The sequence below is a fragment of the Nicotiana tabacum genome, chromosome 1 (assembly GCF_000715075.1).
Source record: "Nicotiana tabacum cultivar K326 chromosome 1, ASM71507v2, whole genome shotgun sequence".
NCBI lineage: Eukaryota > Viridiplantae > Streptophyta > Magnoliopsida > Solanales > Solanaceae > Nicotiana > Nicotiana tabacum.
This window is the reverse complement of record NC_134080.1, coordinates 29,426,114-29,498,202: the sequence shown is the minus strand read 5'-3', so window position 1 is coordinate 29,498,202 and position 72,089 is coordinate 29,426,114. Positions and strand designations below refer to the sequence as shown.

Genomic DNA, 72,089 nt, shown 5'->3' with positions numbered 1-72,089 from the left:
CCAACACTTGAGTGTCATGATGATTTTGATTCCGCAATTGTTGCATATCTTCGTCCATTTGGGCCATCAAAGCATAACAATATTCCCTATCGGCTTTAAAATTCCTGGCATGTTTGTCCGCCTCATTTTTAAGGGTGATTAGCTTTCTCTTTAAATTGGCGATTGTCCCCTCATATTTTCTTTTCATTTGTCGCACAAACTCTGCCCGCCCTTCTGCATTCTCTGCCAATTGTGCTCGGACATTTGCTAGACTAGCCTCACATTTTTTTAGGTCATCTTGACACTCAAGTACTTTCTTTTTCAGACCGCTTATAAGCCTTTCATTTGCGGCATCTTGGATACTGTGGCCAAATTTGAGGTCCCTGATTTGTCCCTCTAATTTACTTATCTTAGCCCAATAGCTTTCTTCTTTTGCCAACCAGCCTCACTGCTCTTGCGAGTCGTTAGTGAATTGTTGGACATGAGGTCTCTTAGCAGGTCTCTCGGGCTCTCGAGGAATTTGAAATCTTTTGCCAAACCAAACCATATCATTGGGGTCCACCTCACCTCTAGCTAGATCCCGCACCATAGTCTTGGGTTCGAGAAATCTGCACTCATTCCAAACTTGGCGAACTCTTCCTTCTGAAAATACAGCCTTTGGGCCCAATTCGACGACATGTACACTCAAATCTTCGTCATGGGGGAAGGTTTGAAATCTTCCTAGTTGGCGCAAAACCCTGTGAGGAGTATATGGCTGGATGCTCCGGATGCCCATTAGGAGAAAGTAGCACACTTTAGCTGACATGTATATGACTTCGGTGGCAGGGAGCCATCCGAACGTCCACTCAATTTTATCCGAAGTTAAAGAACTCAAGTGGGCAAACCAAGCTTCGGTACCCTATGGAAATTCAACCCCCGCCACTCGGCTTTCAAATTCTTCGATGCAATCCAAACCGGTCATGCCGTAGTTCATATACCCAACACGGTGGCAGAAATGTTCCAGTATCCACAATTGTAGTAGTAAGTTGCAGCCTTGGAAGAATTTTCCCCCTTCTCGACAGATGGTCAAAGCTCGGGAAATCTCAGATAAGATCAGGGGAACTAATGTGCCATTAGCTTTATTGATTGCAACATCAACCATTCCCACGAGGCCCAATTCTATGTTGTCGTCTTTTCGCGGACATATTATAACACCCAAGAATGCTACTATAAAAACCAAACCCCGCTTTGCCTCCCATTTATCTTTATTTCCGGCATGGGTCAGACCAGTATTCGGTGCTTCGAAACCTTGGGGATTGCCATAGCGTTGGTACAGGAACTAGAAAGTGCAAAACCCTCCAGATAAATTCTCATCCTGAATATCCCGACTAATACTCAACATATCCTGAAACTTGTGAGGAGATACTGGTCTCGATGACACCGGGTACCGACTTCTAAGGTTTCCGCTAAGGCTGGCGTAACCCGCAATTTCCTCTAGCGTGGGTGTGAGCTCAAAATCAGAAAAGCGAAACACATTGCGAGTCAGATCCCAAAAAGGTATAAAGGCTTCAATCACGTCCAATCTTGGCTTGATGTTAAAAAGTCCGACAAGACCACCCAAAACTTTTATCACAGTTCCTCGACTACCTTTTCCTAGGTCATTCCACCACATGTGGAGCTGTAAGGGGATCTCTTCAAGAGCTGCGAAGGGTTCGTTTTCATCTGTGCTCATCCTGCACATTTATTAGGGTGATTTAATTTAAAAGGTTATGACTCATTTTGACTCAAGAAAAGGTTATCACTATTTTTTAAAAAAAATTTCATAAAAAATTCGGCTTTGCAAATACGGCCTTTCAACACTTCGGGGAAGAAGATTTTAAGGTTGTGTTTGCTAAAAGGCCAAAACCTTAAAAAACTACTAAAGGTGGATGTTCTTGCAAAAACGGCCTTCCGGCGCCCTTTTGGGGACATTTAACTATTTTAGACAAGAATGACATCACCTTCTTATTTACAATCAAAACAAATTTTTTTGTTATTTTTGGGCTACTTTTACAAAAATGAAGTTGGACCCGATGGGGTTTGCCTACGTATCCCATATCCGGTGAGAATCAAACTAGCGTAGTTCGGGAAGACCAAAAATAAAGTAAATAAACTAACTCTTTTTTTGGAATATATTAATTTCCGCAAGAAAGACTTACAAAGAAGAAAGAAAATATTTTTGATTTCAATTTTTTTTTTTGGGAATTTTGAAAGAAGAAAGATTTTTTTTTTAATTTAGACTTTTACTGGGGTTTTTTTGGAATTTCGATAGAAAAAAAAACTTCTAAAGAAGAAAGAAAAATATTTTTGGAATTTTATTTTGAATTTATGAAAGAAATGCTTCTAAAAAAATGAAATATTTTTGAATTTTGAATTTTCTTTTCAATTTTGAAAGAAGAATGAAAATATTTTTGGATTTTTAGAAGAAATTAAAAGAAAATATTTTTGTATATATATAAATTTTTTTAAAAAAAAACAATTAGGGTCTAAAGAAGTAGTAAAAGAAAATATTTTTGTATATATATTTTTTTAAAAAATAATTAGTTTCTAAAGAAGCAAGTAATGGAAATATTTTTTTTTTGGATTTTTTAAAAATTGGAGTCTAAAAAAAAGACTTTTCTAGAGAGGAAGTAAAGGAAAATATTTTTGGATTTTTTTTTGAAAATTATGGGCCGGAACCGATGAGGTTTGCCTACGTATCTCACATCCGGTGAGAATCAAACCCGCGTAGTTCGCCAGTATTGACAGAACATGGCAGTTGAAAACTTTGGCTCATTTGGAGATGACTTCTTTTTTTTTTTCGGAATTTCGGCAGAGTTTCAGAATTTTCTAAATACCTACCTCTCACTCCTATATTATTATTATTTATTTATTTTTGACTTTTTGATTTTTTTTTTGATTTTCTTCCTCTGTTCTAGAAGCCGGTCAACATGCAAGCTGAAACAAACAGATGCGCAAGTAGCACGTAAGATGCATCAGGATGGTCTTTTTCATTTGGGTACACCTGTCTTAGACAGACCCAACCCCTGTGTTGAGTCTCCAAGGTCAAATGCACATGATGTAAACAAACGTTCCTACTAGGGATCCAGCATGAGGCTTGTTATACTAGGTTTAAAAACCTGGGTTTATTGTTCTAGACCTGGCTTACCCGAGCGGACAGCTCGAGCCGAGGGGGGGCAGCGTACCGGGAATACAGAAGCTTCACCGGCTTTGCAACTTGTCCGAACCTCGTTCTAAAATTGGGATAAGACTCTAACAGAAAAGAAGTCACACGAAGTGCACACTTCCCAGATGATTTAGAAGACTCAGAGAGAGGAGGGTTTCGTAGCAATTTATATACAGTCCAAACAATATCAAAGTGGTAAAAGCGGCATTTAGCACATTAGGCTCAACATGTAAAAATCAGATAAAACAAGCCAACTATAACAGTTATTCTAAGCTCGAATTCTTGAACCCTGAACCGAAGTTCTGGGTTTGGATCCCCAGCAGAGTCGCCGGAGCTGTCACACCTCCTTTTTACACACCCGAAGGTATATAAGAGAGTTTTTCCAATTTAAGTGACATTATTCGAAATGGGATTAATTATTCAATTCAGAGTCGCTACTTGGGATAATTTATTTGGTGTCCCAAGTCACCGATTTATTTTAAATCCCAAATCGAGGAAATTTCGACTTTCCTTTTGAAGTCTGCGAACCAGAAATTCTGAGTAGGGAATTCTGTTAACCCGGGAGAAGGTGTTAGGCATTCCCGGATTCCGTGGTTCTAGCACGGTCGCTTAAACTATTACAATTGGCCTATTATCTGATTTTTAAAATATGTTTCAACCTATGGTATATTTTTAACTTATTAGCCGCTTTTAATTAAATTTTTTTTTGGAAAAATTCAACGTCATATAAAACACGTATTGAACCACGTCACATGAAATGCACCCGCGGTCCACGACATATTTTATCTAACGTTGTTGAGATTTGGATTTGGGTCACATAAAATGCACACCCAAGTTTAGGAAATTAATTTTTTTTTAAAAAAAAATAGCGCGCCTAAAGCAACTACGCACTTTCAAGTTTGCGAGGGCCATGAAAAATTCAACTAAATGGCACGTCTCGATTTCTAAGGATTAAAATTAATTAAATGAGGGCCATGAGTTTTGAGATTTTATTTGGCATGGCGCGCCTCGATTATTCTAAAAGGATTGTATTCAATTTAAAGCAAACTACAAATATCCATGATTATGTTTCTTCCTAAAACTACTTTGAGATTATTGCAAGGTCATGATTTATGAATATGAAATTATTATTGAAGAAATAATATGATTTGAGTTATTATGGACCTAATCACCCATGTCGGTATCAAATTTGCTATTGACTTAACATCCTTTAATTTGGATCCAAGTTATTACATCGTTCTCTCTCCATTTTGAATACATTTTCCTATCTTTCCCTATGAACTACAATCTCATTGAAGAAACTCATTCTGTCTTTCACGAATTCTATTTTTTTATGCTCTTCATTCATTTTTTTGTTCATATCTTTCAAGTTGGTAGATAACCAAAATATAATATACAAATCAAAAGGAAATACGGTGAAAGAAAAATAATGGAAACATTGGTTAAGAAAAGAATGAACCTTTTATAGATGAAGATCTTATTCAATACATATGGAGCAAACAACCATCAAATTTAATGTGCAAATGAACCACAATCAGAGGCAACGAGCGGAAACCTTTCGAACCGAACTCGACTTCGACCTCTTCGGGCTAGTATTTTGGGCTATCTTTTAAATTGAGTTTGAAACTTTTGGATTTGATTTTTGGTGTGATTTAGCTCCTGTTTTTGAGGTATTTTTTTTTAAACAAGGTAATGAATGGCTATATGTTTTTTTTGTTGTTGAAAGAAATAGGTAGAAGGAATAAAATTAGTAGAAATTATCTTTAGCATAGAAGAAAAAAATTTGTTTTCTCTCAATATTCTTCCCTCTTCTCTTCTCTTCTTTTCTTCAAATATTTCTCTTCTATTTATAGGAGAATTTTCAAAAAATTCAGATTTTTTTTTTAAATTTTTTTATTTTTTTATTTTAAAAAAATTCCACTTACATTTTGCTTTTCTTTTTTTATTAAAAGAATTACCGCCTTTCTTTACTTTTATTTTTTAAATTCCAACTTTAATTACTTTTATCTTAATTAAAATCCCACTTTTTTACTTTTTTAAAAGAGAATTTCACTTATTTTACTTTTGTTAAAAAAACAATTCACTTTCTTTTACTTTTCTTTAAAAAATTCTACTTTATTTTAATTTAAATTTTTTTAAATTTTCAGATACCTTTATATTATTTTTTAATTCCACTTTTTTTTTACTTTTTATTTTTAAAAATTTTCACAAAACTTTACTTTTATTTTTTAAATTTTTCACTTTCTTTTACTTTTTTAAAAGAGAATTCCACCTACTTTTACTTCTTTTTCTTAATTCCATACTTCCCTTTTTCTTATTTTTTTTAAATCTCTCCCGAAAATTTGAAAAAAAATTAATATTTTTCAGATTTTTTATTATTATTTAAAAATAAGAATAAAAATAAAATAATATTAATAGTAATAATTCACCTTCTAAAATTTTGTATTTTTAACCTATAATAAAAAGTATAACAAAGCTAAAAATTTGTATGTTAAAACCTCCTAAAATATTTACATAGAAGAAGTGACAAAAAAATTAAATATTGTCAAAAATTAGGTGCTCACAGTTGTTACAGTACAAACTTACTGGCTTTTTTATCTCTATTCCCAACTCTTTGAACAGCCTTGTCACCCGTACAAGTTCTGTGATTGTTAAAGCCACGCTTTTATACTTTGCTTCTGCAGAACTTTTAGAAATTGTGTTCTGTTTCTTTGACTTCCAAGAAATAAGTGAATCTTCATGCTTGATGATGAAGCCTGTTACTGACCTTATAGTGTTTGGGCATGATGCCCAATCAGTATCACAGTATGCTATTAGGCTATTTTCCTTCTTGCTACTCATGAGTATTCCCAATCCAGGTTCTCTTTTTGATATACCTGACAATCCTTAGAGCTGCTTCCCACTGTGATCTCTTGGGATTTTTCATAAATTGACTAAGCGTTTGCACTGCAAAGGCAATATCCAGCCTAGTGAGGGTCAAATATAGAAGTTTCCCTATCACCTTTTGGTATTTTCCCTTATCTTCCATCAATTCATCATTTACCTCTCCCTACAAGTCTCCTAACTCTTTATTTGTCAGCTTCTGATTGAATTCAAGTGGTGTCCAAGCAGGTTTAGATGCACTTAGTCCTAGCTCTGTAATGAGTTCAAGTGCGTATTTCCTCTAGTTCATAACAATCCCTCTGTGAGATCTAGCAAATTCTATGCCCAAAAAATATTTTAATTCACCTAGGTCCTTCATTTTGAAGACCTGTTGCAGCCCCCTCTTAGTGGATTCAATGAACTCTAAACTGTTGCCTATCACCAACATGTTATCCACATACACTAGAATCACAACTATGTTAACATCTTGCCTCTTGGTGAATAACGAATGATCAAGACTGCTCTGAGTAAAACCATGTGTGATCAAGGCATCTATGAGTTTCATAGGGGTTGCTCTGATGGTAAGCAACCTCCACTTCCAACCAAGAGATTGTGAGTTCGAGTCTCCCCAAGAGCAAGGTGGGAAGTTCTTGGAGGGAAGGATGCCGGGTTTCTATTTGGAAACAGTCTCTCTACCCCAGGACAGGGGTAAGGTCTGCGTACACACTACCCTCTCTAGACCCCACTAAGTGGGATTATACTGGGTTGTTGTTGTTGTTGTTGTTGCTCGCTTGTTTCAGTCTATATAGGGATTTTTGCAAGCCTGCATACCATGCCTTTAGGCTCCCTCTGGCTTGCAAAACCTTCAGGCAGTGACATGTACACTTCATCATGCAAATCTCCTTGCAAGAAGGCATTGAAGACATCCATTTGATGAATGTGTCAACCCTCAGAAGCTGCTATTGAGATGACTGTGTTGATATTGACAATTTTAACCATGAGTGAGAAGGTCTCATGGTAGTCTAAACCCTCTTGTTGGTTGTAACCTTTAGCTACCAACCTTGATTTGTATCTTTCCACATCTCCATTGGCCTTGTACTTGATCTTGAATACCCACTTGTAACCAATAGGGACCTTGCCTGTTGGTAGTGGTACCAGCTCCCAGGTCTTATTGTCTTCAAGTGATTATATTTCTGCTCTCATTGTTTCCACCCATCTTGGGTTATCAACTGCCTCTTTAAAGGAACTTGACTCATGAGCAGATGTAAAGAGTGCCAGGGATTGGCGATATTGGGGCTGCAAAGTACTATAATCAATGTAGCTACTCATGGCATGTGGAATCTGTGACCTACGCTTCATAGGATTGACAATGTAGTCTGTCATCCAAGCAGGATTTCTTTTGGGTCTATCTAACCTCATCAATTGTTCATCATGAGATTGTTGAACCGCAACTGGTACATGCTCTTCTTGTGGCAAATTTGGATCAACTAAGGAGTTATTGTCAATGGAAACAGTGTCATGAAACACTGGGATCTCAACTGCTGCCTCATGCTCTCCAAAGTTATCTTCTATTGTAGGCATCCTGCAGTCTCAGTAGCTTGATCTAGAGTGGCAGGAAAATCATCTTCCAGGTGTACAGTTGCTGGCGTGGTTAAGGGGAAAACAAGATCCTTTTCTGCCGCAAAAAGGTGTAATTGTTTTGAACTTTTGTGTTTGAAAGGAAAAACGGTTTCCTTAAACACTACATCTATGTTAACAAAGGAAGAGTGATTAGTTATATCATATAATATGTAGTTTTTTCTACATTCTGAGTATCCCATCATCATAGCTACTATTGTTCTTGGCTCAAATTTATCATGGGAATTCATTTTCGTTGCATAGCATAAACAACCCATTGTTCTCAGATGATCTAGCTTTGGCTTCTGGAGATGAAACACTTCATAGGGACTCTTCTTACCCAGTACTTAAGAGGGCATTCTATTGATCAAGTATACTGCTGTCAATACGCAATGTCCCTAAAATCTTAAAGGAATTCCCTTTTGAAATCTAATAGCTCTAGCTGTCTCTAATATATGCTTGTACTTTCTTTCTACAACCCCTCTGTTGGGGTGTATACACACAAGTTCTTTAATGAACTATTCCAAAACTTTCGAACATTTCCTTGCATTCAGAACTTAGGAATTCACCTCAATTATCTGATCTAATGATTTTGATTGCTTTGTTAAACTGATTCTGCACCAATTTCAGAAAATTCCTTAGCATTATTATTACATCACTCTTCAACTTTAATGAAAACAACTATGTCATTCTAGAATGGTCATCAACCACAGTCAAGAACATTTTATTTCCATCAAATATTTGTACACTGTAGGCCCTCCTACATCAATGTACAACAAGTCAAAAATCCCTATAGCTCTACTTGTGCTATTATTGAAAGGCAATCTAGCATGTCTATCTAAGGGACATACAATACAGTTTTCTAATGCTGCTTTATAGTCACTTTGTCCTAAATTTAGAACATGTTGTAATGGTCCAACTGATGCATGTCCAAGCCTTATGTGCCACATCTCAATATCCTTCCCCTTTATTGTTGCTATCAAACTTGTTTTTGTAACCTTATTGTCTTTATTGAGGGATTGAGTGGAGTAAGTAGAGGCCATCTCTCTCTCTCTCTATTAATCTCCATCACCCTTCCATTATAAAGGTCCTGGAAGACACAAAATTCTGAAAAAACATAGCATAATATTTCGATTCTTTGGTGAATTTTGATACAGACAATAAGTTGTACTTGAAATTAGGTATGTATGTCACATTATCGACTAACTCATCTCCTGTAGTCTTACAAGAACCAATGTGTGACACATGTGTTACCCCTCCATTGGGTAGTGCACTTGTTTTGTATCAGCATTACTAACCTTTGTATAATCACTCATTAGCCTTAGATCAGAAACCATATAGTTGCTCCGGTGTCTACAATCTAATCTCTGTTACATTCTACAAGAAAAGCTCTAATAATACCTAACATATTTGCAGAGATGTCTGCATTGTTTTCCTTGCTCAGCAGCTTTAAGATTTGGTTGTATTGTTCCCCAGTAAAAAAAGGTCTTGCTATTCCTCCTGCTGTGTTGTTTTTGTCTGCTCCTGCCTGAAAGCTTGCTTCTCCACACTCCTAAGAATTCCTTTCCTACAGGGTTGCATTATGTGCCATATTGTTGCCAATTTTCTTCTTAAACTTGAATTCAGAGATATATCCTATTATTTTATAACATCTATCCCTAGTGTGTCCTCTTGACTTGAAAAAATCACACATGATTTTGTAGTTTTTTTTTGCCTCCCTTCTGATATCCAGTTTGTTGGTACCCTGCCTGATATGTAGGTTGTTGATTCCCTACTTGATATCCAATTTTTGTGGTCATTAAGGCAGTTGCTTTTGTTCCTTATGTAGAAACAAAAATATTGGTCATACTTCGTTGACTTTCCCTTTCCATCAGTATATAATAGGCTTTATGAACTGGTGGAGTTTGTGTCATCATCAAAATTTGACTACGAGCATGTTCATATGATTCATTTAGTCCCATGAGAAACTGTAGGAGTTTCAGTCGTCTCATGAATGTGACAGATTCACTCGACCTTGCACAATCACATCCCATTGGGGCTAGACTTTTAAATTCTGCCCAAAGAACCTTCAGCCTCGACAAATAGGTTGAAATTGAACTGGTGCCTTGACTGATTGTGACAATTTCTTTATGGATTTGATAAATTTAGGAACAATCAACTTTATCGAATCGTTCCTTCAAGTCACTCCAAACCTTACTAACATTTGAGGAGTAGACAATTCCACCAAGCAATTCTGGTGAAACATAGTTCATAATCCACGATAAGACGATAGGATTGCAGCGTTCCCACAAATCTACGAGATTTGGACCATAATTCTCCCTTTTGCATGTGCCTTCTATAAACCCTAGCTTGTTTCGCCCTAAGATTGCGATTCTCATCGCTCGGCTCCACATGGAGTAATTTTCTGGCCCTCGCAGTTGTAAAGAAATCAAAAATGCTCCGAAATTATCATTTGAGTTCAGGAATAGTGGATGGTTGTGACTCAGCTTTTCCGGCTCTGTATCATCGACCGCCATTGCCGACCTTCACCACCATACTTTGAGAAGATTCAGATGAGAATAAGTGAGACCACACTAATGGCCGCGTGGCTCTGATACACTACTAAAAATTCGGCAAAAACCGAACACCGTCCACCAATCAATTTTGGTTGGTCAAAAAACCAGCCAAAAAACCGACCAAAGTTGGTCGATTTTTCAAAATATTTATTTTTTAATTTTTTTTTTACGTAACCGACCAAATTTGGTGTAAAAATGCAGGAAATTATTTTTGTGTCCCGCGAAATTTATTTTTCAAGAAACCGGCCAACTTTGGTCGGTTTTTCATTTAAAAAAAATTAAAATTAATATTAAAAAAACTTACCAAAATTGGTCGGTTAATTCGGCCGGTCATTTTTAAAAACCGACCAAAGTTGGTCGGTAATTTTATTTTTTAATAAAACCGACCAACTTTAGTCGATTATTTTCATGCGAAAATACAATTAAAGAGTATAAATGAAATAAAAGACAGTCTTAAAACAGAATGCACCAATGGTCTAGTGGTAGAATAGTATCCCGCCACAGTACAGACCACAGTTCGATTCTGAGATGGTGCATTTTTTAATTACATAATTAAAATACCGACCAACTTTGGTCGGTGTTTTCGGCAATATTTTTTTTTTTTGGAATTTAATTGACCGACCAAAGTTGGTCGGCAATTTTCGACCAACTTTGATCGATATGCCCTTCCGGCCTTCAAATACCGTCCACGCGTAAATGCACGTTTTGGACGGTTGTTGGCTATTACCGACCAGCTTTGGTCGGCTTTTTTTTGAACAATTTTGTCCAAATTTCTAGCAGTGATACCATGTCAAAGCGTGAGCTTGAAGCTCCGCCGATCTGAGCCCTAATCTGGGCAGAGGAGAAGAATGAGAGAACTTTCTATAGAGAGAATTATTGAGCAAAGTATTTTTATTGAAAATGAATATTTCTACTTTGACAGCTGTCCACACCTATAACTACCTTCTAACATTACAAACTAACTAAACTCTTATTACATAATTAATCCTTTCACTAATTATGCCTAACTAACTAATCCTCAAATAACTCATATGAGAGCTGAATGAGAAAATTTACTTATAAATCTGGTGATGAGTTACAAATTCCAACCCACAAGAGCTGCTCTTTAATTACTTTTAGACACCGTTAGAATCCTCTGATGTTGTTTGTCTAGCTGGAAGCTACTAAAAATAGTGCTGGCTTACAATTTTGGACTTAATAAAGCAATTAAACCTTGTGAACTGTGATCATGAATCTTGACTGTGAAGATGTGAAAGCAATTAAAAAGCTTACTATCATTATTTCAACTATTTCTTAATATCAATTATCATGTAGATATACACCACAACAACGCAGAATAAACATATCTACACGCTTAATGACTAAATTCCTATTTAGTATTATTTTGCAAGAACATAAGCTAAGTACATAGTAATGGATATTTTTACTTGGGAAACAACTATAGACCATAACTATTTTACTGTGGTAGCTAATGTTTTTTTTCTTCTAATTAGAGACAGAATCAATCCTTTTCAAAGTGTACATGTATCAAAAATAGAATTGATTGATTCTCTTATAATTTTCCAGATAATATTTTCTTTTCTCCATATCTTTGAAAATTGAAAAATCATCATCCCCAAGAGTGTCACGAAACCAGGCGCTTTCATTAGTTGGAGGCACAACAAGTTTTATTACTTAATACATTTCTTTAATCCTTATCCAACCATTCCCATCCATTATTTTCTTGACCTAAACACACTCTTCCCAACTCCTCTCATAAGGGATGGATACAATTATCAGGTATTAGTTTTATTCAAATCTAGTATTTTCGATATGTGTGTGTGTAAAAAATCCATTAAAAATTCAAGAAATGCTAAATCACAAGCCATAATTTTAGATAAACAATAAGTTCAATACTAAAAACTTCAAGAGTTGAATATTTCTAAGTTTAAATTTTAGGTTCGCGTCTGCCTTTCATATTCTATTTCTTTCTTTTTCCCAATTTTTTTTTTTTTTTTGGTTTTATTTTCTTGATATTGCACCCTCTTTTCCTATTCCATCATTCCCCACAGTCAACCCACTACCTGTGCTTTTCCTCAAAACCAAAAGCACATCTCATGTCAATATTCCTCCACCTTAATTTACAAAAATTGGGTCAACTTAATCTTGCTGTTTTTTCATAAATTTATCTTCAATGTCTACTCCGTTTCTTTTTTTCTTTTTGTGCTATAACTTAATTTGACATAGATGAGAAACCTATTAAATACATCTTTGGTACAAATCCATAAAATAAGAGATAATTAATCAAAGAAGATTATACTATTTTTGAGTTATCGGAATGGATATATAGAAGTGGTGAAACTATATATACCATAAAACAAAACAATCAATTAAGATAATACAACTAATTGATCTGATCCAATCTTTCATGAATTTAAACTAAGGGAGGTATTCTCAAGTATAATATAATTAATTTTTTGGTATTGACGAAAGCTCCATGGGTTAATGGACAACTTAAATGATATATGATAGTAAGCATGACTTTGCTTTTGCTTTATTTTACTTGTAGATGTACTATATGTTGTAGCAGGTGATGAAATCAGATATTCCAGTTTATTTTCTCTTTTCATCTTCTCTCCTTACTTTACAACAACAACAATAATAAGAATCTAGTGTATTCTTGCAAGTAAGGTCCGGAAAAAATAGGATACACGCAGTTTTACCCTTACCTAAAAGTGCAGAAAGACTATTTCCGAAAGACCATCAGCTAAAGAAAAGATGGAAGAAACAATAATATCAAGTAATAACCATACAAGATATTTAGAAAACTAAATCCAAGATAGCAAAAAGAAGATGAAAGAAGTATCGATAGCAAGTAATAACAGTACAAGATACATAGTGATAACAACTAAGGAAGTACTGATGGCAAGTAATAACAGTACAAGATATGTGATAATCAAAGATTAAGGCTAAAAGGGATACCTACTAACACTAATACTATTGAACTAAGGAAGACAAAGGAAAACGCTCGACTATACATCTCCATAAAACTTCTCTCGGGACTTTGTCATAAGCTTTCTCTAGGTCAATAAACACAATGTGCAAGTCTTTCTTCATCGCCCTATACTGCTCCACCAATCTTCTCACAAGGTAAATGGGTTCAGTAGTCGACCGTCCCGGCATGAAACCAAACTGGTTCTCGAAAATGGGCACACTCCTCCTCATCCTCCTTTCTATCACCATCTCCCAAACTTTCACTGAATAGCTTAACAACTTGATACCCCTTATAGTTGTTGTAGTTTTGGATAACCCTTACTTTCCCTAGTGAAATTGGCTAAGATCGACGATTATAAAATAAAGAATAAGTAATCCAAATAGCCACTCATTCAATCGCTAAGCAAAAAATAGCTGGTAAATGTGTGTGTATATTTCATGTATAACGTAGGTATAACTTATGTATACCGATCATAAAATAAACAGTAAATCCAACCACCTGCTATTTATGTAAAAATAAAAGGACGAGAAAATAATTACTTTCGATACAGGTAGTACTTCGTTTTTCTTTTCCGAAAGATCTTTTTTCTGATTTACATAAAAAGTAGTAACAATTACAGGAAAAATTATAATTATAAGCGGAGAAAATTATTGGGGTTCGACAATGTGTGTACTCATGCATCGTGTTGAATGAACTTGTCAGGCTTTGTTGTATATATAAGGATGGAAAAAGAAAATTAGAAATACAGATCTAAGTACTATATTATGGAGTAGGAGAAAGAGGAGGGAGTGGTAGATATTAATTAAATGAAAATGTCAGGGGAAGAAGGTGGGGGTGTTTAATAATCAGACGCGGACCCATGTGTATGGTTGAGGGATCACCGGACCCCGTAAACTTCGAATAAATTCATGTATATATATATATGTATGTATCTTGAAAATGTTAAATTTAAAACAATTGGCACCCTGAACATTAAAAGTTTTTACGGGGCATTGGTTGAACAGAATAATGTGTCCCCATCACATAAAAATTCTGGGTCCGCCTCTATTAATAATATATGAACCAAACAATACAAAGTACTTTATTATTGTCCTCCTATGTGAGGTGATATATACATATAACAGGAATAATGGCAGTCACAAGAAAGGAACTAGCATTGCATAAATAAGACCATATGCTTTACTCCCTTCTCCTTCAATGAGGTAAGGTAGAAGCAACATCACCAGTGTGTACATGTGGGATGTGGTGGGATCTTTTTTTTTTTCCTTCAATTTAATCATATCTTTGAAGGGAAACCTTGGAGTAGGTCTCGGGTTCGAACTGCAGAATCAGCCACTAATGCTTGCATTAGGATAGACAGTCTACATCATATCCGTGGTGCTGGGTTAGCCGAAAATCAAAGTTTATCCGGTCCCTGAAAAATTCGCTTTTTATGATTACATCTCCTTGTTCCTGTTCCTAACTCCTCCCCGGGTAGTTCCCAATGTTTGGCACTTTCCATACTTCATGGGTGCAACATCAACAAATTCGCTCATGATCAAGTAAACAGATCAAGGTTTCTACGTACTTCCGTTATGGAGGGTGCGGGCAGGGGGGACGGCGGGGAGGCCGGCTCCACCGGTTGGTTGCCGAAGATGACCCCTCGCCTTTGAAATAAGGGGCAAGAAGCAAGGGCGTAGCAGCTGCGCGAAGTTGCGCCTTAGCGCATCCGTTTTCTTGCAGGAGTGCTAACGCGCGACCTTACGTTTTCTTCCGCTTGCTTTGAAGGGCTTAATCAATAGGAGAAGATAGCCGCAGACAGAAGTAGCGGCTATTGCTATTTCATTCCCTCCCACTCTTTTAGCTCTGATCGTAAACGCTCTTCTTCCAATAGGAGTTATTCTTTGCCTTGACGCTGTGAGAGCTTCCGGTCCTTGAGTATGAGTACTCCTATCCGCTCTTGGGTTCATAACCGGTCCTATTGAATTAGTTGCACATGAGTACGGTCTTCTCGGGGTCGGGGTTCCCTTTACCGGGATTTCCCCTTGGCAGATAGAGCGGAAACAGAAAGCGATATATCCGCTGCTATTATCCGCTCTTAGGTTGCAGTTGCTCTTTGAGTTCTCTCTTTCTTTCTTTATGGGTCTTCCCCGGCCGTTAGATCAAGATAAGAAAGATAAGAATGGTATTAGATAGATGTCTTCTTCTTTACTGAGGGAGTAGGTATGGGGCGCCCTTACTTTTTGAATGGGTTACCTTAGGCATTACTAACTAATCCACTATGTCCGCTATCGAATAGCCTAGGCAAGATAGAAAGTCTCTCTTATTGTGAGGCTTCCCTTCCCTTACTCTAGGGCTGCAAATCACGAATCTCAAACCCGTGTTCTCACTCTTCACCCTCAATAACCAAAACTTTAAAAATTCTTGAGTCGAGAGTCTAGAATACAATCTATTATTTTTATAAGGTAGCGATAAGGTTTATGTACACACTATTATCTTCAGATCCTGCTTGTAAGGTTTGTAAGGTTACATTAAGTTTATTGTTATTGTTGTTGTTGTTGACCAAAACTTTAAAATGAAATATCAAAGACCAACAATTTCTTAGAATTATTTCATGTGATCATAGCTATGGATTCGGGCCAAGCGCAATCACAAGCACGTATCTAGCAGATGTAACTATTAACTGCCTTTACAAAAATTTAAGTTTAAAAGAAAAAGAAAAAAAGACGTGGGGGTGGGGGTGGGTGGATGGGTGGGGGACCTCATTTCATTTTAACTTTTTTGCATAGTCCTATGGTATTAACTCTTAAGTTCCTTCTTCATTTGGTCTTTTTTTATTGAGATTTGGTATTTTATACTGTTCGAATATATATTCATGTCCACCAATGTTAATAGAATAATATATGGCTTCTTCGCTGGTAATCTTCTTAAGATTTTTATCTAGATATAAGATATATTTCACTTTATTACTGAAGAATAATTAATAGAATCAAATTTACCACTACCCTTATTTAATTTATATTCACTTAAAAAAAAAAAGAGGAACCTTTATATAAAAGGAATTATGGAAATCCAAAATGAAAATCAGAGTAAGAGGACCTTTAGGAAGACAAAATAGAATCTCTACAATAACTCTGGTTTATTCATAATTCAAGCAAATGCAAAATCCAAGAGCCTTTTGCCTATTGAAAGACTCTGATTAATAGAAATTCTTATTAAACGAATTCAATTAATTAAATACAAAAGACCCCGTGTACCATCATCTAATGACTTGAAAAAATAGGCATAAAGAACAGAATTCACCTCAAATTCAAGCTATTGTTATGTATTATCCTTCTCTTGGCCTTTTTAGGCCCGCGAAAGATTATTACAATGAGCTTTGATATGAATGAATACTAACTAATTCAAAAGTTGACGTTATTAATTATCTAAAATAACATGAGTTGTCACTCGACCTTTATGTTGGATTGTCGGTCCATTTATCGCTTTAGTTACTTAATAAAGACGAACTAGTAGCTACCAAAATATTACCAACATTTTCTATCTTCCTTTTTTTAATAATTGTGGTGTTAGGTCAGTTTATTCGTACCTCGACTAATTTCATGAGATACCTGTTATCTCTCACCAGCAAAAGTACCGGGTCCTCTATCAACTAGAGTTTCGACAGATGAAAAAAGATCATCTAATATTTTTACCTTCATTAAATTTTGAACCTGATACATCATAGTACATTTTCTATCTTCCTTTTTTCAATAATTGTGGTGCCAAGTCAGCTTACTCGTAGCTCGACTAAGTTTACGGGATACTTGTTACCTCCTACCAGCAAAGGTATCGAGTTCTTTGTCAACTAAAGCTTGGACAGATAAAAAAAAAATCATCTAATACTTTTACCTGCACTAAATTTTGAACCTGATACGTCATATAGTTCATTTTCTTATCTTCCTTTATTTTCTGGCGAGGAATTCAAGGAAATTAAACAAGAAAATATGCTCCTTGAGATGTACGTCGAAAACAAAGAGATTTGTAATATGACTATATATATGATGCTGAGCCAACAATGAGCTCATAGTTGTAACTACCCATTTTTAATTGTTCAAATTCAAACTTGAAACCAATAGACAAGTTCACGAGGCACGACCCATGACCCTCTCAAGAGCGTTCTTACTTTGTCCACACTTACAGCATCCCCAGAAAGCTCTACTTTTCATGTCCTTAGTGTTCACATATATACTTTAAACATTTACATATATATAATATATATGAGTGTGTATCTATAAAATAAAAACAAAAACTTCCGTTTACTTTGCTTGATTAATTGTTATTGTTACGTATCAGATCAAATGATGACCTATTAAGAATTTGATTATTTCAGGTTTACATACACCGCAAAATTAATTAACATGTAGTTTCTATTATGCTCACAGTTATAACAGCTCAGCCCTCTAGTAAAATAACTCTGATATCATGTGTAATAGTTCAGTCCACTAGTGATATTATTTACTGTAAATGACCAAATATACTCTTGTATTATCAGAAAAGGTTTAAATATACTCTTCGTTATACTTTGGATCCAAATATACCCCTGCCGTAATACTATTGGTTCAAATATACCCCTCTTTTGTTAAGTATGTCCAAGGTAGACATCCAATCCTACATGGCACTGATATTTGATGAGGTGGATGCCACACGGTATGCCACATCAACGCCCCTAATCCATATATAAAAGACTAAAATTTGAAATATAACATTTTTTATGGTAGCGGTAATAGTAGCAATACTGGTTTGGGGGGAGGGGGGGAGGAAATTTTAGTGGTGGAAAAAAAATATGAGGGGTAAAATGGGTTAGGAGCGCTGAGGTGGCAAGTCATGTGGCATCCGCCTCATCAAATGTCAGTGTCACGTAGGATTGAATGTCCACTTTGGACAAACTTAACGGAAAAAGGTATATTTGAACCAATAGTATACCGACAGTTAGGGGTGTACAAAAAAACCCGATAAACCGCACTTGGACTCAAAATATTACAAGGGGTACATTTAAATCTTTTCTGATAGTACAAGGGTATATTTGGCCCTTTTTCGTATTATTTATTATGGGCCTAGACTCGAACAACTGTAAAATGTGTCACCAGATCTAAGGTTTGCTTCCTTATATACCCAACATTTCTCCCATATTTTATCGAGATAGAATTCGCCTGGAATATCACAATACCTACATGTATAAATATAATCTTTTTCTTGAAATTCTTTGTTCAATCATGGGGACCATCAAGTTATAAGAGTGGGGAGAATCAAGTAGATAGGCTGGCCATTAATTTCTATGGAATTAATGAGTGAATATTTCTGTGTGTATTGGCACTATGTTGACTTGGATGAGAACAAAGCTTAGCATAAGTAGGAGAGAATAGAGAAGTTGTTCATCTTTTTCAATGGTGCCAAAGAGAGAATAAATATATCATAATTTGAATTTGCTTTGGAAGGCTCCTCTCTTCTTTTTGACAAATGCACGATATATACTTAATGCAATGACACTATAGGTATAGGAGTATATATTATATGGTCCCTTTCGTATCTTGTCATGTTTTTCATGATAAAGAATGGGTCAGTTTGTTAACTTATTAGGGTAACTGCCAGCTTTTGAAAATCACGTGTTTGGCTTCTTCTTTTTTCCTTCTTCATTCTTATTCTTCATCATTTTGTGGTTATTTATTCTATTCTCACTAGAAGTATAATTTTGCCGTTGCGCACCAAAGTTTATTAGTGATTGGTACTTTTCAGAGGGAAATATTTGACTCTAAACAAAAAGATTGATTCAACTAGATAGATTTGACATAATTGATGAGAATGTGTCATTCAAACAAACAATTCCAATAGAATTGTTCTAGCCAAATTTGACACCTACAACAATTATGCTACAAATCCAGGAGTATGGACCAATGTTATTGGAATCAAGATTCGAACATGAAGAGCACGTTTGGAAATGAGTGATCTATACCTAAAAGGGCAACCTGGTGCATTAAGCTCCCGCTATGCGCGAAGTCCGGGGAAGGGCCAAACTATAAGGGTTTACTGTATGCAACCTTACCCTACATTTTTGCAAGACACTATTTCCACGGCTCGAACCCCTGCCCTCCTAGTTACATAGCAACAATTTCACCAGTTACACCAAGGCTCCCAGTGATCTATACCTATTAAACTCAAATCTAATGTGGAATGATTCCACTGCTCTATTTGTAAAGCATCAAATATGCAAAAGTCCTCCATATATACTTAGTTTCATTCTTGTGGTTTGCCTTATTGGCAATTGAAATCCAAAATGTCCACAAAGATTGCAAATCCAAATCTTGTAGATATCATAATATAGTACTTAGCCTTCAAAATTCACATCACAAGTGTTGGCAAACTGGCTAACATAATTAGCAACGAGCTAACAACTTATATCATGTATCCTTCTTAACTGGGGAAATAGTCATCACCGGACTGGGAATACATTACAGAGACGAGGAAATCATAAGACATCCGTGTCGAAAGAGAATATTCACATTAATTTGGCCAAAACACGCGACAGACCTGGCAAAATTGAACGCAAGGAATTGCGAACAAAGCATCACCTCCTTCCTTTTTGACAGATCAAATTAAATTTAGTCATCCTGAACTGTGTTCGTGCAGTCCCTTCTCCTCGGATTCCTCGAGCTAATCAATTGCAAGTTCTCAGCAAGCATATAAAGACAAAGAAAGCAGAGTCCAGCATAGGCAATAGTAACACCCGACGCTATCCTTCCCAGAGCTGATAACACATAAAGAGTAACCACAACCTTAAAGAACAAGCGTTTGTCATGTCCTGTAGCAGCAACCCGGAGAACAGACTCAGCAGCACCTATAGTATTAGCGAGGCAAGCAAAGACACTGTTGGCAGCGTCCTGAGAGATCTGCCACTCAAGCGGATCCACAGGAACCGAGATGTTCATCTGGCGAAAGAGAAGGCCAAGAATGGCGAGGGAACAGAGGAGTACAATGAAGACGTCTGAGACAAGAGAGACAAGACTTGAATTCCGACAGGCGCAGTGGTAGTAAACGAGGCTGCCACAAATGATGAGTATGAAGGGTTTACCCCCAACATCCGCCTTCCTGGGGTTTATTGTCCTTGCTGTAGTCTCGTCAGCATTCAATTCCATTGACGCGCCTCAACCAGAGAGATTAACCTGTGACTTTGAGTTGAGGCTGCTGGGGCACAGAACGAATTAATCCGTGACCAACAAGTTTTCCTAAAGCGAAAGGAATGTTTACTCTAAAAAAAATCTTGCTTGACGGCTTCCCCGAGCGTTTATTAGAGTTGGCCACCCATATAGACAATATGGACGATTTGTTAGAATGGTCAATCCTGGACACTTCTTTTCTGATGCTTCAAAATCCGTCGGCTGTAAGATGTATTCAAAATTCTAAATCAGTGGGCTGTAATCACAAGTGCATTCAAATTTCTATGCTTCATTAGATTTGGAAACTTCCAATTTATATGGCCAAACGTCTATGTTGCTCGAACTCTCCGAAAATATCGATGGGTGTGTGTCGGATCCTCCAAAAATAGTGTATTTTTGGAGGATCCGACACGAGGTGCGGCAGCTGTTTTGGAGAGTCCACGCAACATAGCTAAACGTTGTGGGAAAGAAACAAATTTGGGTTCAAATTTCTTGTGTTCACAACGGTTAAAGAAACCACAATGCAAACAAGGTAGAGAAAAAAATCAAACAAGAAGCATTAATCAGGTAATAGGAAAAAATGTGCCCCTATATATATGATTGAACGTTGAAACATTCGATTTTCAGCCACTCCAAAATTAGCACGCAATGATGCAATTTCAAGAACAAAATAGTTGCCACAACTTTAGAACTTATAGTATAACAACAATAACAAACCCACAGTAATCTCACAAGTGGGGTCTGGGGAGGTTAGTGTGTATGCATACCTTACCCTTACCTTACAAAGATAGATAGACTGTTTCCGGTAGACCCTCGGCTCAAGGAACAGTGAAACTAAAGCAGCAAACAATTGCAACAATAAGCAAGAACTTATAGTACAATGACTAGAAAATAAATTGATGCGGTTTGACTCATGCTTTTCTTTTTTTTTTTGGATTTTTGCCAATTGTTATTGTACTAAACTTTACAACATAGAAATGCATATATCATCCTCTCTTTCTTAACTTAAAAGTAAATGGGGGTTCACACATGAAATAAAGTTCAAACTTTCTCGGAATAGAATCTTATATTTTTGAATCCTTACAAATTGAAAAACCGCCAGATAACAAAAAGTTCGGGTTTTGCAAAAAAAAAATCTGAAGTTTGATGATCCAATTACTCGAGAGTGACAGTTTACCAGAATTCAGGGCTCTACCCTAACAGAGAGTTATATTTAGAACCTCCCGAAAGATGATTTTGCAATTAAAAAAAAAGGAATACTGCCAAGGAAATATACTTACTAATGGCGGCAGATCAGTCGCAGTAGCAAAGAAGTTCGCCGGCCGGAGAATAGAAATCGCAACGGCAGTCGAACAGGGAATTGTTGACGGGGGTAGGGATTGCGGAAGTCGATTTGCGAATCTGATAACTTTGTGCTTTTCATCAGAAATGAACAAACACTCCCTTAAGTTTTGGCTTGCTCTAAAATGGTCCTTTATATACAAACCTAAGCAGTTTTAGTCCTATAAGTTTACTAAAAATAATTATTTAAGTGGTCTCATCTATATATATATATATATATATATATATACTTATATTAAAAGCACGAATATCCTTAGCGAAATGTCGTTCGTCTTTTTACCTTTAAAAATAGATTTTATATTGGACAAAATCGTAATTCAAATTATTTTCCTAATACTTAGGATTTAGATCTACTAAAATTTTGATTATTAAATATTTTGTTATACGAAGTTGTCACGACCCGAATTTCCTATCTTCGGGAGTCGTGATGGCGCCTACTAATGGAAGCTAGGCAAGTCAAACCTTATTTACCTACTATACTTTCATATTGCTTTTGTTTAACAAACACAAGGCGACCATATAATAAAAGCGGAATTTTAAGAAATAAAGCGGAAGTCAACAATTATATAACTTAAGGCTACGTCTATTACAATTTTTAAAACCTCAATAACCCAAAATCTGGTGTCACAGTGTCACAGACTGTCTAAGAATTTCTACATACAAGGTACGAAGAAATACAACACACTGTTTCTGAACAAAAGGAAATGAAGCAGGAAATAGAGGTAGAGGGAGACGCTAGGGTCTGCGGATGTCTGCAGGTCTACCTTGGGTCTCTGGCAGCAACTCAAGCTAAGGTCCGTAAGCTCTAGTATCGGGATCTGCACATAGTACAGAGTGCAGTATCAGCACAACCGACCCCATGTGTTGGTAAGTGTCTAGCCTAACCTAGGCGAAGTAGTGACAAGGCTAGGACCAGACTACCAAATAAACATGTGCAGTTCATATATATATATACAGCGGAAAAGAAATACAGAAATAACCAGTCAATGTGGGAGGGGGAAATATGTTGTGGAGAAGATAATAGTTCCGAATAGAAAGGCATCAAGTAAGGAAAGAAATGGCATAACTAGAATATCAACAAAGAAGGAGAAATCAACAATTGCACGGCATCACCCTTCGTGTTTTTACTCTCAGTCTCACCAAGGCAGTTATATAACAAAAATGTGCACGACATCATCTTTCGTGCTTTTACTCTCGTTCTCACCAAAACAATCATATAATCAAAATGTGCACGACATCACCCTTCGTGCTTTTACTCTCTTTCCTCAACATATAATCAATAGAATCGGCACGGAATGGTACGTCGTGCGGCACGGCATCACCCTTCGTGCTTTACACTCTTTCCTTACAATAACAAACAATGCACAGCATCACCCTTCGTGCTTTAACACTCTTCCTCACCTAAACAACAATCACAAGCAAAGGGGGCAAAGGAATAAAAAAAATAGTAATAGAGATCCCGGCAAGGGAACAACAGTTAAATAATTAAATCCCGGCAAGGGAACATCAATTAAACAATTAGATCCCGACAAGGGAACAACAAATAAATCAACAATAGCCCGGCAAGGGTGTCAACATATGATCTCTTCTCTTTCTCAATTTTACTTCACAATTCACTTCACAACTCGACCCAATGCTCTAGAGGTTCGATTATCACTTATACTTTCACAACTCGAGCCAATGCTCTAAAAGTTCAATTGTTACTTATACTTTCACAATTTCGCTTATACAACTTGAGCCAACGCTCCTCAATGTTCATAGTCACAATTCTTTCCACAAACTTCATGCAACAATTAGAAATCTTCACCAAGGCATGAATAATACAACGAAATCATAAAAATCACAATATAAGACTCACGGTCATGCTCGACACCAACATATAGATACTTGTCACCATACCTATACGTCGTACTCGACAAGAAGCAAATAGCAAATAGTACACAATTCCTAATCCCTCAAGCTAAGGTTAGACCAAACACTTACCTCGATGCAACAAACACAGTTCAAGCCTCAACTACTGCTTTTACCTTTTGTTTCCACCACTAAATCGCTTGTATCTATCCACAATTTACTTAACGATATCAATAAATGCTAAATGAATAAATTCTAATGCATGAAAATAGGTTTTATAAAGATTTTCCCAAAAGTCAAAAATCGACCCTGGGCCCGCTTGGTCCAAACCCAAAATTCGTACCAAAACCCGATTACCCATTTACCTACGAACTCAAATATATAATTTATTTTGAAATCGGACCTCAAATCAAGGTCCAAATCCCTAATTTTTAAAAAAACTAGGTTCTACCCAAAACACCCAATTTCCCCCATGAAAATCATTGATTTGAAGTTGAAATCATGTTAAAAGATGTTAATGATTGAAGAAAACTAGTTAAAAACGACTTATAATTGATTTGGAGAAGAAAGGTTGTTTGAAAAATCGCCTCTTATGTTTTAGGGTTTTGAAAAGTGAAAACTAACTGAAAAGTCCGTTTAAATATACTCCTCTCACACCCTCTCCGTGGACCACATAAAAAAACTGCGACATCGGAGCTCCACCGCGGACCCGCATGAAATCGAGCACGGCCGCGAAGGCTTGGCCTTGCTCACTGTGGACCGCACGAATCCCACCACGGCCGCAAAGTCCCCACCGCGGCCGCGAAGTTTCCACCGCGGACCGCAAGACATAGCTTCAGAGACCTGCAACTTCTCTGAATCTACAACTTTTCCCTAAGTTCAAAACTTGCCGAAACACATTCGAAACACACTCGAGCCCTCGGGGCTCCTCACCGAACACACGTACTAACTCAACAATATCATACAAACTTATCTGTGCGATCAAATCACCAAAATAACCTTAATAACAATGAATCAAACCTCAAAATCAAGAACTTTTTCTCAAACTTCATCAAGTATCAAATTTAGCAATTTAGGTCCGAATAACGTCAAATGACGTTTGTTTTCAACCAAACTTTATAGAAATGACTTAAACCATATATAAAACCTGTACCGGGCGCCAGAACCAAAATACGGCCCGATACCATCGCTTTCTAATGAGACTTCATTTCAAATTTCCTTAAAAAATTTCAGAAAACAATTTCCTTTAAAAATTTATTTCTCGGGCTCGGGACCTCGAAATTCGATTCTGGGCATACGCCCAAGTCCCATATTTTCCTACGGTCCCGGAATCACGGATCTGGGTCCGTCTACCCAAAATATTGACCGAAGTCAAATTTATTCATTTTACAATCAAAACTTATTATTTTTCACAAAAATTCATATTTAAGCTTTCCGGCTAAGTACCCGGACTGCGTACACAAATCGAGGTGACTTTAAATGAAGTTTTCAAGGCCCCGGAGACACAGAATTCAATTAAAAAAAAGTGATTGACCCATCAGAAGTGATATAGCTTTCCTTATTTGAATTAAGTAAACGGTCCTAATATTTAAAACTTTACAATCAACTAAGATTTAACTTATATATAAATTATATACTACAATATTTAGACACTGCTTATAATAAACTTTAACTTCAACTAAAAAAACATCCACATCGAATTTATGTAAATTAGCTAGCGATGGACCAAATTCGATTAATATTTTAATCCACAATGGTAAAATAGAAAGAATATCACGTATGTATTATGTATTCTAATTACTATATATGAGATGGTTTCTAGAAGTCCTTACATAATTTGTCTAGAATAACATCTATTCCTCTAATAAAATAGTTATTTTTCCAAGTTGATTCTTATTAGAGTTCCGTAACTTTTTACGGTTAATTGGACTAATATTTATAATTTAGTATAGTTAAAATAAGATATTTTGTGAAATAAAATAATTTGACCTATTGAAAAGTATCAATATCTAGGAATCTAAAATCAAATTGAGATTTTAATTATTTTATACAAATCATTTTCTTATATTTGAACAATTTAATATTAGTGTAATTCCTTTCGTATTACCTTTACATTATATATTTGGACTACAATATATTTTCATATAATATTTGAACTACTTTTCTTTTCTTTTCTTTTCTTTTTTAACTACTTTTCTATTAAAACGTCAATTTTTATTCATCAATTTTTTTGTATAATATTTAAATACTACGCTCGATAATTTCAACCAGTAACAAAAAAAATTGTGAATATAAAAGAGAGAAAGAATTTGACAGTCAAAATAACATTTAAAACATTGGATGAGTTAATATTAACATTTTGAATCAATAAAAGTAAACAACTTCCTCTAATAATGTTGAAACAAATAACTAAATCTATATTCCAAAAGCAATAGCTTTTGTTACCGAATTAACCATTAGGGATTATCATCCATCATTTTAAGAACTTATGTTTCTTTTCTTTTTTAAATTTTTTTTAGCTTATAACTCATATACGTTTAATAATATTTATATAATTTAAAAAAATTAAATACTCATTAATATTGGGTACACGCGCAAAACGCGTACCATAAGAGTAGTATTATTAAACCACACTTTGACGTAATTGGACTATAAGAAGCGTGTGGCCGTTTAAATTGAAGAAATCCAACGGGGCAAACTTCTTCGAATTTATTTCCTCCAATTCGTGCATTGAGAAAATTCTTATTCAAGCCATATATCATTCACTTCAATCGTGTATCAATTGTATGAAAGTGAATAATCAACATTTATATCTCTTTTTAATCTCCAATTACCGTTGAATCTTTTAGTTAGGGATTTTTCTTAAGGTACAAATTTGAAAAAAAAATCGGGCGAAACCTGTTCATGTAATTTTTTTCCATTTAAATAATTCACATGCTTCTCACAAACCAATTTCGTAAAAAAATTTATTGTCATAGGTTAATAAAATAAAGATCAAAAGTGCTCAATTTTCGTAAAATATCAAGGACTAAAAAGGAACTAACTTTGAACTTAAAAAGGAAATAATTTGAACAAAATCCCAAACACATTAGGGACTAATTTTGCCATTCTCTATGTTTTTTTTTCATTGTCTATCCATATAGGAAGCATGTTGTTTAACTCTAATGACGAAAGTCATTATGGCTTACCATTATCCATTTTTGACAAGAATAGGCATAGCATAATTAGGGGTATATATAAGTCGGGTTGGTTCAGATTTTACAATTACCAAACCAAACCAATTGTGTCGGGTTATTAAATCTAAAGATCAAACCAAACCAATAAAACTTGGGTTTTCAATCTCGGTTTTTCTCGAGTTTTCTCGGGTTTTCGGTTTTTTTTTTCCCGGTAAAATCTTCGTAGAACAAAACATATAATGGATGCTCAAAATATTTCTTTAATCCTAGTAAGATACAAGTATATAAAGTATTTTCCAAGAAAATAATACAAAATATGAGATGTGTCATGACATTATTATCCTAAAATTCAACAATAAAGACAATAAAATTATGTAATATAAATATTGCTAATTAAAAAGCCATAATAAAAATAAATATAATCTAAAAGTACTAAGTCATGCTAAAATAAATAGACTAAGAAGGGAGTATTAATTACCTGACTAAACGCTAGCTAAAGAAAAATAAAAATAGGTTATGCATTTTTATCTAAATTATTGCAAAACAAAAACTAAATATTCAATAAATTCTCGTTCGTAATATTGAATTGAATTTCTTTTGTTAGCATTAGTATTGATTTGATTTTGTTTGAACTTTTGTTAGCATTATTTAATTTATTAATATTAATGGCTATAAAACTTATTGGAGCATTCAAAAATTCTAAGTTCAAACTTGAAATAATACCTTAAAAGATAAAATTATGAAATTTTTTAAGAATATTTATAAATTACATCACAATAAGTATATTTATATATTAAATGTATCTAAAATTTCTATATATGTAATGTTGGGTTGGTTTGGTTTCGGTTTGACTTTCTTTAGTTAAAACCAAACCAAACCAATTATGGTCGGATTCTTTTTTCCAACACCAAACCAAATCAAACCAAACCATAATCGGATTTTTTTTCTCGATTTGACTCGGATTATCGAGTTGGTACGATTTGTCTGTTTCCTTTGTACGCCCCTGAGCATAATACATACTAGTATTTCCTATAACGACTCAAGAGGCACTGGCCTTATTTCCCTGGCTATATAAACCAAGTGTTAAGTTAATATGCTTCTACGTAAACAACGGGTACAAATAAATATTTTACCTGGCCTAATTACCCAACTTATTAATTTGAAAATGTTTGATCTTGTAAACGTGGTCATTGATATGAGAAACAATTTACTCGCAATCATGGCACCATTTTTCCCCTTTTACCACTATGAATTCTTTTTTCCCCTTTTACGCAAGTCAGCACAGTACTTTTTGCTTTACATAAATTAACTTCATTTCGTTTGCACCGTCAAATCAGCACTTTCATTTTTCCTTTAGACTCGTCTGGAAAAATATAAACTACGATGGAAATAATTACTACGTGGGTTCAAGAGAATAAAGGACCACATGAATATATATTTCTAAGACAGTTAAAAATCAAGATGAAAGTCAGAAATTAAAGTTTAGTAATATGAAAAGAAATATTACTGCTCATATATATATAATTAACATGGTTCTTGTAAAATTTTCTCTTAAATTATAGTGGTTGTCTTCGGCTCAATGGTCTCAAAACCAATAAAAAGAACAAAAGAAAAAGGCAGGGATATGCTTTTCTAGATATAGTACTACACTATCGAAAACTATAAAAGTTGTAAGTTTTCCCAGGCTGGATTACTACTGTTTTAGGTCTGCATGAGAGTGACTGAATGATTCGCTCATCCCTTGAAAGTAATGCTCTTTCTTGTTTTTCCTGTTTGGAATCAGAAGATATTTCTCAAATTTTTAATTTTGTTTTTTCTCTTTATGTGTGTGTGTGTGTGAGATTTTAATATTTTATCTATTATCGTTTCCTCCTATGGGAAACGAGAAGCATTAATAACGTTCACGCAGAGCATCCATAAACTTCACGTACAAAATAATGCTCTCACTGTCTACTGACTTCCTTACTACTATAGTGTTGGAAACAACAAGGAGCTTTTACTTTTTCTTTTTCCTTTTTAATTAAAAGAAGTTTTGTTTTTCTGTAAAATTAAAGGATGAGTTCTTGCAGTTTTCATTTTCCTGAGTCAAATCAACTCTCAATCAAACTAGCTAGAAATTTAAAAGATCTTTACATAAATAGCTGGTCGCCCAAGCAGAGGTGGAGCTAGCCTTGCGATTGCGGTTTAGCCGAATCCACTAATTTTGGTCCAAATCATTTTATTTGTTTAAAGAAATCCATTAAATTTATTTAAATCTTCTAAAACTAAAAAGAGTCGACGGACTCTTCTATTCTACTCTCCCGGGAATCTAAAGTTATGCGGGCGACCCGCGCAGTTAGTTCCCTTTATTCCCGGAGGAGGCCTCTCTTTCAGATCGCGAATGTGGTTTTGGAAGGACTAAAATTTAGGATTAAACTTCAAATCTTGGGTATGCTTTTTCACCTGTGTACATAGATATATTATACATTAATGATCATATACATATTATATATTTGTCGATAATTTTTTGTTTAAGCAACTGAGTGGAAGATTATTTGGGTTATTCTTCACATTTTTGTAATTAATGCTTAACTTATTTTTCTTTTTAAAAGAGGAAAGAACAAGAAAAATAATGGTACTTGAACACATTATAGGAAAACCAACTCCTCTCTCTTTCTCTCTTTGTGTCCAGACAGTGGTGTTGTTTTTAGTGTAAGCTGTAAAAAATTGGAATCAATGAAAGAGCATATATATCTTCCTTCAATGAGTTTAATTTCCTCTTTTCACTTTTTTCGAATTCTTTCCTTTGATTCTTTTCTTCTTTTTATGGTGGTCATGTTGAGGACCCCGTTGGCTTGTTTGGAACCTCTATATATCGCTATGCCTCTGTCGTTATCAATTAGGCCAATTTACACTAAACTTTGTTTGATGATCTTGAATCCATGACTTGGAAAAAGGTTAAAGATGAAAACAAACTAGTCACTTTTGATCGTGTAGTAAGGGCAAAATATCACAATCATCAGTCGACCGAAAGTAATTGCATTCGCTAGCTAAAATGTGTATAAAATATGTATATTTTTTTTGCATAATACACATATATAAAAAAATATTTATATATATATTATTGACTATTATTTTTAGAAGCAGCTAAAAATATATACATTTCTCCATAATAATTTAACACGAAGAGATTTAAAAAATAAATACCAAATCATAATGTGTTTTGATCCACACTCCAAGAATGGTTTCACTTGACAATTTTGACGTTATCAATAGCTCGAATGAGATTGCAACGTGATGAATCACTCAACGGCTTTATCGGGCAGATTTATAGCCTCCATGTTAGATGTACCGCGCATATATTCAAATTGATTTTTCTTCAATATTAAGTGTATTTAAGTCTATGCTCTGTTATTCTTTGTACCAATTTTAGCGCATGACTCATAAGTTTAATGTAACGATAGTCACATAACTTTGAAGGTCACTTTTGTTCATATAAAGTGGAATTAGGGTACTTTTTCTCCACTTGTCGAGTATCCTAACATTTTTCAGTATAACACTGAATAGTTTGGTAAGTTATTCTACTCCAACTCTCTAAACAAGGGCGGAGCCGCAATACATGTTATGCATTCCGTTGAACCCAGTAATTTGGTCCAACGTCTATATTTGTTTTAAGAAATTCATTGAACATGTACAATTTCTTAATTTAGAACCCAATAACTTAAAAGAACTTTCGAACCCAGTAATTTCAAATTCTGACTTCGCCTCTATCTGTAGGACAATTCCAAATTGCTATAAGAATACTATCTGAACTACAAACTTTTCTAGTCCTCATATTTTCAATGGAATTATTTACCTTATAACAACAATAACACATATTTGAATATCTTGAATCACACTTACTTATTGTGGTTCGAGTTGAACAATTGACCAAAATAACCTCTTTATCTCTTCTTGATCTCATTATCTCCTATCAACACTCGTTAATGATCTTATTTCTCTTCTTTCCTTCTCATATTCCTAGCTTTTGGTACAAGCCTTATAGAATTTCCCCTCAAACTTTATTACTCCGTTTCAATTTATGTGAACCTATTTCTTTTTTGGTTCATGCCAAAAAGAATGATCTCTTTCCTTATTTGGAAATAATTTACCTTTATGCAATAATTTATAGCCACACAAAATATATGTGTCTCATTTTACACCACAAGTTCGAAAGTATTCTCTCTTTTTTAAATTAAAACGGATGAAATATTAACAGTCTTGTTAACCTTCTTGTCAGCTCTCTTTTACTCCCTATGTTTAATATGATTTTTCAGTCTGATTTCGACACCCCCAATGGCCTATACTAGAGAATTGCACTTGGCACCGACACATAAAGGGAAGCTCTCTTGGGGTTTACTAATAAGTGCACTAAGGGGTGGTCGTGAAGGAAATGAGTTATCACATGATTAATTATTTCAGAATTAGTTTTTCATCTTTTTATGAGGTAAAAAAATATTATAATTTCAAAATAATTAATCCCTAAATTAATTATACCATAATTTTCTACCAACCAAATATAGAATAAACTCTTCTTAAATTTAATTACGATATTAGTTATTCATTATCCCCGTACCATACGAGCCCTAATTATTTTTCATTCAAAGGAGGTTGCAAGACCTTTGACCACACATAGGGAGTGCGGGAGATCAAATCTAAAAAACAATCTCCTTGTTTCTCTCTTACGCTTAGAGTAGAGGAATTTCAGTCAAAAGAAAATTAATGTGGATTTTCGAACCTTATTTACATCTTTAATTGCTCACAGAATATCATCAAACGAGACATCTTCTTTTCCCCCTATAGTGAAAGAAATAATATAATATACTCTATACTTATTTTGTTCTTTTTTCTTTTGTGGGCTTGGACAGGGGGAGCTCAGTGTATATATTAGATGATGAATTCCCTTTACTTCTTTGAATATTTATTTTATTTATTTGTTTTGAATTCACACGGGGAAAATTCTATTTTCGTAGGCATGGGAAGACAACAAATATATGGGATGAGATTAGAAAGATATGGGTGGCGGTTGTGTCGATTCAAACTCCGTCTTCAAAAATTCAAACAAACTAAACCAACACATATGATTTTGAAGAATTAACCTAAACGACCGTCAATCTTAAGTATATAATTTTGTTTTCTTTGTATTTACGAGTAACAATTAAATTTGATTTGTGATTTTAAAGATATGTAATTTAGTTCAATATCAATTAATAATCAAGAAATATGAAGCATAGATGAAGGACATAAGTGAATCAAACCAACGTTACTCAGCAGTGATGACCTCGAGCTTAGTGACCTCGAGATGAACTAAGAGCAATATAATAAGAACAATAAATGTAAAGGACAATGCTGATGAATATAGTAAGAGAAAAAAGCAGGATAGTATATTCTTTTGTCAATGATTAGATGATGTTACAAAATGATTGGGGTCCCCTTTATATAATAGGGGACCCTAAATAAGGTATATTTCTATTTAAGTAAGGAATATTTTTGATACAAAAGTCTAACCGCCTAGTACGGAATCGTACAATCCTATTCCAGGATTTGCGCCATGATCTTGGGGACGTGGCAGGAATCTAGCTCATTCTGTTACAAATCCATAATGATACTATTTCGTGGTCAAGCATACTCGGCTTCAGTATTCCTCGTACTCCTATCTCCGGGCGTTGCATTCAGTCTCCGTGCTCGAGTCTGGTCCATCGGGCTCGAACTCGACCTCGCACTCGAGCCTATAAATCAGAGGCATATGATTTTGACCGTATATAAATTTATATATGTCGATTAAAAAAAGTAAACAATGAATTCGGTCTACTATTTATATAAATATCCTGTGGTATGATCTTCTTCTTACCATTCCCATAGATCTCTTTGCACCTCAACCAATTGCATTATTAAGAATGGGCTACCAAAGTCATCCCTTAGTACTGCTACCCACCACCCTACTCTTCTAACAATACAAATTCAAAATTATTGTCAGTGTTTTTTTACTTTTCTTTGCTTCCACGTTGGTTTGCCATATTGAGTCTAATTCTTGACACCATAACTTCTCCTTTGGGTGCCATCATTATTTATGCCACCTTCCTTTGGCACATATTCCCATTTCCATTTACTTCTAATCACCTAACTTTAAAGTAAACAATTATCAAATGCTTAAAAGCGTATGACACAATGTATATATACGTATGCTTAGCTTTATTAGAAATCTTTCACAATCTTTTTCTTCATTTTTGTTCGGTATTAATTAAATGGTTGATTGGCTTTATTGGCTGATCTAAAGGGTAATTCAAATCAATCCATGCCCCAACTTCCCATCACATGTCGATCTGCTTTCCTTTGTCATCTTTTGAATTATATTTTTCTCTCTTTTTCGTTTGGTTTTGGTCAAATGATGCCTTCGGCAGGTCACATGTCTTCAGTGCGAGGATTCTTCCATTTATAGCATGATATTATTATGTCGTGCCTGCTCAGGTTGTATTACATATAGGGATGGCAAACAAACGAGTCGGTCAAATATGGTCAGGTCAAAATGGGTAATAGAAAAGATGAATAAGTTAACTGATCCGGTCTATATTTAATATGGATAGAAAATGGGTTAACTGACGGATAATATGGATATATGACTTCATGAATATGATCACTTTTTGGAGAATCACTCTTGGGAAACCCCCAATTTTAGTCTTTGCAAATATAAAAGTTAAACTCATTGGTTATTTTAATTATCTAATTTTAAGTGGATAATATGAATCCTATCCATGTTTGATTTGTTTTTAAAAAGTTCATTATCTAACTAATTAGATCTAGATTTAAAGCTATTAGAAATGGAGAAATGAACTGAAGATGAGCAGAGGAGAAAGAAAGCAACTACTTCTCATAGCCACAGTGATAACTGACATAACCAACAAATGGAAAAGCATTATACATTTTATATTAACAGCCTAAGTAACTAACCTCTAACTACCCAGCTAACTTAACTTATCTAGCTGTGTGCATTTGTCAATATTTCTAACAATTCAACACCCCTCCTCAAGCTTATGGTTAAAATTTATCCTTCAACCTCCACTTGGACATCAAGTACTCGTGCTGCACTCTTTCCAAACTTTTAGTTAAGAGATCAGCATGTTGCTCTTTAGTAGGTACATACTGTGTTTTGACCAAACTTTGTACTATTTTTTCTCGAACAAAATGACAGTTAATATCAATATGTTTAGTTCTTTCATGGAAGATAGGATTGACTGCAATTTAAATTGCACCCTTGCTATCATAATTAAGGATAACTGGCAGATCAACCTTCACTCCTACCTCCTTGAACAACCCTGTAAGCCAAGTTAACTCTACAACTACTGAGGACACACTTTTGAACTCTGCCTCAGCAGAGCTTCTTGCTACTATTTTTTGACTTTCACGATACACTCCCAAACTTTACCAAATAGCAAGTAACTGATCTCCTGGTCTGCAGATATCCTTCCCAATCTGAATTTCAGAATGCCTCTAGCTTTCCTGAGCTTTCAGATGGCATTAGAAGCCCCAGATCTGGTGCACCTTTGATATACCTCGCAACCCTCAAAGCAGCTTCCATGTGTGACTGCTTAGGTTTGTGTATGAACTGACTCAGAATTTGTACCACATAAGCAATATCAACCCAGTCATAGTGGGGTTAGCCTCCCTATCAACCTTTGATATTGTCCAACATCTACAAGTACCTTGTCTACTGTGTCAGAGGAAGACTTACCATTAACAAACTCATCATAGTCTGCAGAGGTAAGCTTCACATTTGTCTCCAATGGGGTGCTAGTTGGTTTTGCACCACTGAGTCCCATTTCTGCAATTAGCTCTAATGCATACTTCCTTTGGCTCATTACAATCCCTTTAGCTGATCTAGCAAACTCTATTCCAAGAAAGAACTTTAGTTCTCCTAAGTCTTTGATCTTGAACTTGAGTTGTAAATCCTTCATGCTCTGAAGAATCAAGTCTTCACAGCTTCATGTGACCAACAGGTCATCAACATAACCAATACTACTACCAACTCAAACTTCACTTTCTTTGAGAAAAGAGAATAATCAAAGTGACTTTGAGAGAAGCTAATTTGTAGTAGAGCATCTGTAAGTTTCTTATTCAATTGCCTAGGTGCTTGCTTGAGTTCATGCAAGGACTTATGGAGTTTGCAAACATTATGTCCACCCCCTCCCTCCCCCCTAGCAAATACTTGAGGAGCCTTCATGTATGCCTCTCCAAATAAATCTCCTTGGAGAAAAGCATTATGCACATCCATTTGAAAAATGTGCCAATATTTTGCTGCCGCTATGGCTAAAGTGGACCTAACTGTGACCATTTCGGCCACATGAGAGAAGGTCTTAGTATAGTCCAGCCCCTACTGTTGGATATATAGCTTTTGGCTATAATCCTTGCCTTGTACCTCTCCACTTCTCCAGATGAAATATACCCGACTTTGAACACTCATTTGCAGCCAATAGGAGTCTTCCCTGGAGGCAGGTCAACTATTGACCATGTGTGATTGTCTTCCAAAGCAGCAATCTCACACTTCATTGCCTCAATCAACTTGGCATCCTTGATAGCTTTATTTATGATTTAGGATGGCTGAGTAGGCTGCCAATGCAGTGCCAAAGGAAGAGGACACATTAGCATAGTTGATCCTGTCATAAATAGGATAACAACAATGTGCACTCCCTTTTCCGAGAGTGATATAGTATTTAAGCCAAATAGGAGGCCTACTTACTTTGACTAGTTTTCTACTTTCATCTGGAGATAAAACAGAAACATATGGTAAGATAGGAGCATCACTACTTGTGACATGCTCAGTAAGGACCTCATTAGAGGGATCATGAGCAGGAAGGTTACCTACATTACAGTGTACAATGGCAAAGAAGTTTCAGTAGAATGGAGAGTAGGTGACCAAGGATTATTTGGAGGAGGAATGGAGAAAAGAGTAGTGGTCTCTAGCACAGTAAATAGAGCTGAGCCTGTGGAGTTAAGATGTTGAAAAGGAAAGATATCCTCTTTGAAAACCACATCTCTATTGATGTGAAATTCCTTGGTGGGTACTCCATACATCTTATAGCCTTTCTGTGTGATAGAGTAGCCCAAAAGACCACAGGAATTGCTCTAGGAGTAAATTTGTTTGTCTTTTTAATTGTAGTCATATACCCTAGACAACCAAAAACTCTTATATGCTGCAAAGAAGGAGAATGCCCAAACATGATCTCAAAAGGAGATTTACCTTAAAGTAAAATAGATGGAAGTCTATTTATGATATAGACAGCAGTGAGCACACTCTTCCCAAAATCTTAGTAGAACTGCAACTTGGAACCTGAGAGCTCTAGATGTCTCAAGGATATACTTGTGTCTTTTTTCAGCAACCCCATTCTGCTGAGGGGTATACACACATGAACTTTGATGAACAATGCCTAAAGACTGCAATAAGTCAGTCATCTGTGAGTTAACGAAATCACAACCATTATCTGATCTAAAGTACTTGGTTAAAGTTGAGTGAACGAAAAAGGATCTAAGAACCACTATTACTTATGGTTTATTAGGTAACAACAAAAACCATGTATATCTAGAGTGATCATCCATCAAATTCAAAAAATATCTCTTCCCATCATATATAGGGACCATGTAAGGACCCCAAACATCACCATGAATAGTATCAAAATAGAACTTAGACACAGTAGAACTTATAGGAAATGGTAACCTTGTTTGTTTGGCTAAAGGACATACAGTGCAATGCTTGTCCTTAGTATTACATTTAATAGTTTGAAAATTTCCAGTTTTCTCATAGTTTCTAGAGGTACATGCCCCAACCTCCTATACCACAAGGCTACACTTATTGATTTATTAGTTCTTATTGTATTTACAGCAGGTATAGATCTTGGAATTGAATTCTTGACTTCTACAACTGAACTTTGAACTTGTGATGTTACTGAACCTCCCGGTATAGAGTTGAACACATACAACCCATCTTTTTCTCTACTAATCCCCCTCACCTGTCCACAGAAGAGCTCATGAAAAATAAAGTAATCAAGAAAGAACATAACAACCCATTTCATTTCCTTGGTTATCTTGGACACAAATAGAAGATTGTACTTGAAATCAGGTATGTGCATCACATTATACACCTTTAGATCTTTAAGAAGATAAGCAGATCACATGTGCCTAATCTGTAGCTACACTACCAGCAGGCCGATGTATTTTTCCCCTTATATCATTAGAGATTGCCTTAGCATTAGTCAACATATTATATCTATTTACCATGTGACTTGAATCTCCTGAGTCTACAATCGATTTAGTTAGAATTTCAATAATATTACCACATGATGGCATATTTGCTGCCATAGCTAATCCACTGCATTTAGTTCGCTTGCCTAGAAGCTGCAAAATTTGACTGTATTGCTCTTGAGTATTGAGGGATGCCTGCTTGGAAACTTTAATTACCCTGTTGCATCTGAGAGGTTCCTGCAAAGTTGACAGTGGAACCAACTTGTCCAGTATTACTATTACTAAGGGCTTTAGAGGTATAGTTCCCTGGATTATCTTGAGCAAAGTTAGCAGCCACAAAACCACCTTTTCTTCTTTGACTTAAAATCAAGTGGATAACCATTTAGTTTGTAACACGTTTCTCTAATGTGGCCTTTAAAGTTGTAATAGTCATAATGCAAATTATTCTATCTAGATCTGTATTTGGGTCATAAGTAATTGTTTCCACCCGAGAAGTTATAGCCAAATCCTGCATTACCTTTGTTACTAAACAATGTTGTTATCCAGTGTGAGTCATTCCATCTCCTAGATAGGTATGACTGTGACCAATATTTCCTTTGCTATTGAGTTGAGCTAAGGTTCAAGAGGAATTAGCTCTCTTACTTGTGAACAAGGTTGTACCATAATGAACCTCTGAAACCTGTGAGGATTGAGCCATTGCTCTTCTACTCTCCTAAGAGATAATCATTAAGTATGCTTTGTTTATAGATGGTCTTCGTCACATGTTCAAAATTTGATTACTGGACTGAGAGTATCTATCATTCAAGCCCATAAGAAACTGAAGCAACCTTTGGTACTCAAAATGTTCAACATACTTCTTTGATTCTTCACTGCTACACCCACAGCAAGGCATAAAAGCATCAATTCTGCCCATAACTCTTTCAATTTCGAAAAATATTCAGAGATAAATGAAATTCCTTGGGTAAGGGTAGCTATTTGTTTAGGCAATAACAACACTATGGAATCGTTGACTTTGTCAAATGTTTCCTTGAGATCCATCCACACTTTGTGAGCACTCGAGGCATACATCATGCCACTCAATAACTCAGCACTCACATAATTCATAATCCACAACAATACTATAGCATTACACTTTTCATACAACTCATGTAAAACAAGAGGAACTTCTCCTTAGGATACCTCCCATCTACAAACCCTAGCTTGCTCTTTCCTAGCAAACTTACACGCATAGTAATAATCCACAAAGTGTAATTCTCAGGTCCAGTAAGCTTAACTAAAATTAGAGAACTACCTGGAGTATCGATGGGTTGAAGGAACAAAGGATGATGTTGGTCAATTATCGCGGCTACAGTTGCATCAGCTGGAATCAATCCACTATCTTCAGTGTTAATCACCATTTTTTTTCTTCTCTTACCAAAGAAATCAAGCTCAAACAAATGCTGCAGAAGATACTGATTGCTCAAAATCTAACAAACCCTAGCTTTTGGGAATCGAAACAATCAGATAGCATAGATGAGTAGATCAGCTGAGAATTGAGAAAGAAGAATCTAGAACTAAAGTCGTGAAGCGCAGATCATTGATGCTCGCTCTAATAGCATGATGAGATCTAGATTCGAAGCTATTAGAAATGGAGAAATGAACTGAAGATGAGCAGAGGAGAAAGAAAGCAAGTGCGTCTCATAGCTAAAGTGATAACTGACATAACCAACAAATGGAAAAGCATTGTACATTTTGTCACACTTCTTTTTCTACCCCCCAAAGGGAGATAAATGAGTTTTTTTCAATTTAAGTGACAATGGAAATGTGATTATTTTATTTAAATTCAAATCCTCCACTTGGGATAATTTATGGTGTCCCAAGTCACCGATTTCAAATCCCGAATCGAGAAAAGATTGACTCTGTTTTATAGTTTGTGAAACACAGAAATCCGAGTAAAGAATTCTGTTAACCCGGGAGAAGGTGTTAGGCATTTCCGAGTTCTGTGATTTTAGAACGGTCGCTCAACTATTACTATTGGCCTATTTATCTAATTTTAAAATATTTTTTGAAACCTATGTGCATTTTACCCCTTTTAAAACCGCTTTTAATAATCCACGCTTTCCAATTACCTACTTATTTGATACACATTGTGAATCATGTCACGGGAACCGTACCCACAATCTACAACGTGTTTATTTTATTAACAGGATTAAAATTGTGGTCGGGTCACATAAATATACCCCCGAATTTTAGAAATTAAAGCACCACAACTACGTCATGGGAACTGTACCCATAGCTATGACAATTTATTAAAAAGCTCAATTTCATAAACTTTAGCGCCCGAGCCTTTTTAATCTAATTTGACGTAATTCAGTTGAAGAATGACAACCCAATTTCTATACTGTGACAAAATCATGTTCAGCCATAACCAATTCAAGTAAACACGCACAGATAACCGAGCGAGCAAATTCAAAACTACGGAGAACAACTACAGAATCAACGGGATCATATCACCAAACAAATAATTAATATCAAGCTTGCATAAAATGAATGGAGAATGAAAGAGTTGAACCTCAATATAGCCGGATAATTGATTGTTTCACTACTTTGAACTCGAGATATAACGAACCGCGGACGAAACACGAATTAGCACCGGAAAACTCCACACCCAAACTCGAAGCAACTGGGCTGAGCCTCATGCTACTCACATTCTCATGCCTTTTTGATTGATTCCACTCTTCGCCAATAGTTATGCCTTCATGTTGCTGAAAAGGGGGAAAGAAAGTACTTAGACTGCTTAATCTTCTCAATATCAATATATTTTCCTTTGGTAAATATGCAGCCTGGATCTCTGTCTGCTTGTTCAAAGGCATGACGTTCGTATTCAGTAATGAGAGAGAGTCGAGTGAAATCAAACTTAGACAAAGCTTCACAGCGAATTGGACGAATGAAAGCATCGTTGACGTCGGACTGAGAATGTGAATCGAGGAAGCCGATGAGTCCTAATCCAAGTACTGTTGCGGAACTGAAATCTTTCCTTTTGAGAGCTACTTCTACTCCAAATAGCATTGAGTGGAGCCTCTTGAGATTCATGTCAATGAAGAAGAAGAAGCTTTAGCTTCATGGAAAATGGTTGTTGCTCTTGTTTCTTGTAGGTTTTTTAGGTTAGTCCTTCATGGAGAAGAAGCCTAGCGTTCTTTTATGAAGAAAAAGCTGAAGTTTTGGGGAGCTGGTTGTCTATTTTTGGTTTATGCGGCTGTTTTTATCTTAGCTTTTCTAGGGTTTTTCCATGAAGAAGAAAGGGTTTATGTCTAGGTTCCCCATCAGAAAAACGTCTGATCCTCCTCTTTTCTTGGTCTCTAGCGTTAGCCCTTTTCTTTATAGGTTTAGGGTTTTAGGGTTATATTTAGGTTAGAGGGTTTGAGCCTAGAAATTATGAGCTAGGTCCGAAAATTAGGCTTAAAAATGAGTTGTTTGAGCCCAAATTTTATTCTTTCTCCCTGAACAAGACTAAAAATATGACCTCATTAACCAATTAATCCTAATTAAGTGAAATAACTATTAAGATAAGACTAATTGATAAAACAAACCTATTTTTTGGTACTTTTAAATATCATATTAAAATAAAAATAAGGTACTACTTTTTGTATTTTTTAGTTTTACGAAAGGTATATAAATTAAAAGCAACTAAAAAGAAGAAATATTTTTGTAATTTTTATTTTTTTGATAAAATAAAGTAAAAAAGTCAAAACTAATTGAAATATTGATATTAGGCCTAAACTAAATATTTACATGCTAAAATATAAAAAATCTTGGGGAGGGTCAAAAATCACATGTCTACAGCTGCCCCTCTTTGACTGGAAACACGAAGTATTTTCAGATAAAGAACGACTAAACAGGTTTTTTGACCCGATCCTTATTTAGAGAGACCAAAAGCTAAAAGAAAGGAGAATGTGACCGAGCCCTGATATCTGAGCTGTCTCATATCCTTGGCTATAAAGGAATCAAGCCACATGTAGTTCAGAAGTAGGAACAGTGATGGAGTATACTAAGGTGGTGAGCCGGTCAAGGCGTAGTTCCGTCGAGGTTCCGGTCCGCGTTCCTACTCTTACATCAAAATCAAAAAAAATGAAAAAGACTAACTAAGTCTGTCAACTAGGAGTTACAAGATTCCTATCTATTAGTCTTTTGAAGCTTGATCTTGACTCTTGAATAGTTCTTCATGCAGACTTTAGATTTGAACCTTGACGCTTGCTAGCTACAAGTACTAGTTCATTCTTTTTTGGATTAAGACCGGACATGCAATGCTCGTGATTTCAGCCATGTCTTGAGCAATTCACATCTTTTTCTACTTCTGCATTTTGGATTCACATTTTTTTTCTTTTTTTTATATTCTGGATTGTGACTAACTTCTGTTGATCATCTCGGACTGTTGACTCACATTCTTGCCGCGAGCTTCTGCTACTTCTAACTTGAATTGAATTCTGAAATGACTTCCCTTGTTCTCCAGGTGGGTGCCTGATGCTTGAACTTGAAATGAATTCCTTTGTTTTCCAGGTGGGCACCTGATGCTTCAACTTTAAGATGAATTCCTTGTTCTCCAGGTAGGCGCCTGATACCAAAACTTGAAATGAATTCTCTTATTCTCCAGGTGGGCCCTTGATGCTTAAACTTGAAATTATATTCCCTTGTTCTCTAGGCGGGCACCTGATTGCCAAAACTTGAACTGTATTTCCTTGTTTTCCAAGTGGGCGTCTGATTGCCAAAACATGAACTATATTCCCTTGTTCTCCAGGTGGGTGCCTGATTGCCAAAACATTGAACTGAATTCCCTTGTTCTCTAGGTGGGCGCCTGATTGCCAAAACTTGAACTGTATTCCCGTGTTCTCCAGGTGGGCGCCTGATTGCCAAAACTTGAACTGTATTCCCTTGTTCTCCGGATGGGAGCCTAATTACCAAAACTTGAACTATATTCCCTTGTTCTCCAAATGAGTGCCTGATTGCAAAAACTCGAACTGTATTCCCTTGTTCTCCGGGTAGACGCCTGATTGCCAAAACTTGAACTGTATTCCCTTGTTCTCCAGGTGGGCTCCTGATTGCCAAAACATGAACTGTATTCCCTTGTTCTCCAGGTGAGCGCCTGATTGCCAAAACTTGAGCTGTATTCCCTTGTTCTCCAGGTGGGCGCCTGATTGCCAAAACTTGAATTGTATTCCCTTGTTCTCCAGGTGGGCGCCTGATTGCCCAAACTTGAACCGTATTCCCTTGTTCTCGAGGTGGGCGCCTGATTGCCAAAACTTGAACCGTATTCCCTTGTTCTCGAGGTGGGCGCCTGATTTCCAAAACTTGAACCGTATTCCCTTGTTCTTCAGGTGGGCGCCTGATTGCCAAAACATGAACTATATTCCCCTATTTCTCCTGGTGGGCGCCTGATTACCAAAATTTGAACTGTATATCCTTGTTCTCCAGGTGGGCGCCTGATTGTCAAAACTTGAACTGTATTCCCTTGTTCTCCAGGTGGGCGCCTGATTGTCAAAACTTGAACTGCATTCCCTTGTTCTCTAGGTGGGCGCCTGCTTACCAAAACTTGAACTGTATTTCCTTGTTCTCCAGGTGGGCGCCTGATTGCCAAAACTTTAACTGTATTCCCTTGTTCTCCAGGTGCGCGCCTGACATTACAACTAAAAAGACAAAACAAAAGAAACTTTTCTGCCCCAGTTTGGTATCTGGGCGCATCTGTAAGTATCTCATTTGTAAGCTAAATCCCATTATCCAGGAGGGTCCTGAAAATTTTAAATTAAATCTCATCTTAAGAGTGAAAACTTTAAAGCTAAATTATGTTTCCTAAAGGTAGAACTTACGCTAAATCTTGTTAACTATGAAGGTCTTAAAATTTAACTAAAGCCCATTATCTAGGAGGGTCCTGAGGACTTTTAAAATTAAATCCCATTATCCAGGAGGGCCCTGAAGATTTTAAAATAAATCACATTATCCATGAGGATTTTGACAAACCGAGAATGAACTTACCTGAGCCATGCTTTATTCTTGGAGGATCTCTACAGAACGAACAAAGTTCCTTGCCCCTTAACCATGCTTTTCCTCATGAAGGGTTCCTGCAGATCGAACAAATTTTTCTTTCCCCTTCTCAAACCGCCTTTGCACTGACAAAATTTGGGCACGACACTTGAAAAAAATTCAAACTTCCAAGCTTTGATTTGGACACAATTTTCGTCCCTGTTTCAAACAAAGAAAACTTGTGAGTTTAAACATGGTGGTTGGTTTGTGTCCTTGACTTTGAGGGTGATTGCTCCTTCACTTCCCATGATAACTTTGATTTCAACTCAAAAGACCTTGCTTGTTTATTGATTGACCACTTTCTCTGTCACCCTTATCACAGAAAATACCTCTAATCCATTCAAACCCAATACCATTTATCTATTGTGTTGTGCTCATGTATTGACATATACCGAATCTTTGTGTTTCACAGGAATCCCAAAGCACGTCAATTACCACCCACTTAGTGCGCATACTATTCTTTCCTGACTTAAACCACTTTGATGTACTAGCCAAACTCCGCTTTGTATAATTAGAAAGTTGGTGGCAAATTTTGAAGTCATTTCTCACTTGTTTGGACCGAATAGATTCAGGAAGAGGAAGTAAACAAGACAAAAAGGAATGGAGTAAGGACAATGGAAAGAGATGATTCCTTACAAAAAACTACAACGTAGAAACTTATCAAATATGGATACCAACTCTAATGACCATGACATGCACCTTTGGATTAAGTGGCATAATCTATCAAGCAAGTCTGATGTTCAACTCTTGTTATACCCCTAAACCGTGAAACTGGGTTTCAGTGCTTAGATTATCCAATCTGATTCACGATCCTTATTCGACTTATAGTGCCCGAAGGATTTTCACCATAAAGCCTCTCTCATTTTGTTCTTTCTCTCAACTCACCATTGCCTTATGGTGCCTATGAAGATTTTCACCAATAAGACTCTCTCATTTTGTCCTTTCTTCTTATTTCCTCTAATTCTGCAAATGACAAGGCATTAACCATGGTAAAAAGTGCATATACTCTTGGCGTGTCTAAACTCAGCACCCTCAAAGATTATCTGAGAGGCCTTTTTAGGCCGTAATGTGGCTTTTGTACGGGGTTAGAAAGAAAGGATATCATAAAGGCTCAAAATAACTAAGACAATGGGATTAATTTATTTACAACTTTTGGAGTCCATTCTAAAAAATTTTGCCCCAATTTCTAAAATAAGGGAATTTGATTCTTTTTTTTTCTTTTGATGGAGTTACTAAGAAAGACTGCCCCACTTTCGACTTTATGGGATTATGAAATATTTTATTTGGTATGACCGAACCGTAAGGCTGCCTACGTATCTTGTAGTGATAAAAATCAGGTCAAACGTAGTTCACAAGACTACTTTTGCCCTTTTTCTTTTTCTTTTTTTTTTCCTTTTTTTCCTTCTTTTTTTTATTTTTCTCTTTTTTCTCTTTTTCCTTTTGGAATAAACTTTCTAAAATAAACCTATGGGGTCATGAACCTTTTTTTTATAACTCTAACTTGATTCTAAAAGAGGGGAGGTCAAAGAAATCAGTCCAAGCTCAGAAGGGTATCGAATGGTATAAGTGTTTTGGGTAGCTGAAAGAGGGCCTCCCAATCCCTGAAAATGACAAGTACAACACATGCAACTTGAAACGAAAAAGGAAGAGCACACACAATAAATCTTTTACATCTTCGACATTCATATCACTAATATGCTTTCCACTTTATTTTTTATTTTTTTAGTGCCTTGTCAAGTATAGAATTCTCATTGGGTGATTTCTTCTTCACGATGGATACCCTCCGTCTGTTCAGAGCAAACTCCCTTGGCTTTATCTTGTTATTTGAGGTACACTTGAACTCAAAATTGCTCACTTCAAATTGTCTGGGATGTACTCTCCTTGAATGAATTCTTGTCACCCTATTAACTTACCAAATTATCTGCCCCAGTTTCACTTGGTTCGGGCTTTAAATGATCTCAAAAGGTCTTTACTTATTTCCCTCAAATGTCCTTATCATCTTCAAATTGTTCTATTGCTTCATGATTAAAATAAATTTTAAGACCAGACCTAGAATTATGTATGCATGTCATGTCACTAGAGCCAACATGAAAATAACTATAAAAGAAGAAGAGATCTAAACAAAAAAATGACTAGAAATAACAGAAAATAGGAAATTGCACTAGACAGACGATGACAGGGTTTGAACAACAAAATAAGCAAAATAAACTGGGGTTACAATCCTGAAACAAACCTAGACAACACTAAACGAGTTATTACGACTAAACGAACTAGGAAAAATAAAAGGATAGAAGGGTTTGGGTCACAAGACAATATTCGGATCACAACCCTGAAATAACCCGGACAACAGAAATGACAACAAAATAAACCACCAGAACTCCTCCTTGACTAACCAAAAAGGGAGTGTCTTTCCAGTTACCAAGCTCGACATCTTAACCACTGAGTTCCACATCAGTATTACCAATATCATTACCAATTTCAATCACATCGACCTCAGCAAATAGCTTTTGGGTCCCTTTTGCCAACTTGTTCTTAAGATATACTTTTGGAACTAAGACTGATAGCGCTGAAAACTTTGCGGCAAAGGGCCCTCCGAGGATCTCAGAAGAATTCTCATATTCCTTTTCACCACAAATCATACCTACCATATGCGTCTCATTATGAACAGGCGATGCACTTTGGCTAGTGTCTACTGCATCTGGATTTTGCACGATAATGTCACCTACATCAATAAGCTTCTGAACTGCTCTTTTCAGATGCTAACATTTTTCTATGATGTGACCCGGGGCATTAGAGCAATATGCGCACCTTTGAGAATAATCAAAATTCTTTAGAAGAGGGTTCGACATTTTTATCTGAATCGACTTCAACATGTCCAATTGCCTCAACTTTTGGAACAAACTGGCATATAATTCTCCAATAGGAGTGAAAGTCTTTTCTTTTTCCTGCTGCCTTTTTATATTGTACTATGGCCTCGGTTGGAACCTCCTACGGGTAGGTGGTTAACATGCTTGAGGAGGATGGTATGACATTTGTGGAGGTGGTGCAAGTCATTGCGAGTCTCGTGGGTATGGAGCAATGGCGGTGCACTGTGGATAGAGTACTAGGAAGGTGAGGCATGACCTTGGTGATTTTGTGAAGGAAAGTAGCATTGGGAAGGATTATCTGGAATACGAGGATATTTATGGGGTCGGTATTGAGGTTGAAAGCGTTTAGCTGGAATGCCCACTGGATCCTGTCGTTGGCGGGACTTAGCAGCAATTTTTCTCTCAATCGGAGAACTGACCCGAGCAACTTGTTCGTTCCATCTGAGCCAAAACTCCCTAAAACTTCCCTCGAGTTTTTTTCCATCTGAGATAGGGAAGAATGGTCCGGGATAATGTCTACATTTTACTGGTAGTGCCGAACAAAATCTTGAGTCATGTCACCCCATGCATGCCACTTAATGACATTTTGACGAGTAAGCCACTCCAAGGCTTCCCCACTCAAACTCTCACTGAAATGTGCCATCAAAAAATCATCTTTCCCTCAAACACTTCTCATTTCACTGTAATAACCCCTTAGATGGGCTCCTGGATCTCCACACCCATCATATAAATCAAACTTTCGTATCTTAAACCCAGCGGGCAACTGGACATCGGGAAACAAGCACAAGTCTTTGTAAGACACACTTATCTGGCTCTCTATCCCTTGCATGTTTCTTAGAGACTGCTCTAAGATTTTTACCTTCCTGGATATCTCATCTTGCTCCACTGTCTTAGCAAGCTTTTTAGTTTCACCGAGAGGCTCAAAATGAGGAGCGTGAGAGTATGGATCTGAGACCTTGAAAGTTGGTTCTAGAGCATAGTGTTGGGCATCGGGGATTTTGAACACAGTCTTGCTAAAGGATGGAGAAAAAGTAGCTGGTGGAGGAGCTACAAAAGCATGAGTGGCCAAAAGAGCGGGATATGAGGCGGTTTTGGCGCGTACACTTGCGTGAGTGTTTTGGTCGCAACAAGAAGCAGTATGAAGCTTGATTTGTGGTATGGGCGGAACGGTGATGAGGCTTTCAGTGTAGTTAGCGGGAACTGATGGTGGAGGACGCCCACTAATCCAGGCTTGGTATATTTCGGTCATCTGTCCTTTCAACCTTAAGACCTCTTCTTTCAACTCAGATTCTGATTCAACAATTCCCTTAGATGGATCAATAACCCCTGTGTCCAAGTCTTCGCTAGTCATGGCTACCTTGCTCTTTGACCTTGTGTTGTATGGATGAATTACTTAATAACCACAAACCAACCTCCCTTCTGCTCAGCGACGATAACAAAAGGAACAAAATAGGGTCATCCTGTTAGCATTAGGGCATTTAACAGCTAAAAATATCACATTGCATGCAATGCACCTAACATAAATTAACGGTTCTAGAATGACTTCGACGGTCACAAGGTCACTTGGCATCATCCCAATTTTGTTCATTTCAATCTTCTTTTTTCTTTTCTTTTCTAGCACTTGCTTGCTCATTTTCCTTCCTCTTTTTTTCTTCTAGTTATTACTCTTTTATTTCCTCTCATTTCTCATATCCCATAATTTCACCTTCCTTTTTTTCTTTTTCTTTTTTTCCTTTTTTTTCTTTTAACTTAAAAAAATAATTCGATCGAATCCTATGTAGGTTGCCTACGTATCATGATGCCGCATGAATTAGATCTTTCCGTAGTTCGGAAAAGTAATGGATAAATTAAACTAAAAAAAGTCTTTTTGGATTATTCATTTACAACTTTTTTTGATTTTCAAATACAAAATAGGAAATATGATAAAGAGAGACTCAATTCAACTATACTACGACAAACTCCGACACCAACTAAAAGAATCATTGCTACTGAATATAACTATAGTACAAGACAACATAAAAAAGAAACAAACTCAAAATATAAAAAATTTCTCTTTAAGCAACTCCTGGATGCAACGGTCCTGACCAGATGGTTCTGGGGTGTTTGTCATGCTCAAACTCTGGTAAGTAGATCCACATCTGTATAAGAAAACTAAAGTCAAATAGAGTTAAGGATTTAGAACACTATGTGAGGCAGTAACACTCCCTGTTGGACACATGCAAGACATGATTGTCCAAAATAGCCTACATGGCCAAAAGGCGGCTAGAAGTGCAAACTCAACAAAGGTGACCTCTAAGGCATGGAAAAATTACTTTTGCAAAAATGACTGATTTTGTAGAAATGGCCAATGTGAGCAAAAAACGGCTAAGCATGCAAATTCAACAGAATGGGCCTTAAAATAAAGGACACTTTGTTGTGGACCTAGGACTCGAAGACATGGGTTAATCGAACTTCTTTTGCGAAAATAGGCCTATTTTGCAAAACTGCCTATGTGGCCAAAAGCTGTAGATATGTAAATTTGACAAGGATGGACCTTAAAGTAAAGAGACACCTAATTGTAGATTGGAGACTCTCCATAGACAATTAAACAAACCACTTTGCGAAAATAGTCCTATTTTGTAAAATGACCGATGTGGCCAAAAGTGGCTAGACATGCAAGATTTGGCTTAGACCCCGCGAAGCCGAGGACCTAAGACTCACTAAGAAGACTGAATACTATGTGGGTTGCCTACATATCACGCCCCGAAAGACGAGAATCAGGTATGCGTGGCTCTGGCAAATTGGATACGGGTGAAAGTTAAAAAAAACAAACAATTTAGAGAAAAATATATTTTCTGTCTCTTTTGTTTTGAAAAATGATGAAATATGTAAACTCTTTTTGGATTTTTTTATTTTTATTTTTTTCGAAAATGATGGGAAAGTGCAAAATCTTTTTGGATTTTTCATGTTTTTTTTTCTTTAAAAAAATGTGAAAGAAGAACATAACTAGGCCTTACTTGCTTTATTTTTTACACTTCACCCTATTTCTTTCTCATTTATCCTCAACCATCATTGGTCCACCAAATGACCACTTTTACCCTTGAAGATTGCAACATGTAGCACATAAGATGCAACAGGATAGTCTTTTATTTTTTGGGTACACCTGTCCTAGACGCGCCCAACCCCTGTGTTGAATCCCCAAAGTCAAATGCAAATGATGTGAATACCGTTCCTACTAGGGATCTGGCATGAGGCTGAGTTATTCTAGGTTTAGAACCTGGGTGTATTGTTCTAGGCTTGGTGCACCCGAGCGGACAACTCGAGCCGGGGGGGGGGAGAGGCTACGTACCGGGAACCAAAAGGTCATCCAGTATTGTAATTTGTCTGAACCTCTTTCTAAATTAGGGTATGACACTAACAGAAAAGAAGTCACGCCAGCATGCACTTCCTCAAAGATGAGAAGAGAAGGGTTTCACAGCAGTTTATATACAGTTTAAATAATATCAAAGCGGTAAAAAGCGGCATTTAGCACATTAGGCCCAAACACGTAAAATCAGATAATAAACAAAGCCAATTATAACAATTATTCTAAGCTCACTCTGAACCAGAGATTCTGGGTTCTTTTTCTCAGCAGAGTCGCCAGAGCTGTCACACCTCCTTTTTCTACCCCCCGAAAGGGTGATAAGAGAGTTTTTTCCAATTTAAGTGACAATCGAAATGTGATTATTTTATTTAAAATTCAGAGTCGCCACTTGGGATAATTTATGGTGTCCCAAGTCACCTATTTTAAATCCCGAATCGAGGAATGATTGACTATGTTTTACAGTCCGCGAAACACAGAAATCCGAGTAAGGAATTTTGTTAATCCGGGAGAAGGTGTTAGGCATTTCCGAGTTCTGTGATTTTAGCATGATCGCTCAACTATTACTATTGGCCTATTTATCTGATTTTAAAACATTTTTTGAAACCAATGTGCATTTTACCCCTTTTAAAACCGCTTTTAATAATCCACGCTTGCCAATTACCTACTTATTTGATACACATTGCGAATCATGTCAAGGGAACCGTACCCACGATCTACAACATGTTTATTTTATTAACAGGATTAAAATTGTGGCCGGGTCACATAAATGTAGCCTCGAATTTTAGAAATTAAAGCATCACAACTACGTCGTGGGAACCCTACCTGTAGCTATGACAATTTATTAAAAAGCTCAATTTCATAAACTTTAGCGCCTGAGCCCATTTAATCTAATTTGAAGTAATTTAGTTGAAGAATAGCAACCCAATTTCTATACTGTGACAAAATCATGTTCAACTATAACCAATTCAAGTAAACACGCGTAGATAACCGAGCGAGCAAATTCAAAACCACAGAGATTACAGAATCAACCGTATAATATCACCAAACAAATAATTAATATCAACCTTGCATAAAACGAATGGAGGATGAAAGAGTTGAACCTTAATATAGCCGGACAATTGATTGTTTCACTACTTTGAACTCGAGATGTAACAAACCGCGGACGGAACTCGAATTAGCACCGGAAAACTCCACACCCAAACTCGAAGCAACTGGGCTAAGCCTCCTGCTACTCACATTCTCACGCCTTTTTGATTGATTCCCCTGTTCGCCAATAGTTATGCATTCATGTTGCTGAAAAAAGGAAAGAAAGTACTAAGACTGCTTAATCTTCTCGATATCGATATCTTTTCCTTTGGTAAATATGCAGCTTGGATCTCTGTCTGCTTGTTCAAAGGCATGGCGGTCGGATTCAGTAATGAGAGAGCGTCGACACTTAGACAAAACTTCATAGCGAATTGGATGAATGAAGGCATCGTCGACGTCGGACTGAGAATGTGAATCAAGAAAGACGATGGGTCCTAATCCAAGTACTGTTGCAGAACTAAATCCTTCCTTTCGAGAGCTACTTCTATTCCAAATAGCATTGAGTGGAGCCTCTTGAGATTCGTGTCAATGAAGAAGAAGAAGCTTTGGCTCCATGGAAAATGGATGCTGCTCTTGTTTCTTGTAAGTTTTTTAGGTTAGTCCTTCATGAAGAAGAAGCCTAGCGTTCTTTTGTGAAGTAGAAGCTGAAGTTCTGGGGGGCTGGTTGTCTAATTTTGGTTTATGCGGCTATTTTTGTCTTAGCTTTTCTAGGGGTTTTCCATGAAGAAGAAAGGGTTTGTGTCTAGGTTCCCCATTAGAAAAACGGCTGATCCTCCTCCTTTCTTGGTCTCTAGCGTTAGCCCTTTCTTTATAGGTTTAGGGTTCTGGGGTTATATTTAGGTTAGGGGGTATGAGCCTAGGAATTATGGGCTTAGGAATTATGGGTTAGATCCGAAAATTAGGCTTGAAAATGGGTTGTATGAGCCTAGATTTTATTCTTTCTCTGTGAACAAGACTAAAAATACGACCTCATTTACCAATTAATCCTACTTAAGTAAAATAACTATTAAGATAAGACTAATCGTTGAAACAAACCTATTTTTTGGTATTTTCAAATATCATATTAAAATAAAAATAAGGTACTACTTTTTGTATTTTTTAGTTTTACGAAAGGTATATAAATTAAAAGCAACTAAAAAGAAGAAATATTTTTGTAAGTTTTATTTTTTTGATAAATTAAAGTAAAAGAGTCAAAACTAATTGAAATATCGATATTAGACCTAAACTAAATATTTACATGCTAAAATATAAAAAATCTCGGGGAAGGTCAAAAATCGCATGTCTACACATTTTATACTAACAGTCTAAATAACTAAGCTCTAACTTCCCAGCTAACTTAACTTATCTAGCTATGTACAGCTGTCAATACTTTTAACCATTCAACGCTAACTCATTTTTTTAGTGGATAGCATCGATGGATAACTAATTTTCTTAATCTATTTTACCACCACTAATTATATGTCGTCCCTACTCCTAGAAGCTTTAATTCTTATGACGATCTAAAATTAATATACAATAATAGTGAATGGTTACAGTAAAAAATGACAAATATCAATTGATTTTAGGTGGACTGTTTAATATATATATAGGGTCTAGGCTAAAGTTACTGAGTTTATGTAAACAAGTAAATGACACTTGCCTACTCACCCGTTATGAACAACTTACCGGCTTCACTTGGCCTAGTCCAGCAAATTGATTAGAACAACGTGTTAATCAAGCATTAACCCATTCTGTATGAACATTAAAGTACTACTCACTATTTTTGCTAGTTATTACTATTTATTAGTAGTATGGAAAACCACGAGTTGCCGCTGCTGAATTGAAGACATTTAAAAATATGCCTTTGTCTAATTGTCTTTTATTTGAATTGTTATTATCAATGCTTAAGGGGGGTGGCCTAATTAAGTCCTAACTAATCCCTGCTAATGCGTTCTTTTTATTTACTTTTTTTTTCAGAACGGTCATTTTCATACTTAAAATGATGAAGCTAGTCGAAGATTAGGAACTCTTTTTTAGTGCCAATAGAGATGCTATTGTTCCACAAAGAAAATATTGAAAATTCGTTGGTTTATTTTTATTTATTTTTTAATCAAGGAGTCGGCTAAACTTTGTTAATTAGCGTGTCATAATTTGGTGAGAAGAATAATTATATTCTAAACAAATGTCAAATAATTCATCTTTTAAAAGGCTTCTGCTTGGAAACATTTTTTTTTTAAACCTAGAAGTCTATGATTTAGATTGCATTGGACGGTTTTACCTAAGCCAACTGTACCAGAAAGCTAATACTCCATAATGGTTGGTACCACTGTTCTTGTCAATTATCTTCAAATCTTCAACATCATAGAGCTTTCATAATGTAGCCAATTTAATTTGAAAACCTAAAACAACAATAATCAACGGGGTGAATATAGATTGATATTCTTTGAGCAACTACTGCTTAGCTAGGCATGCATTCTTTTCAACCAACAACTATATATAATTATACCCAAGTCCCAAACAAATTAGGTTTCGCTCTGCTTGGTTATTAATTATGTACTAAAAAATATAATATTGATTAATTTGGATCATTTTGTTTTATTTTCCCTTTGGTTGTGTCAAGTATTAACTAAGCATTTTCAACTATTTCCTTTTCACTTTTACCTTAGGAATGAAAGCGATGATCATTAATAAGGCCAAAGTAAGATTTACACAAATTGAAGAAATTGAGAAATCCACGTTCAAACAAAAATGAATGTGAAGGAAGAAAAAGAAAGTTATCAATTCACTCATCAGCTTTCTAAAGAGATATCAATTCACTCATCCAAAATTGTACAAATTCCATAATTATATCCAGACATTATTCTTCTTTGCAGAATACACTTGCTCCAGCTTTTCTAAAAGGAAAGAATATAACCAGATAATTTCTATTATTAAATTATTTGTCACATCATTTTCTTCCCTTTTTTAAAACAAAATTATTGTAATAGTTTTCTGTTCAGAGGGTATTATAGCTAGATTACTATTAACAACCCCTAGCTAATCAATTAAAATTATTATTTGCATATGTAGGCCTTTTTGCCACCATAAGACTAATCTTGGTTCCTTTCCCGTGTCTTTATTTAACCAATTATTATTTAAACTAATTATAGTTTATGCACCGTGATTTGGCTTCTTTTCTATATAATTTGATATGATGCCATTGAAATTGAAGGAAAATGAAAGCCATGTTTCAAGGAGGGAAAATGGCATAGAAAGATGGACCTCCACAAAGAAAGGTGGTGGTTGAATATGATGTATACATGAATAATAAAGCAAACTAGGAGCTAATAGAAATAAAAATATCATTAATTATTACTAGTTGAAAAGGAAGACAAGGCACTATCACTCTACATACAAATGAATGAAGCAATATAATTAATTAGCTGGCGACCAAACAAATCTTGATGATTTTTAAGGATTTTTTAGGAAAAAGAAAAAGTGAAATTTCTTTGTCACGAATCATAATGGGATTTTCTTGGGACAAAATATAAAATTAGTCAATTGGCCGAAAATAATTGCATTTCCTAGCCAAAAGTATAAGTATATATATATATATATTATTTTTAAAAATAGCTATAAATATATATTTTTCATTTTATTTCTTTTCTTTTCTTTTCTTTAATTTCTTCTCTTCTTTTCGTCCATTCATTTTGTGCAAATGTATGGAAGTATGAGTTTGATCCAGAGAAAGATAAGAACATGGACCTGAAATCCAACATTTCTTGGCCCATATAGACACCGCTACTCTCACAGACTTCTCACTGCCCAATGTATGTTGAGCACTTTTACTAGAAACCTGCCTTTTGAAAATCCCAATTGTAAGAAAAAGAATGAAGGGAAACCTACGTACGTGACACAACAAATATATATATAGTATCTATCATTTGTAACTATTCTTTTAGAAAATTATCATTTGTAGTTATATTTAAATTTTATAACAAATCCACCAATAGTATTAAAATTAGAGAGTTGTGATTCGGGCATCACTTGTTTAAAAATAAAATTCCACGTTCCGAGGCCTTAAAAACCTCTCTTAGCACCACCTCGATTTGCGTGCACAATCCGGGCGCGTAGCCGGAAAGCCTAAATGTGAAAATCTGTGAAAAATGATAAATTTTGACTATAAAATGAATTAATTTGACTTCGGTCAATATTTTAGATAAACGGACCCGTAATTTGACAGTCCCGGAGGGTCCGTAGGAAAATATGGGACTTGGGCGTTTGCCCGGAATCGAATTCCGAGGTCCCAAGCCCGAGAAATGAATTTTCAAAGAAATTATTTTTTGAAATAGTTTAAAGGTTTTGGAAATGAATTTTGATTAGAACGTGCTGGTATCGGGCCCGTATCTTGGTTTCGGCGCCCAGTACAGGTCTTATATATGATTTAAGATAACTCTGTGAAGTTTGGTAAGAAACGGAATCCGTTTGACGTGATTCGGACCTTAAATGCAAATTTGATGTTTAAAGGAGTTTTGAGAAATTTCATTGATCTTGAGGTCTAATTCGATGTTCATGATGTTATTTTGGTGATTTGAGTACACGAATAAGTCAGTGGGATGTTTTTGAGGTTGTGTATATAATTGGTTTGGAGCCCCGAGGGCTCGGGTGAGTTTTGGATAAGCCACGGGGTGGATTTTTAGACTCAGAAAGTTGCATGTTTCTGATGTTCAGTACCAAGGGATTTTACTCTTCGCGTTCGCGTGGTCCCTCTCGCGGACGTGTAAGGCAAATTTCCCAGGTGCCAGATTTCTTCTTTGCGAACGCGAAGCTTGAGACGTGAACGCGAGGCTAAAGGGGGAATACGCTTCGCGAACGCGTCCATGCACTCGCGAACGCGTATGGTTAAGGCCTGGGGAGGGATCACCATTTTGTGCATCGCGAACGCGACCACTGGCCCGCCAATGCGTAGGCTTGAGGAGCCAAAGCTCCGCGAACGCGAAGGTCTGTCAGACCTAACTCATCGCGAACGCGATGACCAATTTCGCCCAGTTATTTTATGTTTCAAAAACAGAATGCCATACGGGATTTTCATTATTTTTCACAAACTTCATCTTCTCCACACCTCTTGGGAGATTTTTGAAGAAGAACTTCACCATAGCTTCATAGATATGTAATCCTAAGCTCGTTTTCTTCCATTTTTATCAACACCCACTAGATTTCTAAGCCTAAAAAATGTGATTAAGGGCAGAAAATTAGCAATTTGGGAAGAGTTAGGGCTTTTTGATTATTTGAGAATTTGACCTTGTTTTGGAGTCGGATTTCAAAACAAACTATATATTTGGTGAATGAGTGATCGGGTTTTGGTCTGAACCTCGTGTTTTGACCAAGCAGGCCCGGGGTCGTTTTTTGAATTTTTGGGAAGAATGATTAGAAAGCTATAATTAAGTATTGGAATTGGATTGTTTAGCATTTATTGATGTTATTAACTCGATTATGTCTAGATACAATTGATTTGGAGCCGAATTCGAAAGGAAAGGTGGTGTTTGAGGATTGAGTTGGCCGTGGAAGTTCGAGGTAAGTGTTTGGTCTAACCTTAGCTTGAGGGATTAAGAGTTGAGTCCTATTTGCTATGTGGTAATTGTTGAGTACGACGTATAGGCATGGTGAAGAGTATCTATATGTTGGTGTCTAGCATGCCCGTGAGTCTTTATATTGTGATTATCATGACTTTGTTGTATCTTTCATGCCTTAGTGGTGGTTCCTATTTGTGGTATAAAGTTTGTGGAAGGAATTGTGATCTATGAACCTTGAGGAGCGTTGGCTCAAGTTGTATAACGAAGTGTGAAAGTATAAGTGATAATTGAACCTCCAAAGCATTGGCTCGAGTTGTGAAGTGAATAGTGAAGCAGAAGTGAGAAAGAGAAGAGATCATTATGTTGTCACCCTTACCGGGCTATTGTTGATTTATTTGTTATCTCCCTTGCCGGGATGTTGATGTTATTGATGTTGTTCCCTTGCCGGGATTAAATTGTTGAATTGTTGTTCCCTTGCCGGGATTTTTATTGCAATGTCATTTGTTCCCTTGCCCTATTGTTTGTGATTGTTGTTTGTGTAAGGAAGAGAGTTAAAGTACGAAGGGTGATGCGGTGTATTGTTTGTTTTGTGAGGAAAGAGTGTAAAGCACGAAGGGTGATGCCGTGTATGATTGTGAGGAAAAAGTGTAAAGCACGAAGGGTGATGTCGTGCCTCACGATGTACCATTCCGTGCCGATTATATTGATTATATGGTGAGGAAAGAGAGTAAAAGCACGAAGGGTGATGCCGTGTACATTTTTATTATATGATTGCTTTGGTGAAGACGGGAGTAAAAGCACGAAGGGTGATGTCGTGCATTTATTGATTTCTGATTCTTTGTTGATATCCGAGTTATATTGTTCCTTTCATTACTTGATGTCTTTCTATTCGAAATGGTTATCTCCCCCACAGCATGCTCCCCCTCCCATATTGACTAGTTATTTCTGTATTTCTTTCCGTTGTATATGTATTTGAACTGCACAGGTTTATTTGGTAGTCTGGTCCTAGGCTCGTGACTACTTCGCCGAGGTTAGGCTAGACACTTACCAGCACATGGGGTCGGTTGTGCTCATACTACACTCTGCACTGTGTGTAGATCCGTGAGCAACTTTTAGACCATAGTGTGGAAGCTATCTTCAGTCCACCCGAAGATCCAAGGTAGACCTGCAGGCGTCCGCATGCCCTGGCTTCTCCCTCTATCCCAATTTCCTGTTTCATCTTCCTTCTATTCAGAAACAATGTACTATTATTTCTTCAGACTTTGTATGTAGCAATCTTAGACAGTCTGTGACACCGTGACACCAGGTTTTGGGTAGTTAAGGCTTTCAGTATTTATAATAGATATAGTTTTCATATATTTTATTGTTGTCTTCCGCTTAAATTTGAATTTCCGCAGTTATCACGTTATCGCCTTATATTTGTTATAAAGAAATAATTGTTTAATGAAGTAATTAGATCAAAGGTTTGGCTTGCCTAGCTCACATTAGTAGGCGCCATCACGACTCCCAAGGGTGAAAAATCCGGGTCGTGACAAGAGTACTTTCGTAGCTCAGCTAGTTAGAGCATCCGCTTAGCAAGCGAAGTTCTTGAGTTCGACTCTCAACAAATATATATTTTTTTTTGTATTTTTGTATTCGCCTTTGTTGTATACTTTGCGCGAATGAACACAAAAGATACATATTTTATCCTTTGTATACATCCCTATATTCTGCCTTGGTTATTTTCATTGGACAAACGAATACAGTTGATACAAGTTGTAGACGTTGTGCGAACGAATACAATTGCATGAACGAATACTCTGAATACAAGTAATACAAGCTGGTAACAATTGAATCGAAGCTAAGGATGAGATTTAGGCAAACTATTGTTGGTAATTAGGCTCTAAATTATAGTGCTTTATAAAAATTTCACAAGAATCAAATGCCCCATAGGAATACACATTTTTAGTGCTTTTTTTTTGTTAGTTTAACCATCTGCTATCTTAAATTTACTGGCTCGACTAATTCAAATGCACATTAACTTTTTAAAAGCATTATAAACCGTGCATCTATGCAAAGAAGTGGGAATAGTAATCAGTTCATTACACATGACGTTGGGTCTCTACTGTGTTTAACTTCTCATTCTGTCTTAAATACTTAGTAATATTCATTGGCTCTAAACGTGCTTAGTTACCTAATTATTACCATCACTTTCGACATAAAACAAAAGGAAATAAAAAGAGTAACTAACTTTTGCTCATTTTTCCAATTCATTCATTAGTAGGGGATCTTTGCTTCAGTGCAAAGGGTCTTAATTTGACCACTATAATACACAATAACGAAAATCATTAACAGACAGAAAATGTAATGAATTAAATTGTTTTTGGTTCACATGATATGTCTGAAGCTCAGCTTTTAGAGTTTAAGGTAGGGAATAATGAAAGTACCTAATCAATTATTTTCTGAGACAAGCATTGCATATCATGGACAGCAAATTCTGTCTTGTTTTAAATGCTTATCAGATTTTAAGCTGCTGGCATGTGCACAATAATACAATATATTGCAAATCTCAGTGTCCTCCATATACTAATCAATTACTCAAATAACTTCTATTTCTTCCGTCCAAATTTATATGACGGTGCTCGAATTTCAAAAGTCAAATAAGTTATTTTTTGCCGTAAACTTTTCATATGATTTTTAAATATTTTGAATTATTAATTATTATAACGTATAGTACTTTTACGTAGTTTGAAAATATGAATTTTATATCGAAAAACTAAAAAATTCGATGTTTAACATAGTAAAAAAATATGAAGTATAAAGTTTAAAAAGCGAAAAGTATCACATAAATTGAGACAAGAGAAAATAATAATTATGGACTCAATTTAAGTCATCGATGATCATGTAAAATTGGAGGAAAAAAAATATTGTCACCCCTAGTAATTACTAGCCCATCATACCTGGCAAACCTCTTCAATTTGGTACAAGCTAGAAGATCTCTGCAATGTACACTTTTAATTGAAAGAAAAATTATGAAAACAAATCAACAATTAACAAAATCAAAGTAAGCTATTAATGGTATTTATAAGGTCTCGAATTCTCACATTCCACTATGCAATATATACTGTGATACTTGCATATTTTGGTCCTGGAACACACTTGAACACTTTACACATTAATCCTTTATAGGAACCTCAGCATAAACCTTATAAAAGGAATAAAAATAGGAATTTTTACAAAAATAGCCGGCCGAATTTAGGGTTTATTTTTTTAGCTGTTAAACATAGATTATATATTGATGCATGGTTATACATAAATTATATATGGATTATGCATATATTATATATCTACCAATTATGCTTAAGCGATTGGATCGACGAGTATTTAGGTTAATTTTTCTAAGAAATATCAACTAAATTTTTGATAGCCACCTCACAAAATTCACCAGAGGGGTAAATATTTTCAAGTCTGTGGAGCTCTTCTTTTCTCTTACTTTTTGCAACCCACTCAATATTGTCCTTTTCTTTGTTTGATACCCTATCAATTTTCGCAATAAATAGTGGCAGCCAAACACTGCTGAATCTTAACAAACTCATACAACTATTTTCTTCTTTCCCATCATTATTTGCACCGAGCTAGACTCAAAAGTACTTTTTTATGGCTAGCCAGAATTGAAAATATTGTAGTAATAACTAATAAGTCAGTGAGATGACAGTGGCTAATAATGTGTTGACATAACAAAAAGACATGGGAAAATGTCAAAGTTTAAAATAAATTACCACCGAAAGTTTTGTGAATATTGCAGATAAATGCAGTTCATTGCCATTTTGTGTGTGTGTGTGTGTTTGTTTTCTTTTATGTTAGCTAAGGAACCATACTCCCATTTTGCTCTTTGATGACTCTTTGGCTTTTAATCAAAGAAGACAATAATGGACCTCATTTTGCGTTTTTTATTTTATTTTTAATTAGTACTTTTTACCCAAATTGTATGCCACCTATCCTAATTTAATCTAAGTAGGCCAAATTTAACCTTATACTATATGTATAATCAGATGCGGATCAAAAATTTTAATTTTATGGGTTCAAGGGTTTCGACTTCAACCACTGAACCCATCGCCTTATTTGAATTATGGGTTCATACCTCAATTTTTTCAGTAATTTTAATAAATTTTACACTGAAAATTCAAGTTTAGAATAAAAGTCACGGGTTTCGGATTCACCCCTGTGTATAATTCAATTTTATCCCTATACTATGCATATGAATTAATTTTGCCTCCTCTTCCACTACCAGCAATGTTGCCCTGAGATCAATAATATGGACTCAAATCAACTGAAATCAATCGCTAGACATCTACCATGATTTGATTCAAATTTCATAAACTAAACGGTATTATAATTAAGAACCAAAGGATGAAAAGCACGTAAGTAAGAACACATGGAACTGAGAGCGATCATAATTCAGCGATCAATAACCCCACCAAACTTAATTACGTGCATGCAAGTTAAAACAAGAATCCATCATTTACTTGCCCTACACGTACGTTTTATCTAATTAATTATCCCCCTCTCTCAACTCTGTGTGACTACAATTACTACTTTCTAAAAAATCCTACCTCCTTTAATTCGTTTATACAAATCATATGATTATACTAAGCTAATATTAGTATTACATGACAAATAATTAATAAAGTTCAATAATACACGTAAGAAGATGATAAATATGAAAGTGTAGGTTTACTAGAACCACCTTTCATTTATACATATTTGTTTAACCCCCCGCGCATGGAGCTTTATGAAGGTAAAGGGGTCCCCTCGTATATGACATAGCAAACAATTGCATCTTTGCATAAAACAAAGGTAAATGATTCGGTGCTATAAAGGAATTATAGAACTCTCTTATGACTTTTCTGGCATCAGAAGCAAGCAACGTGACATTGAATTTCTTCTTCTTATATTACAAAAATTTGATTTCCGCTAGGTGGGAAGCTACCATTTTTCAATCTCTTTCGTAGTTTGTTTTTTCTTTCCTCTAGTATAATGAGTAAAGGGACTTTCAATATATCAATTACTGGTTGTTAGCAATTCTCACGTAGCCGATGGACCCTTATTTTTACTGCTTAATTATCTTTAAGTATGCAGAGATTAACCTTATTTGCCCTCTCTTATAAACAAGTGAATTTTCCAACACTCATAGTACGTAGTATTTATATAGAGTACTAAAGCTAGGGTTAGACTTAATAAGCCGACTAATTAGCCAGCATCCCTTGTGGTGTACTAGGCCCAAAAGACTAGTACTTCTAACTATGAATAATGACAAACAAATTATGCAAAAAGAAAAAGATGAATGATGATGGATATATCTTATTAGCTAGGACGGTGGTTTTGGTGACTAACTATGTTACCATATGGAGACAGCACCCATATATCTCTATTACCTCTTCTTTTTTGCTAAGTTTGAAACACTTTGATGTTTCTATTCATCAGTCAATTAAGAAGTGCACATCCTCATATACTGGTGCACATTCTGATAGGATGTGCACGTCAATTAAGAGTGCACATTCTGATTAACGTATTCCTTTAATATTCATAATCAAATATACTGTTTACTTTTTCTCGTCCGTATACATAAATTATACAATAATTATACACCATTATATACATGTTCTATATGGATTATGAATATATTACACATCCTTTGGCTGTTTTAAGCTTAAGCGCTTAGGTAATTGGCTATTTAAATTAATTCTTCAAAAAATTAATAGTTGAGGCCCATGATACAAACTACCAAGTCCATTGGGTCAATGAGGAGTGAAGGACCAGATGACTTTTTATGTTGGGCTTCACCCGATTTCTGGCCTCGAAATTGTGGGCTTTTATCTTTTCGAGCCTGCATTCTGAAGCTTTGGGTCTACCTGATTGATGACGTAGGCTAGGAAAATTTTGAACCTTGTCTCAGCCCGAGACCATTGGGCCTATCCTTTATTTCTAGGGCAGAAATGTCCCGTAAAAATCGGGAGAAATTTAAAAATAGCCAGATTTATAATTGCTCGTTCAAAAATAGCCCACTTTCAAAAGTAATCGAAATTTAGCCACTTTTCATGTAAAGATAAATCTGAACGAAAACACTGTTCAAAACCTGAGAAATATGCTAGTATATTATACTGGAGATCCAGCATAAGTATGTTTGAACTACATCATATTATACTGGAGTTCCAGGATAAATATGCTCGAACTCCAACATAATATGATGGAGTTCCAGCATAAGTACACTAGAACTCCAGCATAATATACTGGAGTTCCAGCAAGTATAATTGTCTAGTATAATATACTGGAGTTTGGAGCACCGGTGCTCCAGTCTCCGGTATATTATACTGGAGTCAGCAAAGTATACCGGTCCAGCATAATATGCTGGAGTTCATACACAGATGCACCGAACTCCATTATATTATGCTGGACTGGTCTCTATTGCAGCAAAATAGTGGCTATTTTTTATTGACTTTGTAAACGTTGGGTATTTTTGAATGACCAGTCCGAAAACTGGCTATGCCGTGCTATTTTTACATAAAAATCCCAACTTACCAATCTCTAGCCATTAATCATAGACTTACCAAAACTAACCAAGCACATATAAAAATAGAAAACCCAAAGAAATAAGATTTTCTCTCCACGAATCACACACAAAGATCTCTTTTCATATTTTTAAGCATGATTATTAACATTAGATGTAAGACGGAAAGGAAATTTCATGGATGAGGTAGCAAATAAGGTGATGAAATACAAAAAATTATATATAGAAAAATCCAAAAATCTAAGAAAAATGGGACTTTTTTCAATGGGTATATTTGAGATTCATTGAAAACATATAGATGAGCCAATATACAAAATTTAAGGAAGATTGGAGGTGATTTGGACTAATTTGGTATCAAAATTCATAGTTAAAATCGAGTCCAAAAAAATCTTCTGCGACACATGTATCAAACTTGTATCACACATGTATGCATGGATATACATGTGATACACATTTGATACAAATGTGATATACAAGTGATATATAGTGTGATACACATATATTTTTTTTATGTTCATCTTCTGCTTCGAATTTTCAATTCAAACCACCTAAAAACTCTACCAAATCATCCCAAAATTGAGATTCAAACTCCTTAAACTGTACTCAATCTATTCTAATAACACTCACTCAAAAGAAAGCAAAAAATTGATCATTTTTGGCTACAAATAGCTAATTGGCTAATATTAGTAATATTTTATGAATTGGCCAATTTTTGTAATAAGCTACTTATAAATAGACATAAATGGTATTTTCCTTATTTTTATAGAAAATTTTCATAATTACCTATAGATTCACAAATTTTTTCATAATCTACAACTAGTAAAAAATAACATATTCTACAACAAATATATAAAAAAATATACTCTAAAAATATGGTAGATTCCATATTAAGGGGGAATCTCATTCTGAAACGTATCCCATAATTTTCCCCTAAAAATGCTCCAAATATATATAACACAATATAAAAGAAAGAAATATTATTAGCAAATATACTATACACAGTATAATATATACAAAACTATATATATATATATATATATATATATATATATATATATATATATATATATATATATATATATATATATACATATACATATACGGGTCCGTTTTTTTACCCGTTCGGGTTTCGGGCCGGGCCGGTTCCGGGTTGGTACAGTAACGGGTTTAGCGGGCTGGGTTAATCCGGGTAAAAATTGAACCATAAGGGTTACGGGTTGAGGGGGCCGGGCCGAGCCGGGTTTAGTGTATTTTTAATTATTTTTTGAAATTTTGTATAACTATTGTAAGTTATATTAATACTTTGTATTAATTAAGAGAATACAAGTAAGATGGGAAAAAATTGCACTTATTGCAAGTGCTACTTTATTTCTTAATTTCAAGTTTCAACTTTCAAACTTACAAAATGAAATGTTTACATTTTTTTCAACAAGTAAACTGGTAAAGTAGTAATTTCAAATGTTTTGCATCGCCCTAGCAAGTTCATCATAATCAATATGAACCGATTGACCTTCTTCTAGCGTGTTAAATTCGGATGGGTTTCCATGTGTTAATATATCTCCAAGTTTCTCGTCTTCTGGGCTATCAACATCTTCCTTTCCTTGATTTCTTCGTTCCGATCTAATCCAATCTCTGAAACATACTAAAACTTCCAAAGCATTGCTTCCCAATGAGTGGCGGGTGTCTCCAAGTTGTTGTCTTGCTTGACTAGATGCACTCTCCGATGCAACAGTAGAAATTGGCACATTCAGCACGTCCCGAACCATAGCGAAAAGAACAGGAAATTGCTTTCCATTTTCATGCCACCATCCCAGCGGTGAAAATTCCTTTGTGCGAGGCTCCTTTTGCTTCTGCAAGTAGAATTGAAGTTCATCAATATTCCTGCTACTGGTTTGAGTGTTAGAAAGTGTAGAAAAAATATTAAAACTATCAAGGCCTTCTTCATCATCCACAGTAGCAGAAGTGCTACATTGCATAGCGGGATTAACATTGCCAGAAGCACGAGCAGCATTATCACATTCATTTGCATAATAATTATATAGTTGTTGTAAATATTCATTTAGCTTGTTCATAGAAACATATAAATTTGGGGTTTCAGTTTCTCCAATCTCCATATAAGTATATAAAGCATTCATTAATTGGTGACAATCAGACATTTTAATAGAAGGATTTAAAACTGCACCAATTAAGTAAATCGGAGGAATTGGAAAGAAATATTTTTTGAATTTTGCTTGCATTTTTTCAACAACATCCTTATATTTTTCTTTCTTCTTAAATTCAGATAGTAGAAAAGAAATTTCAGCTATATGTACTAAAGCCATAGTAACAGTGGGGTAATATGCTCCAGAAAACTCAACAGTAGCTGTATAAAATTTATGTAAAAATTTAACAACATCATTAATGACCTCCCAAGTATCACTTGTTAACATACGCCTTGGATCAGTACAATGTGCATTAGCAACTTCAGTTATTGGGAATCTATATTTGTAGCAACATTTTAAAAATATATATGTATAATTCCATCTAGTAACAATTTCGTCTGGCATGAATCTAGGTTTAAGGTTATACTGGATACACTTAGTCTTAAATTCTTTTATTCTAGATTGTCTATTATTTCCTTGAATAACACCAACTGCTCTTCTAACATGAGTAATCTCAACTGAAAATAAATCAAGGCCACTTTTAGCAATTAAATTATAAACATGACATGCACACCTAACATGAAAAATATCATCAAGAGGTGGTTGCAAATGCATTTTTAAAATTGAAATTGCGGCATTATTGTTAGAAGCATTATCAAAAGACATACACAATACTTTTTTGTTTAGATTATAAAATTCAACAACTTCAACAATAGTACTACTTATAAACGCAACAGTATGACTCTGATCTTCATCATATTTAAAAGCGATAATACGTTTTTGCATACAAGTACTATCATCTATCCAATGGCATGTATTTGTCAAATAATCAGTTCCATTAACAGCATGACCAATATCAGAAGTTAGACATACTTTAGAAGGAAGGTGGCTAAACAAATAACGTATGTATGTTTGATATTGTCCATGAAGTCTAAAGATATCTGCTTTACAAGTACTTCTAGGGATACCTTTAAATAAAGGATTGTAAATCCTTTGAATATACATAATAAGATACGATGAAGAAGCAAAAGAAAAAGGTAGACAACCCAAAGCAATCATTTTTGCTAATTCCTCACGATCCCTCATTTTATCATATTTTACTAGACCTCCAGTAGTAGGGTTAATAGTTGTTTGATTTCCATCCCCATCAGTGCCCCATTCTATGGGATGGTCAACTCTCATATGTCTACTAAGCGTCCCATTCCCACCTAAATTTCCTCCAGCCAAATGTTTAAAAGTATCATTATAAATTGTGCACCTAACTCTATCAGTACCTTCTACTATTTCAAAAAAATTCCAAACCTTACTTCTTTTTCTACGAGTAGAAGTCGGAGCCACAGGTGGTCTACTAGGAGTGGTGCCACGACCACCACCCCTTGTAGCACTAGCAACTCCAACTCCAATACTACCAACTCCACCACTAGTAGGTGTAGGTGGTATCTCATCTTCTATTCCAATTTCATTATCTTCTATTCCAAAATCTTCTTGTAATTGTTCATAATCTATATCTACATTATCATTAGGCGATGATTCAGAAACATGTGTTAATGGGTCATTACTATTACTATCAGAAGCTCCAGGACTACCTCTTTTTTTATTTCCACCCCTACCAGTAACTTTTCTACACGCTCTTTTAGCAGCACTAAACATATTGTAAAAATTAAAGTATAAGCTAAAATTAAATATGCAATTAAAATATTAAATAAGAGAAAGAGTTGGAGGGAGTGCACCGAATTCGACAATAAATTGAGCACTTGATTACGCAATTCCGGTGTTACCACGAACAAACGTCAAGCAAGTATTTCAATTTTGAACTTCAAACTTCAAATTTCCGAATGACAACTTCCGATAAATTAAATTCAAGAAAAGAGAGCCAAATAAAAATTATAAAATTAGAAGATGAAATCTTGCAAATTGAAGGGAAGAGAGAAATTGAGAATTTGAGAATTGAGATTGAGATAAGAATTTTGAGTGAAAAAATGAAGAAGAGGGGGGGGGGGTATTTATAGATTTTTAAAAGGGTTAATTTTGTAAAGTATTAAATACAAAAAATTAAAAAAAAAGGATCATTTATGCAACAAATCCGTTGGCCAACAGATATGTGATGAAAAATCTGATTTTCCAACGGATAGTGGGCCCCACGCTGCAGGAAAGTACAAAAAAAATAATAAATTTTTTTTTCTAACAGTTAACCGGTCCGGGCCGGTCCGGGTTAACCGGTTCGGGCACTGTTCATGCCAACCGGGTTACCCGTGCCCGGTTAACCGCTTGCCCAAACGAACCCCTCCGTCCCCAGCCTAACCCCCCTACCCAGCCCACCCGGCCCCCTATGAACCGGGCCGGTCCGGTTCCGGTTTAAACCGGTCTGGGCCGGTCCGGTTCCGGTCCAACCCGACCCATTAGCCACCTTTAATTATATATATGAGCAGGGGCGGATTTATAGGCAAGAAAAGAGGTATGTGAACCCATGGTCTCTCCACTAAACTAAGTATTTTATGTATATATTTTTTAGAATTGATCTAATATAATCTGCTGGCACCCATGCTCCAAAGAGGCTAAATGATGCACTTGGTTGAATACTGAGTTATTTGCCTAAAGGAGTAGGGATCAAATCTCACTTAATATTATTTTTTGTCTCTTTTCTTTAATGGTGCACCCATGTTATAAAAATCATAGATTCGCCTCTGTATATGAGCTTGTAGAGAGAGAGATAACTAAAAGATAGAATAACATACCATATAGTATATGTAATATTACAATGATACGTTATAAAGAAAACTTTACGAAGAATGAGCAAACTTGGAGAAAGCCTAGGAGATTTTTAGATGATGCATAGGTGTTCTAATAGAGAAGGAAATGAAAATATTGTAAAATTTAAATGTGAAAATACATGTTTGTTTTAAAAGTGGATATACATTGATTGTATTAATGACTAATAGATGGATAGTTTTTTTTTTATAAAAGGGGAAACTCGCAGCCGCTACGACCTTTACCACATCCTTTGCCCTTCGGGTGAGCACTCTGTGGTGAGCACTTTGTGCGCACTAGGTAAACCTCCCGCTGTGTAATAGCCTGCAAACCATACAGGAGATGTAAACCGCACTAGGCAAGCGCTGTGCAACAGGCTCAATCCAGAAGGCATTAGGGGGGATTCAATCCCGATCATCTATATGGATGACCACCCTCCAAACCAACTAGGAGTAATTTTAGGAGTTTATGAAATAAAAAAGTTAAAAAATAATAAGAAAATGCATTTTATGGAATTTTCTCAAAGTAGTTGTAATATTTTTAAAGAAGTTGTATTATGTGTAAATTCCTCTATTTTTATTATGTTGGTTTTTATTTGTTTTGTTTTCTTTTGTTGTTTCTTTTATTAGTCTATTTGATTCGGTCTTTTTTTAAATATTGAATCAAATTAAAGAGTAGTAGTTTTTTAAAATTAAAATTCAAACCTAACCAAATAATAGAATATGTTCTTTTTACTTTGAGATGGTTTGAAGTTTTGTTAGGTTCGTATTTTTCGATTTTTCTTAAATATTCTTAATCACATTAGAATCAGCCTATATTTGAACCAATCTAATTCAGGTTGAAACAACCACTATTATACAAAAGCATGTGACTCCATTATTTTTGAGTAACTCATTCAACTGAGGTAAGTGGTGTTTAAGAAAACTCGAAAAATCAAATCAAATTAAAAAAATGAATCAGTACGACTTAAAATACCGATATGTATTTGGTTTAATACAATTGTTACAGGAATCCATTTTTGTGTATCTTAATGCATGATTATTAAGTATATGTTATTGCAATAATAGTGACTTAGCTTGCCTAATTACTGTTAGAGTCTGTTAAGCTGTTAGAGTTAGTTATCACTATTAGAGGTGGTTAATTGCACATATAGTGCACGTGAGAATATAGCCTATGCTAGTCTATAAAAGGCTGTCATTGTACGCTTTGAGAAATAAGAAAATATCTTTTTCTTCTTCATTCTCCATCTTAGATTTAGAATATCCATCTCTGCATGTGCCCTAATCCATCGCTCAATATTGAGTAGTGAATCTTCATCTATGTATCAATTTCTTTATGGTATCATAGCGGCGATCGTGAGGATCTGTTCCGGCGTGAAGCTCCGAAAAAATTGAGCTGAATTACATAAGATAATTCCTGCAGACATGGCTGGAAACATGGTAAGCTCGCTTGATCATAATCACTTGCTATTTCTTCAAGCAGGAGATACTCCAGGGCTAGTTTTGATCCCAGTTAAGCTCACAGGGCCAGAGAATTATGCCCTGTGGAGCAGGCAATGAAACTAGCTTTGGGAGAAAAAGGTAAGCTTGGATTTGTAGACGGTTCCTGTACTAAGAGCAGATACAGAGGTGAATTAGTTGAGTAATAGGAAAAGTTTAATGCAATAGTGTTGTCTTGGATTGGAGGTACAATTTCAAACGGCTTAATGCCAGGAATGTATTTGCTTTAGATGCGAGAAAGGCGTGGAATGACTTTCAGAAGAGATTTGATCGTTCAAACCTAACAAGGATCTATCACCTTTGGATTGAGACTGCAACAATGAGGCATGGAACAGATTCAGTGACCAGCTATTACACTAAAATGAAAGACCTATGGGATGAGTTGGATGTTTTAGCTCCACTCTCTTCCTGTGATTGTGAGGAATCAAGGCCATCAGTGATCACTTGAAATCACAGTGTGTGTGTGTGTGTGTGTGTGCTGCAGTTCCTTATGGGCTTAAATGAAACCTATGGGAATGTGAGGAGTAACATACTTGCAAGGAGATCAGTACTTACTATCAATGAAGCTTATGCGATTGTGACTCGGGAAGGGCACAAGGCTAATTTGTGAACATTGTGGCTATAAGGATCACTTGAAGGAAAACTGCTATAAAATTGTAGGATACCCTCCCGATTATAAAAGTAAGAAGAAAACTGGACAATTTGGTAGAAACACAAACCAGCTAGGTGGTAAAGCACAGTAGACTACTGGAGGATTCTGACCATATACCAATAATGCAACAACTGAAAATCAGCTGCAAGGACATTTTTGCACTAAAGAAGAATATCACAGTTGAAGGGTCTCCTGAACAAGCCACCATCAAATGACAGTACCTCAAATGTGATGGCACGTACTGTTACATTATTATCTAGTACCTATACATGTGAGTGAATAATTGATTCTGGAGCATCTCATCATATTACACCATGCAAGGAACTATTAGAAGAACTAAGGATCTTAGAAAAACAACATGACAGTAGAGTGCAAGTGCCAACACGAAGTAGATCTTCCATAGCATGTGTAGGAAATACAGTGATTTTAGGGAGTCATAAAATCACAAATGTATTACATGTCCCGGACTTCAAATTTAATCTACTTTCACTGTCAAAGTTAACAAAGGAGCTACTGTGTAAGTCACTTTTTTCGTAACTTCTATGTGTTTCAGGGACTTTACAATGGCAAAAATTTGATATTTTTGCTACAAATAGCTAATTGGTTAATTTGGCTAATATTAGTAATATCTTATCAATTGACCAATTTTTATAATGAGCTACCTATAAATGGACATAGCTGGTAATTTCTCTTTTTTTCTAACACTTCCTTCCAATTTTATGAATAATGACAAACAAATTATGCAAAAAGAAAAAAGATGAACGGTGAAGGATATATCTTATTAGCTAGGACGGTGGTTTTGGTGACTAACTATGTTATCATATGGAGACGACAGCACCATTTGTGGGATTATACTGGATCGTTGTTATTGTTGTTGTTGTTGTAGGCTGTAGTTATCTTTTAAATATCCGTATACATAAATTGAACTTTTTTTTTTTTTAAATTCATCTTCCACATTAGATGACCTTTGTCCTCTTTTACTTTTTGATTCATTAGTTGGTGACTGGCACTTAGTACAAGTTGAATATGTCATCGGTTATGTTTTATAGTCTAATTGTTTTAGAGGAATGCAAAATATCCAAAATTTTATCTTACAGCTAAGCATGACGCTAAATTATGGAACAGATGGTGGTTCTTGTCTTGAATTCTTCGAGCAATGTCATGTATATATTGTAAGAGGCATTATCCAAATATTTTGTCACATTTTGCAACATTCACGGTATATTTTTTTCTACTTTTTCCGACTATTTATTTGTAATCAGAATTTATACCTCATGGTATTAGTTAAGGTTGTCTATTTTTTTTACTACTTTTTCCGACTACTTATTTATAATTAGAATCATAAATTATTTTCTCATCAAACAAAATAACGGTTTAGAGTATTAGATTCACCAAAGACGATTTTAAGAAGAAACAAGAAAAGGGATAGTACACAAATGGCCGACCCTGTTTACTATTTACTTTTTCTAGCTCATATACATAAATTATATAATGATTATACACTATTATATACATATTCTATATGGATTATAAATATGTTATACATCCTCCGACTATTTTAAATTTAAACGCTTAAATAGTTGGCTATTTAAGTTAATTCTTCAAAAAATTAATAGTTGAGGCCCATGAAACAAACTACTAAGTCCATTGGGTCAATGAGGAGGGAAGGACCAGATAAATTTTTATGTTGGGCTTCACCCGATTTCTGGCCTCGAAATTGTGGGCTTTTATCTTTTCGGTAGGCTAGGAAAGTTTGAAGATTTAACCTAAATAGCCGCTCATTTAATCTCTTAAACTGAAAATAGCAGACGAATGTATAATATTTATGTATATATATAACATGTACAATATATGTATAAATATGTATGGTTAATGTATAATCTATGTATAGCGACTAATAAGAGTATACATTAAATGTAACCGACTATTTGTAGAATAATCCCGAAAATTTTTGAACTTTGCCAAACTCGGACCGAGACCATTGGGCCTAGATCCTATTCTTTATTTTTAGAGATTTTTTCATTCTTATACACTATTTGAAACTTTATTACCCTTAATGTCCATGTTTAGCTAATTACCCGGCATAAACAAGTTTTATTTACAAAATATATATAATCCACTCTAAAAGACTCTCAAATTCATTATTTATGCCTTCAATCAAAGGATTTAGTTACACTCTTTTTCTTTTTCTTTTCTCCTCTCTCCCCTTTCTCTCTAGATCTTCCAACTGATAAAATACTCACATTATTTTCGAGGATGATGGGATTTTCTTAAGCGCAACTTGAATCTCTAGTGACAAAACTTTATCTCCTTAAGCGCAGCTTCCTAGATTATCACAATATGGGATTTTTTCACAATAAGTATTCTGAGTAAAGCTATTTCTCGCATGATTTGCTACCTCCGTTTATCACAAATTCCCTTCTTTGGACTTTTTCTTTTCTTCTTCTTTCATTGTGATGAATCGATTTAACATTGACTGGGGCTTTCTCTTCATTACGCGCCATGACTGGTTCTGTGAATTGCGAAGAACTGAAATCCTATAGATTTTGCAGTTGGGGATTTGGGGGGAAATCTTAAGTAAATTGAGATGCTAAACTCTAATGTTTCACTCTGGAGCAGGGAGCTCCAACGACAGAATAGAGAATTCATACAACTTTCA

The 72,089-nt window shown here is 35.6% G+C and overlaps 2 protein-coding genes and 1 long non-coding RNA gene across 5 annotated transcripts; all 3 read right to left on the bottom strand.

The window, feature by feature from the left end:
- Positions 1–18,994: 18,994 nt before the first annotated feature.
- LOC107802198 (reticulon-like protein B23) lies at positions 18,995–21,784 on the bottom strand. 3 transcript variants are annotated; one of them, XM_075249320.1, is made up of 3 exons: positions 21,624–21,772; positions 21,111–21,177; positions 18,995–20,565 (listed from the first exon to the last, which is right to left on the bottom strand). In XM_075249320.1, the coding sequence occupies exon 3, from the start codon at positions 20,320–20,322 to the stop codon at positions 19,789–19,791; it is 534 nt and encodes a 177-aa protein (XP_075105421.1). In that variant the 5' UTR covers positions 20,323–20,565; positions 21,111–21,177; positions 21,624–21,772; the 3' UTR covers positions 18,995–19,788. The 3 variants fall into 3 exon arrangements, with proteins under 3 accessions (XP_075105421.1, XP_016481142.1, XP_016481141.1); XM_016625656.2 differs by having other exon boundaries at positions 21,122–21,177; XM_016625655.2 differs by lacking the exon at positions 21,111–21,177 and having other exon boundaries at positions 21,624–21,784.
- A 12,422-nt stretch (positions 21,785–34,206) lies between these two features.
- Positions 34,207–38,359, bottom strand: LOC142162331 (uncharacterized). The gene is made up of 9 exons (XM_075218675.1): positions 38,142–38,359; positions 37,743–37,834; positions 36,996–37,321; positions 36,602–36,730; positions 36,005–36,176; positions 35,797–35,892; positions 35,464–35,585; positions 34,430–34,684; positions 34,207–34,332 (listed from the first exon to the last, which is right to left on the bottom strand). Exons 1-9 carry the CDS (start codon positions 38,357–38,359, stop codon positions 34,207–34,209), a joined length of 1,536 nt encoding a protein of 511 aa, XP_075074776.1.
- Positions 38,360–47,730: 9,371 nt separating this feature from the next.
- LOC107802199 (uncharacterized) lies at positions 47,731–51,095 on the bottom strand. Its single transcript, XR_001651783.2, has 2 exons — positions 50,327–51,095; positions 47,731–48,021 (listed from the first exon to the last, which is right to left on the bottom strand). It is a non-coding gene; the product is annotated as an uncharacterized LOC107802199 (long non-coding RNA).
- Between the last annotated feature and the right edge of the window lie 20,994 nt (positions 51,096–72,089).

Bases quoted from the DNA above. Each gene is read 5' to 3' on its own strand.
- LOC107802198 (XM_016625655.2), bottom strand. From the start codon at position 20,322: ATGGAATTGAATGCTGACGAGACTACAGCAAGGACAATAAACCCCAGG.
- LOC142162331 (XM_075218675.1), bottom strand. From the start codon at position 38,359: ATGGTGATTAACACTGAAGATAGTGGATTGATTCCAGCTGATGCAACT. The intron at 37,835-38,141 runs GTATCCTAAGGA...CTGTGGGTGTAG, and splicing joins CTAGGGTTTGTAGATGGGAG to CAGTGAAGAATCAAAGAAGT. The intron at 36,177-36,601 runs GTAAATACAATA...GTTAACTCACAG, and splicing joins TTCCAAGATCTATACCTGCT to ATGACTGACTTATTGCAGTC.